The sequence below is a fragment of the Rhyacophila brunnea genome, unplaced genomic scaffold (genome assembly GCF_057557595.1).
Source record: "Rhyacophila brunnea isolate RB1 unplaced genomic scaffold, BYU_Rbru_1.0 scaffold_13, whole genome shotgun sequence".
In the NCBI taxonomy this organism is placed as follows: Eukaryota; Metazoa; Arthropoda; class Insecta; order Trichoptera; family Rhyacophilidae; genus Rhyacophila; species Rhyacophila brunnea.
The window spans coordinates 12,522,899-12,594,987 of record NW_028232785.1 but is presented as its reverse complement, the minus strand read 5'-3'; the positions used below and the strand labels follow the sequence as shown (position 1 = coordinate 12,594,987).

General features: G+C 34.8%; 1 protein-coding gene and 3 long non-coding RNA genes across 6 annotated transcripts; 3 read left to right on the top strand and 1 right to left on the bottom strand.

Moving 5' to 3' along the window:
* Positions 1-1,546: 1,546 nt before the first annotated feature.
* Positions 1,547-5,659, top strand: LOC147076520 (uncharacterized). 3 transcript variants are annotated; one of them, XR_015069521.1, is made up of 2 exons: positions 1,547-1,715; positions 4,420-5,659. It is a non-coding gene; the product is annotated as an uncharacterized LOC147076520 (long non-coding RNA). The 3 variants fall into 3 exon arrangements; XR_015069522.1 differs by lacking the exon at positions 1,547-1,715 and adding an exon at positions 3,381-3,509; XR_015069523.1 differs by lacking the exon at positions 1,547-1,715 and adding an exon at positions 3,381-4,097.
* Positions 5,660-24,535: 18,876 nt separating this feature from the next.
* LOC147076519 (uncharacterized) lies at positions 24,536-34,125 on the top strand. The gene is made up of 3 exons (XR_015069526.1): positions 24,536-24,747; positions 29,250-29,402; positions 32,308-34,125. It is a non-coding gene; the product is annotated as an uncharacterized LOC147076519 (long non-coding RNA).
* Positions 34,126-38,468: 4,343 nt separating this feature from the next.
* On the bottom strand, positions 38,469-40,066 carry LOC147076518 (uncharacterized). The gene is made up of 2 exons (XR_015069524.1): positions 39,950-40,066; positions 38,469-39,136 (listed from the first exon to the last, which is right to left on the bottom strand). It is a non-coding gene; the product is annotated as an uncharacterized LOC147076518 (long non-coding RNA).
* Positions 40,067-45,403: 5,337 nt separating this feature from the next.
* Positions 45,404-48,443, top strand: LOC147076517 (uncharacterized). Its single transcript, XM_085941175.1, has 2 exons — positions 45,404-45,501; positions 47,406-48,443. The coding sequence occupies exons 1-2, from the start codon at positions 45,457-45,459 to the stop codon at positions 47,667-47,669; spliced, it is 309 nt and encodes a 102-aa protein (XP_085797301.1). The 5' UTR covers positions 45,404-45,456; the 3' UTR covers positions 47,670-48,443.
* The last annotated feature ends 23,646 nt before the right edge of the window (positions 48,444-72,089 follow it).

The following is a 72,089-nucleotide window of genomic DNA, read 5'->3' as shown; positions in this document are numbered from 1 at the left end:
AGTTATTTAAGATGTACCTATCTATAGTCTAAGGTTTTAAAATATTTTTGTTAAGCCTCCCAATCTTATTACAAATCTTCCATTAATTATGACGTCAGTGGGGGAGAAGGGGGTTGGTTCTAGAAAATGTGACGTCACAACACATTTTTTCTGTGAATATAATATTTATTTTCTAGATGACATGTTGAAATCGATAATTATTGTCAGCAAATCTATTTTTTAAGGAGCTTAAAAATGTCATGTGATTTTGACTATATTGGGGAGGGAGAATCAGAGTATTAAAATACATGTGGCGTCATTTATGGACGAGTCCTAACTCAATTTTTACAACAATATGATTTTAGGTTATTCTTAAAAAAGCAGAATAAGCAGGTAGATAGTTCATAATTAACTCACCTGTGCGAAATGGTCGGCAGTTCTTAAGTAGATTATAGTCATCATAATTCACAACTAAGTAGTTATTTACATAATTACTTGTCTTATGTGAACTATTAAATAAAGTTAATAAGCGATATCGTGACCTTCACCAATGAGATGATTACGTCAAAGAATAGTGTCCTAGAGAGCTTAATGTGAATGATTCGTGGAAAAACCTTGTGGTGGTGGGTAATAAGAGATATTATCACGTACTTCAGCAATGAAGTAGATAAAGTCCAGGGGTGTAAAACGGCTCTTAGGGTCGAGGAATTCAAAAGTCCCATCGGAACTAAGTATAAAAAATTAACAATTATTGAAAGTTAAAGCCTATCGATACTGCGACCCTCGGCAATGAGGGAATGGGACAGAAGGAAAACAATTTCATGGTCTGAATAATTACAGGATTGTGATTATGTGAGGACCAAATTTCGTTTGTTCAACATGTGCGTGTTACCTGTACGGCTCTACGGCATCTTACCAAGTTTCAAATGTCTCGATTTTTGGCTTTGAGAATCGATGTCTCCGGCGAATCTCAGGGGTACACTGGTTCGACCGCGTTACAAACACTCGAGTCCGCGAGCAGACACGGCAGCCTTCGGTGAATGACGTGATGACGAAAAGACGCTTCCAGAGAGTGCGACTATTTATATGGCACAATCGCAAGGGTGACCCTCCCTCAGCCTGCAGCGGTGCTACAGCAGCGATCTACGCGCTGCACGTCACATATGGCGATGAACCGAGGGAAGTGGCGCAACCTTGTGCTTTCCGTATGCCCCAACACTAGGCTATGGCTGGGTGAATTAAGTGAGTAAGTACTTTTCATTGCGTATTCGGCAACCGTGGGATATCGCGATTCTCATCAATGAGGAATAGATGCTCAATTCAGCAATGCGTCAAAGCAACTAGCATTCGTTATTAAAATATATTCTCTCGCAAGACCTAACCAAAGTGAACTAATATTATTTTTTACAATAAATGTTTTAAATGCGAAATATGTATATCCAACTGTGTAAATATGTACAGTATGTCTAAGTGTACTAACATACCAACTGTATTAGAAGAATGACATCAATAAATAAATATTTTTTATGTGAGACAAATAATTATTAATATGTTTAAGTTAGGCACAAAATTCCTTGGACTGACCGGGTGACAAAATGTTGAAGTTCTCAATCGAATGGGGAAGGACCGAGAAGTTCTACGCAGTATCAAAACCAGGAAACTACAGTACCTCGGCCACATTATGAGAGGACAAAAGTACAGCATTCCCCAACTTGTCATTCAAGGAAAGACCAACGGTAAGCGTAGAGAGGACGGCGCCGCATTTCATGGCTTATGAACCTCCGTGATTGGTACGAGTGCAGCTCCACTGAAATTTTCCGAGTAGCAGATGACAAATCTAAGATCGCCTTGAGCTAGGGTATGGCATAATACAAGAAGGAGAGAAGAAGAAGAAGACATATTTAAAATTAACTTATTTATTTACGGGGCGCATTGAGGTGTTACTATGGTCATCTTGCGATAGAATACGAAGCATGCAATTGAATACGTGATGATTATACATTTTCTTTGATGCAATTGACGCAATCGATTCGTCAGGGAATTTAAAAGAGGGGCTCGAAATAGCACACCCCAGATCTATATTCTTCATTCGAGCTTCACACAGCACTCCGGCCGTATCGAGATTAGAAGATTCAATCTCTTTGGCCGTGTTATGGCAACAATATTATTCCTAATAGAACCCTACACGCCGTAGCGAAGGGTGGAGGCAGGCTGTTAAGATATGCCATAAATAGTGCACATTAAACTTTGTCTGTCATACGTATTTTTTTTATTGAACTAATACTACAATAATTTACAGATGGTATTGATTAGTTTTTGAAAATGAAGTTTTGCACCTTTATGACTCTCATTTTCTTATTATAATTCACCCCGAATCTTCGATTTGCCACCCTATGCTAAGTGCCGCTCTTCGACAGTAAGCAACATACATATCTTATCATAAAATTCAGTTTATATAATTGAATAACATTTATCCTATTCAATAAAATCATTAACAATATTTATTCTTGGACTTTTGCCGCCCCCGGCAGGATTACCGCCCGGGTGATTCGCACCCGTAACACCCTCGCTTGTCGCGTTTCTGCCTTTAGATAATAATTGACTGGTTCGTCTAGCGCTCTCTCACATTTCAAAGGCATCAATAATTATAGTGAAAACAACTTTACCTTGAAATTGCGCAGATTGAAATTTTTCTCCTGCGCACGAATCACATACGGTAATTTTTATTTATTATCGTTATTATTTCCGACTGCTCTTACATGAAACCTATTATATCGTATTCTCTCGCTCAGCGTCGCTCTAAATACGTCATATTTTCTGTTAAAACTATCGAATTACACGTTTATGTTGTACGTATGTTTATAATGGGAATGGGACAACTCGACTCCGGACAATTGGACGCCGCACTGTCGTAGACACGTATACAGAACGTAGACGAGGTATTTTAATCTGTTTCTATCTACTTCTTAGTAGTTTTAATTCATTTTACTCTAGCATATTGTATTCTTTATTGCGGATTGAGAATTACCATGCCTAAGGCTTTATATAAAATAAAAAACTCTTTTTTCGTTGGAACTTAAACATATGCACGATTAGATCATTATTTAAATATAAATAATAATATTAAATATATTTTTTAAAGTACCTATAAGTACCTAACGTCTATTTGTTTTCGAATTCCGTGGCGTCCAGTTGTCCTAGTGCCAAATTGTCCTAGACCATTTATAATACCGTAGAAATCTACTTTAAAACAATGGTGAAATAACCTTTTTATTTAAAATTTAAAATGGGTATTGTTTTGTCAATAGACGTAAATCTCACATATGTTTGTCAAATAAGTAAGTAATTATTTGAATAAATAAATCCATCTATAAAAGAAAAAATCTCACAACACAAAAATTAATTCAGTTTTTACCTGACCTGGTGTCTACAGATTTAATCAACTCAAAAATACATCATATTATATTATTGAGAATTTATTTAAAATGCTGGTCAAATTTGCATTTTTAATACTTGGCTGCATCATGATGGTAATAATTGGTTACATTCATATTAATGTTTTTTTACCATTTCAGGCCTGAAGTAAATTGTCATTATCATAATTCATGCTATAGGTAATATTCGCAAAGATCGATTAAATTTTGTGGATAATTACCTGGTAAATAATATGGTTACATACGGTACAATCGGTTCACTGTGAGCTGTCTTAACGGAAAAAGATGGACGTATAACATTGAGATCAAAAATGACGCATTGCAAACAGTCATGTTCCAATTTTATTAGATTCATTAAGATAGGTACGACTTTATATTTACAAATTGCGATATTATGATTGTATTTCTAATTTACTTACCTACCTATTTTTTCTGTCTTTACCTTGTATCCTTGTGGTTTTTATTATGCATTTCTTATGTGTTTTATTTAGACATGAATTTATTCTCAATATATGGCCATTTATATCCGATATAAAAGTTTACAGTATATGCACCCCACATCTTGAAACGGGGCCGCCAGGCTAGGATCTTTGGCGGGGCCCCTATCTATCGCCTTAAGGATAAAAGCAGTGTAGCGCTCTGCAGCAGCGTTTTCAAAATAATGTTGTAAATGGTGTAGGCACGGTAAAATTAATGTGTATAATATTAAATTTAATGTTTTTTTTCTGTATATTTGAATACTATAAATTATTTGTTTTATTTCCTATCTATAAAATTATTTTTTACTTTGTTTTTTTTCTCTACCTTGTTTTTTCTTTAATTGATTTAAGTACTTATACTTTTTATTCTATCATGTTGTGAACGTTTTGAATTAATAATTTGTTATGTGCTCAACGTGTCTTTTTTTTAAATAAAATAAATTTCAAAACATTCTTCAGGATGCCAACATCACTTCCAACTTTGGTATACGTTGAACTCAATTACTAATATCAACATAATTTTGCAGGTGAACCAAGCAACAGCGCTGAGCCCTCCACGACCCGACGAGTCAATCGGTCCCCTAGACCCTCACTGGTCGATGCTGAATCACTGCCGGCTGAATTACTGGACTCCCAAGTGCAGATGTTTCTTCACTTGGTATAAATGGTGCTACCCCAAGTCTAAGCATCGTCTGTGTGGCTATGGGTGCCACTGGTGAAGATAAAAAATAAATCCTAATAAACAATCCATGGATACTAATTGATCATTATGTACTGGAGTGCGTGTGTGTTTGAATAGTTTATTATTAGGGTCATTAATGTCCGTTTGTGTCGTACAGTGGCGAAGGGTGGAGGTAAGCTGTTAAGATCCGCCATAAACAATGCACACTAAACTTTGTCAGTCATGCGTATTTTTACAATTTACAGATGGTGTTGGAGTTGGTTAATTATAAAAATTCAATTAAACCCTGCGAAAACTAAGCAATAAAATAGATAATAGATAATTCAAAAATACTCGTATATCTATAAAATATCTAAAATTATGCAATTAAATCATACATAACTTTCAATATTTTATACATAGAATATTATTTTTTTATTATCTATTATGGTTTGGTTTAGGCAGGGCTTAATGAATTAAAAAAAATGAACCAACAATATATTGTGTAATATGTATTCATAATCTAATGAAAACAAATAAGTATGAATGAAAAAGTGTGCACAATTTTGTCGTATCGCCCAAAATATACCAAAACTATTATGGTTTGCTTAGGCAGGATTTAATTGTTTTTTTAAAACTAACCAATATCATCTGTAAATTGTAGTCTTAGTTCAATAAAAACGAATACGTATGACTGATAAAGTTTAATGTGCACTAATTATCGTGGATATTAACAGCCTACATCCACCCTTCGCTACTGGTGTCGTAGGCCATGTCAGAATATTAAAGCAAACATTGGATCTCCCAGACGGTTACACCAATTCTTATGTGTCATGGTTCTTCCAGTGGCACAGGCCCTTCGTGTCGCGCAATACCAAGAGGAATGAGTCCAACCCGTTTAGAAGGCTGTTAGACGAAGTTACAGCCGAAGAAATGGAGGAAGTGATGTTCCATTCATCGAAATATTTTATTTTTCGTTCTTGTATGGAAATTGCGCAATTAATTAATTGTTCAGACATACAATATTAATAAACTATGTAAGTGTATAATATATCTGAATAATGTTAAAAAAAAACTATTCCAAACAAATAAATAAACCTAAAATCTACATAGAGTTTTTTATTATGTTTATTACTATAACTGAATTTCACTATCATTGGCCTGGATTCAGCGATATCCCATAGAGGTAGGCAGGTCATGTGTTGCTAAGGGGCGGCAAGCACAGAAACGAATACCGTTATTACTTTTGAGAGCAGTGGCGGTTTTTCGTGAAGCAGGCGATGCGGTCGATTCGTTGAAAAGTGCCGACATCTCAGCTTAAGACATAATGTAAGTATAATACATAATGCGCGGACGGGGCATAAGCCCAGGAGATGCAAGGCTCGATTCCTTGCTAGGGTCGCTTACTTTTTTCAAAAAAAAGATTCTCTCTGTTGGTTATAATATATTTTCTCAGAAAGTGTTTTCAAAATTATGTATGTTCATAATGGAAGCATTCAAAATCCATGTAACCTATCCCATTATTCCTATTTTTGTATTGTTGGCGATTTATTGCATAGGAAAAATGTTCACGGGGAGGCCTCCAAACCTATAAGGGCCTAAGATCTCCAGGTATTTAAAAACGTCGCTACTTGAGACTATTTTTTGTGGAAATGCTGTAATCCTCAGGAGATGATGACTAATAAAATAAGTTGGTATGTAGGTACCCAACAAATTTGCATTCTATTTGACACTAAAAGTCAGCTTAAGGGTGGCACTTTGCGTAAGGAAATCACTACCAGGATTCATCTACTGATGGATGAGTGCCTCTCCAAGCAACATAGTCTTATTATTCTCACACTACCCCCTATCGGAGGTCGGACATCATCAGGGCGAACAGTTTGGTAGAGCTACACGTAGGCTGGCGTTTGCGTGGTAGATCAGCATTGTAATGTTTTGGAGGGTAAGTTTTGTTGATTGTATGATCGATATTTAAGTTATTAGTGTTGACGGTTATTTCAGGTTATAAAACTATCCTCAGAATGATCTAAATATGATAAATGAATTATTGGCCATTTAAAAAGTTTATAATATTATTATAGGTACTGTTACCATCATAATTATAGATCTGTAAGACGGGTGAATAATGATGTTGTATTTCAAAACAAAATTATAAAGTAGATACATGGAAACAGTGGCGCACCCAGGGGGGGAAGGGGACCTGGCACCCCCCAAAAATGAAAATTATCAGAATGATTTTAAACATTGAAATTCAAAGCCAATTAAATATACCTTTGGGCTTGGACAAATAAAAACACGGCAAAGAAAATATTTGTAATTCTCCAGCACCCTTTTTAGAAAAATTTCTTAGATTTTAATTTCTAACACAAAAATTTCGAAACGAAACTGTCAAAAAATTCTCGGTGTCCACCCGAATTCCGGAGTGGTGTAGGTCATGGCTGGGAGGGCTCTAGCATGGGGGCCCGGGCTTTGGGGGGCCCGGCGTGTCGGGTTGACCGGATAAGTGAGATAAACACACATCATAAATTAACTTTAACACTTTAATAGTAAAAAAAGCGGCGCTATTATACTTCATGGCCATGAACATTTTCGATTAAGTATGTAATATATACCATGTCTGATCCTAATAGGATCATATGGGCCTCCACAGAGTAAAGGTTTGTATTAACAGATTTTGTTTTTTACGAGAAATTGATGTCAGCCACTTGCTCAACCTATTAGGTCCATACCCTGACTCACACACAAATTGAAAAACAATATGTTTACTTGCCAGACCCAGGATTCGAACCTGAGACCCACGGCGTGATAGTCCAACGCTCAAGCCGCGCGACCACCGTGGGTGTCAAAAAAAATATAATATATAAGTATATTTGTGCAATATATTTTTTGATTATTATGCGTCGATACTCGACAGCTCCTTTTTTAAAGTAGATGTATTGAAAATCGCCAATAATTCACTAATTTGAACTAAAACACTTTTTGAAAAACGTTAATGTAGTGTTTCACACTGCCTTTATTCTTAGCGGTAGGTAGGGGGACCGCCAAATAACCTAGCCTGAGGGTCCGTTTCAGGATGTGGGGACCATGGTGTAGGTACACCGAGTGCAATAGACAAAAGGCCGATAAACGAGAAATTAGGGTGTGAAGAAGAAAAAGAGCCTATGGTACTAATTTACATTCTCCTCCTTGCCCCCCCCCCCCCAATATTAAATCCTGGGTGCGCTACTGCACGGAAGTAAGTAGTGATACCGAGAATGATGGGGTGGCGAACTCACATTTATGCTGGCGGCGTTCTTCACGAGTATCACCTTGATTGAGGGTTGTGTGGACATCAGGACATAATTATAACACAGAAACTTCGATTCAAAACCTCCGCGCAGAGGATATATTTAATTACACTAAATTATACAAGCGTGGGTTGTAATAACATTAGGGTGGACATCGATTAGTTTACATTATTAATTACACTTAAAGGAGTCTTAGATTTAGCTACCACACAGTCGTTATATGGGAACACGTGTTTGAACACATCAACCAAACTGGCGCGAACGTTTTATCGAGGACGCGACACGTGGTTTTGAGGTGGTTGTAGGGATTATTATCGGGCCGCTTACACAAAAGGAATTCACTGATTTATAATAATGAAACGAGCGCGACTTTACAGTTTACATCGTAAAAACTCCGGGCTACACCGAAGTGCAACCCCGGATGTCAGCTTCCACTTTGGCGGGAGAATCAGTACCGCCAGCAATTATCTACGACGGATCTATGGGTGATGAGACAGGAGGGAGGGGCAAAGGAATAAAACAAAAATTACGGTAAATTTTTGTTTGTCTCTCGGCAAGTTACCATTTCCTAGAAGCTGGGCTTAGGTACCCGCCCTTTTTGCCGCTGTTGAAATGTCCCGTGGCGATGTTATTTCGTAAATCAGGGGTGGTGAACCCTAATTCGAAGGCGTTTGATAAGGTTGTGGATGTGTGATTTGAAACTGCGGACCAGGGGTTTTTTCGTCTGGTGACAGTAGGTACACTGAATGAGCCGGTGACGTCCCTAGAAAAATTGCCGCCCCTAGCCAGCGCCAAAATGCCGCCTCATTTTTTTATATAGTATTTTTATCATCTTTTCATGAGTCAAATATCTAAGATATGTGTTGTGTGGATACATTACTAACAAAGTATCAGACTAATAATTATTCGCAAATCTGCACGTGGCGTTTCTGGTCACCAAGGACGTTGAAGGGCAACGGCAGTAAACTAGGTATCGCGAGCCCGATAAAACCAGTGAGCTGGTTTTTTAATGGAAAGGTATTTTCGATATACCAACGATGGCTGCGCGGCTTAAGCGTCAGCCTATAGCGTCGTGGGTCCCAGGTTCGAATCCTGGGTCTGGCAAGTACAGATATTGTTTTTCAATTTGTGTATGAGTTCTGTATGGACGTAATAGGTTGAACAAGTGGCTAACATCCATTTCTCGTAAAAACAAAATCTGATAATATAAGCCTCCACTCTGTGAAGGCCCATAATATGATCATAGCGTCGGTCCCTATTAAAAAAGTCGGATCTGAAATTTTGACATTTTCGGATTATAACGTAAAAGTTATTTAAACACTTTAAACATTTATACCACAATCACAGCTTTTTTTGTTTGTTTGAAAAAATTCGAGATACTCAAGTTAAAAATGACGGATCTACCGACAGTGTCCGAATAACAATGTCGGTTCTTACCAACCGACATTGTTGGCTGGGCGTGGGTGAGCAAGATGCGTCGGATCTGACAGTTGCTGCTATGTTAACCGGACAGACGGATGTTTTTATAAACGTTTAGAAAAGATTCTATATCCCGTATTTTTATTCATTATGGCAAGCAATAGGTCACAAAGGATATTTGATGAAACATCTTTGATTGCTCGTACTGAAAAATAGCATTTTGCAGATCCGACTTTTTTAATAGGGACCGACGATAGGATCTCCATAGGATCGGACTGGTCGAAAATAAATTCGTTATTACTAAGTTTAGGTAGCGATTTCTATATATTTCAAATGATTCTCCTCGATTTGCCGCCCTTCGAGTAACTGCCGCCCCTAAGCGACGCTCAATCTGCCTACACCCACGGGACGTCACTGGAATAAGCAAAGTGGACCCTATTTTAAGAACTTATAAAACAACGCCCACCTATACTCATCTTCACGTAGGTGGAATATATCGACATCTGAAGCGATTTTCTTGAACAGAGTCATTGCCCATCAGTGGTAGGTTAGTTCTGTACCTTGGGAGAACTTAATGTTCCCGATGAAGCTTAAATGATCAAAAAAAATTGTACTTGATAGAAATAATACTGAAATGTCATATTGATTTCCATAGTAACGTACGTATATATTAATAATAATTTAGTTGCTAGGACCCCAGACTCCTAGCAACCAATAATGGTGTCGAAATAACTTTTTATACAAAACAGAGTTAACTGAAAATGAATTCAATTCTACTAAGATGGCTAAAAGTATTTAAAAAATGCATTGGCATCGTGTTCTGATATATTCTAAAAGTTTCAAATGTCTTTAGTCGGTAAGTTAGTTAAAAATCGATTGCAAGATTTAGATTTAGATTTAGATTTAGCAAGACAAAGAAAAGGACAAAAAACCATACTTTCATGAATCCAATACCATTCTAAAAAATGTGCTGTATTTATACGTTACTTACACAATAATACCACTAAAACATACAAAATTAAATTTAGATATAAAAAGTGCATACATATAATATAGCTAAGTTAGACACATACGCAAATCACCAGAGTCTGAGGTCGTTAAAAAATACACCTGACAACTTTACTGTTAAACCTTTTATGTTAATTAATACATTTTGTTGCTAACCACTGAGCTGATTTTTTTAGTGGAAACTTATTTTTGTTATTTCTAAGTTTATGTGCTTATTTCTATATATTATACCAAATGATTCCCTATGATTTGCCGCCCTTCGAGTGACTGCCGCCCCCAAACGACGCTCAATCTGCCTACCCCCACGGGACATCACTGCTTCTAATTACTTAGGAAGCTTCTTTAGCACAGAACATATTAATACACGTATCTCCGATAGGCTATTATTCTACCCCAATACACTACATTTTGAGAAAGTGTTTTGAATGTGTGAGTGTCCTACGAAAATAAAACACACATTATATACGTGTAATAGTGTGTGTTGTAACCTTCAAATACACCAATATTGAATGAGCGTCAGTCCATATGCCGAAAGCAGTTATCAGAACGAAGGACAAGCGTATTCTTAACACGTGTTTAAGTGCGTGTCCGGAAACTTGTACGTATGCAGTTCGCCGTATCATACTTCACCGTAAAATATTGTATCGGCAATATATGGCCGTATATTAAAGACCGTCAAATCTCTTTGGGTCGTATAGTACTGACATAAAATTCATGTCTAAATAAAACACGGTTTTTGTCGACACTTAACAGGAAGCCAGCAGCAAACAAATTTTGAAAATAGCCGATTTACTGGATTGTTTGTTAGGTTAGGTTAGGTTTTCATTCTTGAATTCATAAATTTTGCCAAAATCAGCTGTGAAAATTGAATTAATATTCATATTGAATCGAATAAAATTGGAGACCGTATAGTATACAGCCATTTCTTTCTGATAAGAAAGCTCACTGCGAACTGCCACATTGAAATTTTTTACGTACAATTTACATAATATTGTAACCGTTTAAGTTTATCCCATATTCTTCCTCACTTAGTGGTCTGTTACTCTGCACCCGTCAGGTATTTCAGTTTCCATTTATTCTGTGTTCCTGTTCTTTAGTCAATATCTGTAATTAACAGTTTTTTTAAACTGTATTGGTTTAAGCCAGTGGTTCTTAACCTTGTAGGAGGTACTGACCCCCACCAGTTTCATATGCGCAATCACCGAATCCTTCTTAATAATTGGAAAAATAAAATATGATTTTTTTTCAAATTCAAAACATATATATGTAAATATAATATATTTTACTGGTGCACAAAATGAACCGTGCATCAACATCACTGTGTTCAAAGAAAAAAACCATTAAAACATGATTTTCACACAAAAACATAATAATGAATATTTACTGCAAATCAGTGTGACTTCTGCTGTTGCCTTTCAGAGACCAGTTCAGAAATGCGCGGCTTCACCTTGGCAAGTGCCACTCTCATGTCATTTTCGCAACAAAGTCTGTTCCTTTTCTTCGTTTTTATGTCCAGCATCCTCGAAAAGGATTGCTCGCAAAGATAATATGTTGTAACAAACGCCGAAGCCCTGAGACTAACTCACCGAACCCAGGTTAAGAACCACTGGTTTAAACGTATAGGTAGTTTGGATGAACCCACCTTTTAATTATTTGATACAAGTAATAATTATTATACCTAATGTTTGATTGATGATTGTGAGAATCTATTTTCAATGACATTAAACGATTGTGCACACATCATTAAAATAATACAAATGCCTAACACAGTTTACTCAGATGTCATTGTTATATTTGTTTTAATATCACTTAAACATTTAGAATGTATATGCACTTACGCCTCATGACGATTCGATACATTTCGTTTTCAAGATACTGAATAACAATATTATTAGTAAAGTTGTTGGTCGATTTTATGGTCGCGACAGACAACCTTGAGATGGGTCAGCGCCATCTTTAGATTAATAAAGCCTGAGCATAACTTTTTGCACAAGCAACGAGTGGTCCATTTTTCAGCTGTCAAAATCAAATCCCAGATTGCTTGACAATATATTGATTTGCCTTTTCTCGTATCAAATTAAAATATAAAAAATTCTCGGTACAGTTCGGTTATGAGGAATACAGCACATTTTGAAAATAGCCGATATACCTACTGGATTATTTGTTAGTTTAACCTAACCATACCTAACCTAACCTAACTTAAACTAACCCAAACTAACAAATAATCCAGTATATCGGGTATTTTCAAAATGTGTTTTCCGCTGTATTCCTCATAACCGAACTGTACCTCCACACAAAAACCGGTGGTAATATCGATTTCCAAAAAATATGTAGCATTGATCTATGCATTACATTTGTAGAAGGTGTGTTAATGCTAGGGTATTATTTATCATGTAACTCATCTATTCAAATCAAACCATTCCTTGTGAGAACACGACAGACGCGTCAGTACGAGCACTCTATAGAACAATGACAGGTCATCCATATACAACAACGGGAGGGGCGGAAAAAGTAGGACCAGTCGTTGTGAATGTATCGGCTTTCTACTTGAGTCGGCAATGGATGCGTCTATAAACCCCAAAGGATTTTGACAATATTATAATTTACACAAATAACGAAAGTTATACACTATTCCAGGGAACTCAGAAATAATGGGAACTGAAATACCTAAAGGGTAAGGAGAAGTAGGGAACCTATCTCGAGTAAGGTAGAATACAGGATAAATTTAAACACGTGTCAAGAATACGTCGAAAACTGACACTCATTTAATATTGGAGTATTACACACATTATTGCACGTCTATAATGCGTGGCTCATTTTCGTAGGACACTCACACATTCACAACCCTGCCTCAAAATTTACTGTTTCTATCGGAATTCTATTTATTGTCTGTTTTGTGCACTATTTCTATTATGACATTTTAATGTATATTTTACCTAATGAATTAATCATGACTGTAGTATGTATCATTAACTCCCTTCTCTGTGGTATCTACCTAATGACAATAAATTGAATACGTGTATTAATTAAGGCGCTAAGTACCAAAATAATAAAAACTGACATTTTTATAGAAAAATGTTCTACATACCAACGCCAATAACTTCAACTATAGTCTAAGTGCCTCAAAGTCAAAAAAATACAGCAAAATAATTAAACCTGTCGACGTTGTAAGTCCGTTGGCGTGTTTTATTTATAATGGTGTAAGTAGCACAGCAGTGGTCAACGGCATTCAATATAAAATAGCTGACGATGGTATGTTGACACTTGCGAGTTCTTAATACTTAAAATTATAGAAGCTGCCGTGATTGCTTCACACTGTAAAACTACATTTTTCAAAAGGTCTGCTTCATGAAATTTTACTGCAATGACTTGGTATTTTGTAACTACAGGCAATACTACTTTTTGGTTAATACACGTATTCAATTATTGTCCTTTGTTTAATTCTTCGATAACCTAAGTTACTAATTATGTATCCATTCGTCGCTATAGGTTTGGTTTGTCGAACATCCGTTTTTGTCGAAATCGACCTTTTAATGCAGAATGTTTTTTTGTATCTAAATGGAACAGAACCATCCTTTTTTTTAAATAACTTTGTAATGGTAATGTGTACATCATTCATATGCTGTAAAAACAACAATTTAAATATCTCCATGTATTTAAATTTATATGATTATGAAATTTGTTCGTCGACTCCTGAACATTTGGTCTATTCGACAAACCAATCCTACAGCGACGCCTTATTAAGAGCACAGAACAGATAATAAAAAGAATACCGATAGGCCATATTCAATACGCCGCATGGTGAAGCAGGATTTTGAATGTGTGAGTGTCCTACGAAAATGAAGCACGCATTATGCACGTGCAATAGTGTGTGTAATACACCAACATTAAATGGGCGTAAATGCATAAACCGAGAGCAGCTTTCAGTATTCGATGTAAAACGTATTATTGACACGTGTGAAAGTTTAGTCCGGGTTCTTCCATACTTGAGTCGGTTACCTGCTATCGCCTTACCCGTTATGTATTTCAGTTCCCATTATTTCTGAGTTTCCTGGTTAAGAGGGTACATAAGTGAAACGGCAAATAATTTTCAGCTGTATGTAGATAATGTAGAACGAAATTACGGCCGCGTTGCTATTCGGAGAGCGATAGTCAAGGCGTCTGCACGTCGATTCGTTTTGTCATGGCGTCGGATTAAAATATTCTTAAATCGTGTAAATATGACTAAAAAACTTTACGTATGTACCTACATAAAAAAGAAAACATGTCAATGAATATACTATTATTTTTACGAATATAATAATAAACGTAACATAAAAAAGACGCATGTTGAACTTTTATGACAAATTATATTTCGTTCGGCTTGCGCCATTTGCACCCACGACCCGCATCTCCTAGTCACGATCTTTTTAGGCCATGCCTCAGATGGGGGTATAGCCTTAAGAATATTTGATTGGTGTAATTTCGACTATTCCAATGTACATGGCCTCCACAAGGGGCTCAGGAAGGGCCCGGCGTGGCGACTTGACCAGATAAGTGAGATAAACATAGATCACAAATCTAATACTTAGTAAAAAAAAATCGCCTGCGGTGCGGCGCTATTTTACTTAAATTCATAATTTTAAATATTTGGTGATATTATGATTGAATATTTAATGAGCGTCAGTGCATAAACCGATAGAAGTTGTCAGAACGAAGCACAAGCTTAGAATGACATATTCTTGACACGTGTTTACGTGTATCCCATATTCTTCCACACTCAAGATCGGTTGCCTGATACTCCACATCCATTAGGTACAGTGACGTCCCTAGACAAAATGCCGCCCCCAGGCAGTGCCAAATTAAATGCCGCCACATTTTTTTTATACATTACTTTTATCATCCTTCTATGACTCCAATATCTAAGAAATGTGTTGTATGTATACATTACTAACAAGATATAGGTATACCACTAAATGCCATCTCTGCTTCAATAGACAATATTGCGAGTCTACGGTTTCAGATACTTAGGTACATATAAAAATACACCTGACAACTTCCAAAACTTACGAGTGACTGGTTAACATATTTGGATAAATTTTAAATTAGGTATGCACGTGTCACTGCTGTTCACCAAGAACGTGACGTCCAAGGACAACGGAAGAACACTGGACATCGCGAACGCGACAAAAATAAAGTCATGTTAAAACTTTTATAGTATCTAATTAATATATTTTGTTCCCAACCAGTGAGCTGAATTTTTTAATGGAAATATATTTCCGTTATTACTAAGTTTATGAAGATGTCTATATTTATCTAATGATTCTCCTCGATTTGCCGCCCTTGGGAAACTGCCGCCCGCAAGCGATGCTCAATCTGCCTACCCCACGGGACGTCACTGATTAGGTATTTCGGTTCCCATTAATTCTGTATTCCCTGGGGAAATGTTATCAATACACAAGTACCCATGTTCGGTTTTGGTTAGTGTGTTTAATTTTCGTGTTGTAAAGAAATGCGAAAAGCGAAAAAGCAATGCCGAAGTAGTAAATCTTTTAATAATTAATTAAGTAATATTATTATTCATAATTATTTATTATTATTACACACAACAATACGATTATAAAGAATATAAGATATAAAATTAATAGGTAAATAAGTGATGGTCAAAATGTCAGTGGAGAATAATATTACCAATAATTATTATAAGAAAAAATAACAGACTTATTCAGTTAGGACAGTCGCACATTGAAAATAGTCTCGGCTGGAATGTAGTCATAAATCAAAACCGAGCGCAATATTGCAGCTTTCTTCCGAGCCACCGCCATCTTTAGATTAATACAGCCTGAGCATAACTTTTTGCACAAGCAACGAGTGGTCAACTGCCATACTATTTATTGATAACGTACTTGCAAGCAGAGTTTGGTATTCTATAATGACTCTGAAGAGTATAAATAAGTTATTAGTTATTGTCGTTTAGAATCCACTGTCACATTGACAAACGCCCTAGTGTATAATGATATTATTATAGACAGAAGAAGTTTACTTACTTTGATCGTCACTTCCAATTATTATTAATAACACATAACCACTAAATCAGATGAACTCCAAGGTCTCCAAGATACGTTAAAATAATCTGAAACTAAGAATACTCCGACAAGTGAACACGACAAACGCGTCAGTATGAGCACTGTAAAATGTCGCATGCCAGAAGTGTGCGGAGGTCCATTCGGTTACATATTGTGTTTTGGGAATATGAACCACACAAACAATTACCCTTCCAAACCAACCTCCCGCACCACACGCGGTCTTAGTCGAACGCATGCCTCGTGATGCTAACTGCATTTGGTAAGAATCATCAGGAGTTTTTAATGCATGTTAATGTCTCAGGGGTAGATACCCAAGTCTTGGGTCGCCACAATTTCAAGTGAGTTTTGACTGAGTTTCCTAAATTGACTAAGGTTAATAAAAAGTACCATTAAAGCAGTGACGTCCCTAGATAAAATGCCGCCGTTAGGCAGCGCCAAAATGCCGCCTTATTTTTATATATTATTTTTATCATCCTTTCATGTGTCCAATATCTAAGAAATGTGTTGTTTGGATACATTACCAACAAAATATCAGATTACTTATTCGCAAATCTGCACGTGTCGTTTCTGGTCAAGGAGATATCGCGAACCCGACAAAACCAGTAAGCTGATTTTTTTAATGGAATGTTATTTTCGTTATTACTAAGTTTCGGTATCTATTTCTATATAGTATATATTCCAGATGGTTTTCCTTGATATGCCACCCTTCGAGTAACTGCCGCCCCCAAGTGACACTTAATCTGCCTACCCCCACTGGACGTCACTGCATGGAAGAGAAAGACATGGAGAACTAACATAATAAGAGACAATGAATTTGATTATAACATAATACAAAAATAAAGTTACTTAAAGGGGGACATGCTCGTCGAAGGTCAAAAATGAGTTTTTATAGTATTTTCAAACCATGATCCTGGACACTCCTTAAACATTGTAGATAATCTATTTATATAATTTTTAAGCCTTATTATCCTTTATAGTTATTTTTAACATTTGATGACTGCATAAAGTATTTTTGTTACATAAAATAGTATTCTTTTAAACCTCTCGCTCTAATGTTTTAGAATATAGTCATATTTCGGTACATAACTGTGCAGTGGTGTTAAAATTTTTTACATTTATTAATTTTTAAACGCATTTATAAAATTATTAGCATAATTTATTACGAGATAATTTTTGTAAAATATTCATGATAAAAAATTATATTGATAATCTCTGTGATCCCAAATTTGACAAGAATTAGGCATTTTATTATTCAAAAAATCGGCAAGATTAACACATTTTAAGATAATTCTAAAGATATTTATTATAAGCTATGTCTTTGACCATTCAAGTGTGATAAACATCTTATGAATAATGATTGCTTTATAATAATTATTGACCTAAGAATAAGGTAGTGTTTTTTTGAAATACGCCATTTCTTTTGTCATTTCCTAGTGATTAAGCTACAACATACGGCCGTAGCCATAAATTGACAAACTATAATTAAAATAGGGAGTAAAATTATGTTAACGCGCGTGTTTGAACATGTACCTAACCGAATTTTTTTTTATTTTTTTTTAAACGGTACATGTTAAAACACGCGCGTCAATATCATTTTACTCCCTACTTCAATTATAGTTTGTCAATTTATGGCTACAGCCGTATGTTGTAGCTTAACTACTGGGGAATGACAAAAGAAATGGCGTATTTCAAAAAAACACTACCTTATTCTTAAGTCAATAATTATTATAAAGCAAATATTATTCATAAGATGTTTATTACACTTGAATGGTCAAAGACATAGCTTATATTAAATATCTTTTTAATCATCTTCAAACGTGTTAATCTTGCCGATTTTTTGAATAATAAAATGCCTAATTCTTGTCAAATTTGGGATCACAGAGATTATCAATATAATTTTTTATCGTGAATATTTTACAAAAATTATCTCGTAATAAATTATGCTAATGGTTTTATAAATGCGTTTAAAAATTAATAAATGTAAAAAATCTTAAAACCACTGCACAGTTATGTACCGAAATATGACTATATTCTAAAACATTAGAGCGAGAGGCTTAAAAGAATACTATTTTATGTAACAAAAATACTTTATGCAGTCATCAAATGTTTAAAATAACTATAAAGGATAATAAGGCTTAAAAATTATATAAATAGATTATCTACAACGTTTAAGGAGTGTCCAGGATCATGGTTTGAAAATACAATAAAAACTCAATTTTGACCTTCGACGAGCATGTTACGTCTGCAATAAAACGCCACAATTTCTAAAAAACCTATAAAGTTGGCCTTTGTCGACCAGGCCTGCGATTTTCTAACTATCGACTCTTGTGTCACCCGACGACATGACGTAATTGTGACGTAAGCCAATACACGCTCGAGGCAAGCCGCCCAACACACACTGCTCACCATAGATATTATTATGATGAAACACCTATTTGTGTATGGGGACAATGAGTAACGCCTCTCGAATGCTATTATCACTCCGGTAGTACGTCACAATGATGTTATATGACGTCATGTCGACCGGGCGATTTCAACTCGCAAGTTCTAACATAAGGCCCCAGGTCAGACGGCCCGATGGGCTCAACGGCAGGTTGGACCATCGACATATTCGACCTGTTACAGTCGGCGTGTTTAGATGACTGTGAGACCCGAATTACCGTATAAGCTAATAATTACAGAGTCGAGCCATAGATCAATACGGTGGTCTAGGATCATAAGGGCGAAACTACAAAAACACTGTACTGAGATAAATGGGAAAATAGGGTAAAATAGTTTTTATTGTTAAAAAAAACAATTTCACACTGTTAAAATACAAAAAAAAAAAAAAAAGCTATTGTAACATATTCATAAGAGTAATGTAGAGCATCAATATCGTCATTTTAGACATTAGTTAGATGGGAAAAAAATAAAATATAATTAATGGGAGACATTCGCCCTTTTGTCTCTCAAAATATTTTCAAATAAGGTTACTGGTAAATATTTATTCGTAATACAATATAGACAATACAAAACATAGGCGAAATATCTTTCCTCAAATTCTATTCCTAAATCTAACTATATACATAATTTTGTTTTGCATCTTCTTCATCCATGTTTTCCTAATTATTTTCAAGATTTGACAACTTTAAAGAATTGTAAAAACAATGATATTGTTCCTGAATAATGCCCATTGATATCTTTTTCGCAGTGAGGGAAAGTGCTGCGTTATATTTAGGCTGGAGTCGAAAAGATGAATGGTTAAGTATTCTGGTTTCTCTTCGCATGACTTGGCGCATTTTGAATGGCTCGTCAAATCCATATTTTCTCCATCCGTATCAATCTTCTTATTTTTATTCTTTTTTATTTTATTCTATATTTTTTATATGCATTTTTGTAATTCATAAAAATCAAGAAAAACTTGTTGATTCATCTCAGTTAGATTGTATTTTTTGTGTGCCATCTGAACATCAGAGTACCATTTGGTATTTATATCCAAATGCTTTAGTTTTCGATTCTCGCATGAACGGAATCTCGTTTCATTTGCGAGTGCCCGGATTCAAAGAACATTTGATTAACTATCTTAAATTCTCATTGCACTTTCTGGGACATTTAGAACAGTCTTTGGGCTTTAAATAACTTCCTTCAATTTGCTTACCTGTAACTGAAACATATGACATTCCGTTTTGTCTATTAGTTATATGTTTATTTCTTTTGCATTTTTACGGCTTAAGAATACGTGTTCGTTTACTATTTAACTCATCAAAAACACAATCTTATTTCTGAATTGAACATTATCGGACATCACCGACATCATTTCTTATTGTAATTTCTTCTGGGCATTCATTACATTTTTCAAAAAACCGGTTGAGCTATTCAAACACCTGGTAATTCCTGAGATGCTGTAAATGAGTTTGTTCTACAGGAAATCGATGAATTAACTCACTTTTATCTGTTTTCATAATATAATATTATGACGTATATACCATGGTTAAATTCAGCATATAATGGTGGTTAATGCGTAGGTTTTAATATATTTTCTACTGACAATAATAATTGTTCCGAATTTCCTGGTAATGGCTCAAATACAATCACTTCAAAAAATCCTATTTCACTATTCAACCACGAAGTAAATTCTGGGATGATGTGCACGTCTAAGAAAAGAAATAGTATTTTTAATACAAAAGACAGATATTTTGAGTCCGGTTTTCTAAAAAAAATATAAAATATTAATTACATAATACATAATAGAGTTCAATTCTGTCTTTTATGATGAGTGAATATTCTGCATTATTTTCCATTAGTCATTTTGCTGGCCATCCTGGTAACGTATCAGGGAGAAACTCTCGAAAATATTATCTTGAGCTCTGCAACCACGAAGTAACTCCTGAGATGATAATATGCATGTCTGAGAAAAAAATCGTATTTTTAATACAATCAGCTAGTAGATAAAGCCATATCTGAACAAATGAACAATTCATTATAATATTTCATCAAGTTATTCTCCTTGAAATTATAATCATTAGTCGGTGTATTATCTGGTACATGATTTGAGTTCAAAACATTCAGTTCTTTGTCTTCCAATTCTGTATTTCGATCTGCAAAACATGATTTATAATGATGCTGTAAGTATATTAATATTTAATCAGATTACATTTAAAAACAATTTGACCGGTTAGGAGTCGAAATAACATAACTTAAATATACATAAGTAATTACTTACTTCGCATGCTTGTCCGTTGGTTCTGTTTAAAGATATCCACAATCATTACCTCTCCAAAACATTGTTGATATGCAAATATGAACCGATAACAAGTGTTTACTTAAGTCAAATTGACAACTTACGCCAAACTAAAAATTACGAAACTTCCATAAACTAAACTTTATGTCAGTGACATAAAGGCGAAACGCCGCTTACGTCGAAGTGTCTTTGATTAATCGGCATTAATGTCAGAGTCACACAGGTGTAAGAGGACATTCACCCATATGACATTAAAATTCCATGTGGATTTGTAGATACGCCAAGTAATATCTGGCAAACCGCTATACGTACGAGTTTCATCTTTTTACATATGATAGAACTGCGTTCTAGCAAGACAATGCAATATTTAATAACTCAAAACAGCCATTTTTGTAGTTTCGCCCTTATGATCCTAGACCCCCGAATATTACCCTATATTAGTTTTATAATATTGTGCTTGAATGTATACAGTGAACAAATTTGTTCTGAAATATCTCTGCTTGATATCCTAGTTATTCTAGATATAACACATATTTAGCAAAATGACTTTTTAATGCTTTTTAGTTCTATTTCCAAAACTCTGTTTAACCTATTATTAGATAACAAAAATTATGAACGGAATAATTGTCGATAATGTCGACAATAAGTTTATTCTTTTATTTGAAGAACACAGTTTTTAATATTATATTATTAATAATTATTATTGGTTGTTTTTAATAATGTCAGAAATATTAAGCCGGTTAATGAACGATTGAATTAAAAAAAATAATAAAAAAATACTATATTAAGATAAATGAGGCGTCTAATTCCAAAAAGCGATATGTCCACATTTGGTTAAAATCGAGAAAAAATACGCACGTATGTGTACACAATATAATATATTGATCTTATTCTCAATTTATTACAAAAAGCGCCAAGTCATTCATATTATTAATAAAGCTTGGTTGATTTCGCGCGTGTTTAAGTCAACCAATAAGGGAACGTTCGGTATTGAAAATGGCATCTCCCATGCTGTAGCATCCGGTAAACTCATGACAGTGCCACGGAAATATGTGCCTTATGGTACAAGTAGCGCTAAGCTCAATTTTATTTTTTTATTTATTTTATTATATTTGAGAGTTTATCGGCTGAAACAAATTGGCATTTTGGTTCTAATTTCTACATAGAATACAACGGAAAAAATAATCTCACGTTAAATAATTGAAGCTTGAAACATAAAAACGTTGTTTCCCGTAAATATCGAACTGTGGACTTGTTGCTTATTGTAATAGCGCCTAAAATGTGTATTTTAGATTAGGTAATTATTGTCAATTTAATTTAAATAATCCATTTATTTGTTAAACATTCAGAGTTTTTTTTTGGCGTGTATTTTTGAAGGAAGTATTAATAGACAGTTTTGAAAAGTTTTTAAATCCCAAGTGTCAGAATTTTTAATCATTGGTAAGTATTTATTTCGAAGTGTCAGAATAAGGACGCCAGTTTTAGTGTGGAGGGTAAAATAATGTTTGAGGAAGTAATAATATTAAAAAATCGGTTGTAAAACTAAATAATCATTATTTAAATTACGCGTGTCAGTAGATAAAACATATATCCATTATTATTATGATAATTTGACAAGTAAACAATTGTATATGGGACGCATAGCAATTTAGGGTTACCATCTCGCACGTAAGGGATATTTGTCTATGCTCGCACGCCAAATTCATGAATATTCGGTACAAATGACCATTATTGTGATTATTAAAAGAAGACCAACTAAAAAGTAATGGAAGGTGCACCAAAAGAGCGATAATTATATGAGCACATCACACAGATGACAGAAGATAACCTCAATTCCGATAACTTTAAACCCAAATTATAATAATTTAGTGATATTTGACGGTTTATAAATATTATGGAAATTAAAAATATACCTATTAAACTATTATTATCTAATTGAAATAACCTGTTTCATAAATTAATTCTATTGAAACGATTATGAATAATGTGTCTTCAATTGAAATTACGTGCAAAATAACTAATTAGCTTAAAGTTAAGTGATAGTTAATGGACTATTTCAACCTATATCTAATATACTTACTTACATATTTTTAAAGAAAATAATAATGAAAAATAATACCTCATTTTAAGGTTAAATTTGATTAAAAATGTTATATTGTGAAATATTATTCATTCAACCAAATTTTTCATACATTTTGAATGAGATTAAAATACCTAATATGATTGATCGAACTAATAAATCGATAATCGAATGAGTTTATGTGATATTAGTATTAATTCAAATAAAATAGCTACCTACTTTCTGGTTTTCATGTCGATTATAAAACAATTTATATTAGTATAAATCTTTTAGATAACGAACCTTTTAATGTCGAGACAATTGAAACATATCTATTACTTATCCCATATAATATCAAAATTACGGATATCGATAAATTATACTAAATAATTTTATTTACAAAATAAAAGGAATGTTATTGATCGACAATGGCTAGGCATTTTTTGCTGTGGGGAAAATATTGATATATTTTTATAAAATTTACAATAACCTGGTCACACCGTTCACCGTTGACATGACAAGCCAAGCGACCCTTCAAGTTGCCATGTATTTTTTTTTGTAAACAACTGAAGTCTGCCTTATTCTTTATTTTTTATGTCAAAAATAAACCTATAATAGACACATCTGGTGTACCTACCTATCTGTCTTCTTATTTTTTTAAATGTTAAAAATATATTATAATACACACTAGTCATACAACATAATTCTATAATGGAGCATGTATTTTCAATGGTCATTAGCCCAGTGTAGATACCTACTGAAAACAGTTTCTAATTCTTTCTAATTGATTACAAACTAATTCTGTTGTACCCAGAGCATAGAACCAACAGTTACAGCTGATGGCTAGAACGAATTTCTTAAGAAACCTGCTCAGAAGATCCACATTGAATTGTGGAGCCATTTTTTTAGATACATTCATTATAATAGAAAGAAAAGATACTTTTCTAGATTTCTAGTGCTGAGGAAGTCAACTGTCATCTGTCAAGGTACAGCATAACCATAGACGATTATGGTATTAGTCTATGATACAACTAACTTGAATATTAGTCTATGTTATAACCCTGGTTGGAATGACAGAGAAGAATACTATCTTAGAAAATTTAAAAAAGCGGCCAATTAAATTATTTCTGCCCAAATTTTAATCTATTCTGACACACAAATATTTATACTTGACATTAAACATTTTAATAATTCCCTGTGCTTGTTTAAATACTTTCCCATATATTATTTGAATACTTACCATTGAGCATTTTTTACTTCCTGCTGATTTTAAATTATTCCCTAAGATTAATAAAATACTTTTATTAAGATACTTCCTATTTTTGAATATTTATACTTACCGAATAATTAGAAGCCTTTTTTTTTTACTAAAGAATGTTAAAAAACGACAACACTGCCAGAATCACGTCAGCTGTCACATCATCATTGTCTATGGTAATAATATTGCGTTTATAACAATATTTACCATTACGCATTTTACCTGTGTAAAATGGATATAAATATTAAATCAGACAACGCCCAATCTGGTGCAGAAGAACAACCTTGGTTTGAAGTGCCAATTGAGCAACCCAACAGCACCGAAGCCTTGATTAGTATAAAGCAAGAGTATAACGAAGAGGCTGGTTGTAGTTTAGAGGTTAGTTTTTAAAATATGAACTAGGCAGTGATTAGGCTTTTAAAAATCGGCCAAATAAATACAACGCACCGATTTAATCGAACAGTTAATATGAAAATACAAGCTTCTTAATAAAATTTAACTATCGAGGCATATCTTTTGCATACAATCTACATAATACTCGTAATATGACGTTAACAGATGCTCTAAAACTCGTGAACAATTATTGTTTCTCGTTTATTACTCTACAATATGTAGTATCGTGCGGTTACTGCCAATATTTGGTAAGTCTAGAAATCATATATTGGAGTAATTCATTGCCGACTCAAGTAGAAAGCCGATACATTCACAACGACTGGTCCTACCTTTTCCGCCCCTCCCGTTGTTGTATATGTATGAACTGTCATTGCCTGTCATTGTTCAATAGAGTCCTCATACTGACGGATCTGTCGTGTTCTCACAGGGAATGGTTTGATTTGAATATATGAGTTACATGATAAATAATACACAAGCATTAACACATTTTCTACAAATGTAATGCATAGATCAATGCTACCTACATATTTTTTGGAAATCGATATTACCACCGCTTTTTGTATGAAGGACTTGTCTGACTTTAGCTGATGAGTAACAGGAATATATATTATTTATTAATAACACTGCTAGTTAATATATTTGATTTGAGATTTTTTTTGTAATTCAATTTGAAACGAGAAAGGGTGAATCAATATGTCAAGCAATCTGGGATCTGATTTTGATAGTGGAAAAGTGGACCACTCGTTGCTTGTGCAAAAAGTTATGCTCAGGCTTTATTAATCAGTAAGTCTAGAAATCATATTATACTTAATGGAGTAATTGCAATTTATAAATTTGACATGTCCACTAAAATCACGCTTGAAATGCATGTTCTATATCAGTGCTCCGCAACCGGTGTGCCGCGGCACACTGGTATGCCGCGGGATGGTGCTAGGTGTGCCGCGGTATATAATTTAGATAAACACTTTCTGAGAGTATATTCATTTATGAAAAAATGTAAGCCGACCCGACGGGGAATCGAACTCCGTATCTCCCAAGTTTACCCCCTGATGCGTTGCATTACCACTATGCTACGAGGTGACATACTAATTGCGACAAATTTTAACTATTGGTCAATTTTAATACCTACTCATCAGTGTTCTTCCAAATCAAGCTACTTTGGCAATCGATTTTTGTTTCTTAAATCAATGTAGGTAACTATTTACTTATTACTTTGATTACATACTAACCGACGTCGTGGAATTTCTCCTTTCTATTGGTTATAATATATATTCTCAGAAAGTGTTTTTCTAAATTATATATGTTCAATAATCGGAATGATATATTCTTAAATCTTGTGAATTATTCGTTGAATAAAAGAAATAGTTAATTATTAATACTTACTTAATAGCCAAATCTGCCTACATGGCTGGTTAATATATTTGAGTACCTGCACGAGCTTAATAAAACAATGCAAGGTCAGAATGAAAATATATTGACGTGAACTGATAAATTAGAAGGAGAAGACAAGGATCTCTACAAATGTACGAAAGGACCTACCATACCACCAATGAAAACAAGCAATTAATTTTGGATCTGTCTCAAAAACATTTAACTTTGCTTCAAAAGAAATTTCATCATTACCAGGGCTCGAAATGGACCGGAACGCACCGGAGCGTCGTTCCGATTAATAAAATCTCCTAGGAAAATAATTAGACCGTCTGAGCTAGATCGGCCATAAAACAAAAAACCTAACACTTATTTTTATAAAATACTCATAAATTTAGATAACAATGTTAATATTTTCGTAAAATCATCGAGCGCTCCGGTTCGTAAAATTTTCCATTTCGAGCGCTGATCATAGCTTTCATACAATCAATACGACTGGATTCGAAACCCTTTTGCAACCAATGCCGAAAATTCTATAGAAGCGTTTATGCTGACAAGGCTACCAAACTAAAGCTAAACATTTTTACGTTCATTGAAACAAGCTCAGGTATTAATTAGTTATTTTATTGATAATACAATACACGGGAATATGTTCATTTGGTTCTTCGTCGTGTGTTATGTATATTTAATTATTCATCAAATACGTATGAATGTGTGTGAATTTGAACAGTGACATTTTTTAGTTGCGTCGCTTTTCCAGTACGCATGTGCGAGAAATATCTTCAAAACGTGTTTAAAACTGTTTTTATAACGTTTTTCTTAGCTCGTATTCTTGTTTGTCCGGTGGTTCTTTGCCCGGTAGAAATCTTGCAATCATTTTTTAACTAACTCCCGACTAGCTAGACATTTGAAACTTTTAGAATATATCAGAACACGATGGCAATGCATTTTTTAATACTTTTAGCCATCTTTAAGTAGAATTGAATTAATTTTCAGTTAATTCTGTTTTGTACGAAAAGTTATTTCGACACCATTATTGGTTGCTAAGCGGATGGCCCTAGCGACTATATTAATAATATAAACGTGCGTTACTATGGAACTCAAAATGAAATGTCAATACAACATTTTAGTATTCTATGATCGTTTAAGCTAGTCAAGTCAAGTTTATAATATGATTCAACAGAAAATTTTAAAACGTTGTATATAAAAAGTTATTTTTATCTTGTTATTATTATTTTATTTTTGTCTCATTGTTTTGAAAATACGGAGAATCAAAGATCGAATAAAAATTTAAATGTCTCCTGAATAATTGCAAATTTTGAGTTAAGTCTCTGTTCTAATACATGTGCGACATGATAATATTATTATTGTGACTAGTAGTCAAAAAGTATAGACACTTTTTTGTCAATATCGAATGTTTCGATAGATTTTCCTTCAGTTAGAATATTAAAATGCTTATTGGCGATTGCAATGCCTTTGAATATTTGCAATATTTTGGATATTATGTTAAGTATAGTTTTTGTTCTACTTTTTTCCTCTAGATGGAGCACATAGTTTTGAAATAGAAAGTGTTTTTAGTTAATATTCTTGTTATCGCCAATATATGTAGATTATTTCGTAAACCATATCTGTCAGTTAACACAGTTGTTTTAACTCAATGTCAGGGCTCGAAATGGACCGGAGCGCCGTTCCGGTTCATGAAATCCCCAAAATCATTACTCCGTCTCGTAGAAAAAAAATATTCGACCATCTGAGCTAAATAGGCCATATTTTTATAAAATATTCATAAAATTAGTGTTGATATTTTCGGAAAATTATTGAGCGTTCTGGTTCGTATAATTTTCCATTACGAGCGCTGTTTGATGTGTCAAAAACATCCAACCCCCGCAGTGTGATAAGTAACACGAACAATTTTTAATAAATAACTAAATAAATATATACCGTGAAGTGGGGTGAGATTAGACCAATACATTTTTATTTGTTTTATACACTACCTACATACTTGATAATTTTAAGTCTCAAATTTTATTAATGCGAATGCTGTAATAATAACCGAGTGGTTACTGTGTCGGCCTATAAAATGTCGAGGGAATCAGGTTTGAATCCTGGGTTTGGCAAAGTCTACATGTTATTTTTTAATGTCTGCTTGAATCCAGATTCAATATCCAGATCTCCCAATAAGTTAATCAAGTAGTTAACATCCATTTATTGTTAAAAAAATAAAAACAAAAATCTGTTAACACTAACCTCACTCTGTAGAGGTCTATAATTATTATGATGTTCTTAGAGCGGAATGCAGAAACATTTGTCATAACTAAAATTTCCTTAGCAGAAAACACTATGCAGAAACATTGTCCTTAGTAATGTTAAGATCATTTCTATTGAAAATAATACCATATTTAAAAATTCTCTTTCCTATAGTTTAGGTAAATTATTTTATAATTGTTAAACGATGACAAAAATATGACAACTGCATTTTATAAATGCAATAACTATAAATACATATTAATATTTAATTATAATACTCTTATGTTTCTGTTATAAGTCATTATACGTGATTCCACCGGCACCGCAAGATATTTTTTAACATGGTAACACTATCGTCAAGTGTCATTCTTCACCTGGCATTTTTTATTTCTGCGGGCTGGCGTATAAAAGTAAAATAATATTCTCCAAGTACATGCCAAACGAATTAACACTATCAATATCCATATTGAGATACATTGGTAAATAAATTTGAGTGTATGGACTGTTTTATAGACATGCGAATTTATTTTGACAGCAGCTGTCAGTGATAAATGGTAATACAGAAGGGGGCGTGTTCATAACAAAAGTAGTCTATGGTTAAGGATTCCTTAACTCTATAATCAGGATTGTCTATTGTTAAGTCATGCTTTTCGGCGACTTATCCTTAGGATCGAAATCCTAGATTGTGCATTCCGCTCTTAGGATCGAACAAAAAAAAAAGTTTTGATGAAAAAAGATATAGCATAATAAAAACATTTCCTGCATAGTCTACAGCTCAACTAGAAACGTGCGTTCTGCATGTGCACAAACGTTATAAAGAATTTACTGGTGTGTTTTAAAAATGTGCTTCACAAAATTGTATTTTTTTTCAGAACCATCAAATAGACTTGGCCAAAGTAAAATCTGAGAATGATCCTCAACGAGTTGACATCAAGGTCGAGTTTCTTGAAGACACTGTACACCCAACTAATTATGGCGATCCTCAGCCAGATGTCTCTTCTTCAGAATACAGGCCGGTAAACCAGGTGCATTCAGAATATTTTATTTATTTTACACGATACGCATCCAACATCCTGGTTAGAGACAATATTACCTTATATAATACTCGTATATAATATTTGTCTTAATTTACATATACCTAGGAGAAAACACATTTAAATGTGTTGGATAGAATGAGACAGGGAGATAGGATATTAAAAGGGATAAGGCGAAATAAAACGCAAAAAATAAACTGACACAATTAAAGGAATCGTTTATTTTAATCGGGTCGTAAAAGAAAACAAATGATTGGCGACCAAACACGAAAAATTCTCGTGTTTGAACATGTACTTCCTAATGTTTTTTCCAGTATATTAGGGCATTTATTGAAGATTATCAGGATTTAAATGTGTTTATAGATAAGTTTGCTATATGGTGAATATATTAGATAGCAGAGATTCTTACCAACCAGTATAAAATATTGGATTTTAAAAATATCATACAAAAAAATAGTACAGCATTTTAAGTATATTTTTTAATTTTCTGTTTGTGACATCTGTTGATTGAATCGTTCGTTCAATATTTCGTAAAACAGTTACCTGTACAGAATAAAATGATGTATTCATTTTTCCTTGATAAAAAACACTTCAAAACTATTGTGAGGGGATGATGGGAGTGTTGGATGTGTTAGGTAGGTTGACTTCAATGAATCGAAGGTGGATGCGTGATTAAGTAAATATCCGATTTATTTCCCTCAACAATAATTGATACAAAAATTACAGACAATACATTGATAGCAGTAGAACGGTGCGTTATTAAAAAAAATACTATTCGTCGATCAGAGATTCGACTGTATGTTGGAATGATTTTATGACGTGTGTTTTTTTATCTCTCGTGCCCCGAGCTTTTATACCGATTTCAAACAAAGAAAATCCGTCGATGGCTTGGGGTACACGACCTGAAGATGCATGTCATTGTTTATTGCATTAACTAAGCAGGGTTCACGCAAATATGACACTGTCAGCATTTTCTAGTTGCATTATAATATAATTAACAATACATTTCCAAATACAAAGTTGCTGCGGCTGCATTCCTAATTATGAGAAATAGCTAATTTTAACAAGCAAATATTATGTGTTGTTAAGAAATTGTCGTCGGGCAAATAACTCAGGCGAGTTGATTGACCTCCGTACGTGCCGTCAACAAGATTTCGTAAATGATATTACAAGCCTTTCTTATCAACTAACTTACAAAGTAGCATGGTTATTAGGTACTTAAACAAACTATCATAACTTATATATACTATGATGAGAGATCCATGATACACCCACAAAACTAATAATATCAAGGTTATCAACCTTTTTTTTATCGGCGTTAAGAATGAAAATCTGTTAAAATATTTTCAAACTTTGAAAGTGATTTTAGATACAAGATAATACAGGGAACAGTTTTATTACAAATTATCATTTGTATTTTGAAGTTCAGAACAAAAAATCGTAACTTTTGAAATTTCTGAATAAATTTGCGAAATTTCACTTATTGCTAGAAATGCGAACAGTACGGCATTTGTCAATAATTTTCAGATATTTTATAAATTATCATATGAAAATAGATGACCCTATATAATACAAGTAGTTTTTTTTAAATCTTTAGGACGTAATTGGTTTTTTATTTAGCATTAAACTTAAAGTTCTGAAGAAAAATACTTTTCTGTCTTTTAAATCATATTAGAGCATCCTTTTTTTATTTATGTTCAAAAAATCAAATGATTCAAACACATACTTTTTGAGTTAAATATTTGATTGATGGAAGTCAATTTTGTATTGTATGTACAAAAATAAACTTGGTCGCCAATGGGTTAAAAACTAATAATAGTTTGAACGATTCTTACAGGACAGTGCTAGCATGTTGAGTATATAGAAATTATTAAATGGCAATACAATTAATTTGTGACAGATTGACGGAAAGGGAGAGGTACAAAAGAAGTACGTTATCGGATAAGAAATACGATTTTTGAAATAATTATATTTTTCTGAAAATGTCAAATTTATATAAGGATATTCTCGATTTTAATTAAAGAGATTTTATAGATTTTAAGTGGCAGTTAGATAAGAAATTAGTGTATTATCCAATACTGAAATTAAAATTTTATGATTAAACAGATAAATACAGATGAAATTTTATTATAATATAGTGGTAATTTCCAAAATACGCAAGTTCGTATGCTTACATCATTTTTATCACCCAATTCAAGACTTTTTTTTAATATTAATTGGGTTAGCATTTACTTGGTAAAATTCCATTTTACAAGAAATGAAAATATAATTAATATTAAATCCTACAGGTTTTTAAAAGGTTTGTCGATAGCTATTTCGGTTGTAACACCGTTATCAAGACTATTCAGATAAGCCGTTTGCCTTTGCTTAAATACTATACGTGTATAGATAGAGACAGAATACATTTTCTTATTCGTTCCAGCAATATTATGAATTTGTATACTTATTATTAATTGTGATATTATTAATAATTTGAAAACCCTAAGCGGGTTTTTTAAATGGATATCAAAATTTACAAAATTTATCAAAATTACAGTGTTCGAGTGCTTATTTTATAATATATCAAAATTATACCCCACCTATATTTCAATAAAGTCGATAATAATTGTATAACAAAAATAAAACTGAATATTTTATTTGTCTTCTGTTGTCACTTAGCTGGTCGACCCGTCATGATAAGCCCCCTTTAACTCCGGGCCCCTAGAGTAGAGTAGTGTCATCTCCCCTTGTGGGAGGCATGGTTTTGACAGGTGTTCAATGGCTACGGAAACTATATTTCTAACTTCTCTATCCAAATCAGTCAATTTCATTTTACGCGTATATTATAAATATTATATATTGTGGATTTTTTTTATTAAGAATTAAATTTAATTCTCTATGGCTTGTATTTTTCTAGTTTATTGCTGGTAGCCCCATATTGGCGGACGATGCCAGACTTGGAGCATCATGGAGACTTGGTGAAATACAGGCAGTTCATAATGACAAACATATCGACGGGCAATATGATATTAAAGAAGATTTCAAGGAATCTAGTGAAAAGATGATTAAAGTCACAGCTTGTGAATTGTTAATACCTGTTATAAATATTGAAAAAACATATTTTTATGAAGAAAACTTTGTGTGCGGTATCTGTTTTAGTTTTTTCCCATCGTTAGCCTTACTAAAGCTTCATAAAGCATCCCATAAAAAAGATGTAGTAAAAATTACTCAAACAAGTGTAGAACTGTTGAAATGTAATGATTGCAGCTACACGTGTACAACAAATAGTGATATGAATAAACACACAAAGACTCATACTGGTGAAAAACCTTTCAAATGTGACCAGTGTAATTACTCATGCATTCGATCCGGTGACATGAAAATACACAAAATGATACATTCTGGCGAAAAGCCATTTAAATGTGATGAATGTACGTTTTCATGCACACGAGCTTCCCGCATGAAAAACCACAAAATGATTCATTCTGGTGAGAGGCCATTTAAATGTGATCAATGCAACTTCTCATGCATTCAATCGGTTAATTTAAAATTTCACAAAATGACCCATACTGGTGAAAAGCGATATATTTGTAATGAGTGTAATTACTCGTGCACTCGACCCGGAAACATGAAATCACACAAGATGATCCATTCAGGTGAAAAACCATTTAAATGTGATGAGTGCGATTATTCAGCCACTCGATTTGACGCCATGAAATTACACAAAATGACTCATTCCGGTGAAAGGCCGTTTAAGTGCGATGAATGTGATTTCTCTTGCATACAACCCACAGCCTTGAAAACACACAAAATGATTCATTCTGGTGAAAAGCGATTTAACTGTGACGAATGTAATTACTCGTGTATTCTACCTGGCGACATGAAATTACACAAAATGAAACATTCCGGTGAAAAGCCATTTAAATGTGATGAATGTGAGTATTCATGCACACGACCTACTCGCATGAAATCGCATAAAATGACTCATTCTGTCGAGAGGCAATTTCAATGCAATTTCTGATGTATACAATCTACTCCTATGAATTTGCACAAAAAGACTTATCCCGGTGATAAACAAACATATCGACTGTGTTTAGGAAAAAGGGCGTAACCTTCGATTTTTCGAAAAGTGCTTTTATTAGATATTAACAATATATACAACTAAATACACATTCTGTTAAAAAGAAGTAAGCCGCAAATGCCAAATTATTATCTAAATTCAGGTTTTAATTGAGCTTTAATTATGTTTTAATTTAATGAAAAAAGCATTTACCCTCAATTTTAATGATTTTTGTTTAATAAATTCTTTAAATATTATTAGATCGAAAATATATTACACCAAATCATCATGCACCCAATGTATGCATATTTTTTTTTTCAAATATTGAATCAAAATCATTCAAAAAAAATGTTTTTTGCCCCTCACCTCAACATCTCAAATTAATGATTTGTAATGTTCACTATATGTAAGGTAAATAAAATTTGAATTTGAACTTATAAGTATTTGTGTACATGATTTTGGAGCTTCGAAAATTACAACTAGCTTTAAGGGCGGACATGCTCAGCGTAGGTCAAAATGCAGCTTTTATTGTATTTTCCAAGCATGATCCTGGACACTCCTTAAGCGTGAGCAAAAATCAATAGGTAAGTGAATTTCTTACTAAAAAAATAATTTTAAATTTTAGCTATAGGTATGTATAATATAATTATATCAATAAAAAATGTTCATTCACTATATACCTACATTTCTTTCTCTAACAATTGTGATTTTTTCGATTTTCCGGATTTTTCACTATCCGGGCTACCTTCATCGCCAATTAGAACGGGTAATCGAGGTTGTATTGTAGTGGATAAATTTCCATCAGCATCCCGAAGTAGTTTTAGTTGTCACTATAAATCCATGATGGCATCTAGAATCTACATCATCGCCCAATCCGGAACTAAGACGTAATACTGCAAGAAACTCCATTCAGTTGGTTTCCATGGCTATAATTTACATCAACTTTCTCCAAAGCGTATCCTTAACTGGTCTATAGTCGTAAATCTAAACATCTCAACTATATCACACATGTATTTCTAAAGTGACAGAACTCAAAAAGCGGAATTTTGAGAAAAAGGCCAAAAACTGTTTCCGAGCTATGTATAAGAATATTTGATTATACAAATGTAATGGAAAGAATGGGACAACTGGACGCGAGGACAATTGGACGCCGCACTGTCGTAGACACGTATACAGAACGTAGACGAGGAGTTTTAATCAGTTTCTATCTACTATTTAGTAGTTTTAATTCATATTACTCTTAACATAATGTTTTTTTATTGCGGATTGAGAATTACCATGCCTAAAGCTTTATATAAAATAAAAAAAAACTCTTTTTTCGTTGGAACTTAAACATAATATGCACGATTAAATCATTATTTACGTGTACATATTTAAATTCTCACCAACTATTAAATCATAATATAATAATTTAAACATAAATGATATAATTAAGTAAATATTTTTTTTTTAAGTTAATTTAATTACCTAACGTCTATTTAATTTTGAATTGCGTGGCATCTAGTTGTCCTGGCGCCAAATCATCCTAGACCATGTAATGGACGGTAAGAAACATTGATCAAATGTCATTTTTGAATATTTCGATTCATGAGCCTTTAAAATCCCTCTTTTTGAGATGTGACGATTTTGATGTTCAGTTAACTCACAAAGGACCGAATTATTTTGAATGTTGACACCTTGATTTTTATTTGTATCAGCTAAAATGACAGAATTCGAAATAAAACATTATTTTTTCATACTATTCTATCAACAAAAATGTCTTTACTCTAAATTATGGTTGCGTCTAAAAGCACAGTAAAAATTACAGTTTTAAACTTTAATCGGCTTACACATTCACCACGGGCTTAAAACAACAAGAATGAGACATGCGCCATCTGCCCGGTTATTTCTGAAGGTAAATTACTACGCTTTTGTTGAGTCATAAAGAATTGTTTCGCAAACTCGTGCATAGTGATAACTAAAAAATACTGATTTTTGAATTGTGTCACTTTTGAAATACATTTGCGATATAGTCATAAATCAAAACTATGTGCGACTTTCTTTCGTGCGTATGGGCGAGGCCATGCCGGGACAGTAACGTCGCACAGCCAAGCAAAATGAATGAGATATTTTGGGATTATACCTTCACTGAATGTCGGTCGAAATTTGTTGCATACGACACCAACTGTTTTTTTTTTCAAAGTAAAATGTCGCATTCCAGCAGTTTGCTGAGGTCCATTGGATCACATAATACTGTGTTTTGTGAATACCAGCAAAATGAATCGACTATGGTGGACAGTAACAGTTTTAGCAAAACCTACAATTTCGTTCAATTTACTGATAGCTTTCATTTCAACCCATCAAATACAAGGAGGTATTAACATGGCGGGTCGCAAAGAGGAAGCCAGCTTTTTATTAGTACTTCGTGCTTTCCCTCCCTCTACCCTTGTAGTCCAGCGCGTAAGGCGATGGGTCACAATATGTAAACTGTACGTAAAACATTCCACCGTGGCACAGTTCGCCGTAAGCTTTTTTATCGGAAAGAGATGATCATATTTAGTATGCTATACGGTTTCCAATTTTATTAGATTCAATATCATGAACATTAATTCAATTTTCATAGCTAATTTTGGCAAAATTCAATAATGAAAATCTAACCTAACAAATAATCCAGTATATCGCCTATTTTCAAAATTTATTTGCTGCCGACTTCTTGTAAAGTGTAAACTGACAGGAACTGTGTTTTATTTAGACATGAATTTTATGTCATTACTATACGACCCAAAGAGGTTGAACGGTCTTTAATATACGGCGATATATTTCCGATACAACATTTCACGGTGAAGTGTGATACGGCGAACTGCATGCGTACAAGTTTTCGGACACGAAGGCGATGGGCTTCTAACCGGGGGATCCGGATTCGACCCGGTGAGGTCTCAATATACTTATTTAATTTTCTCATAGCTTTAGTGTGTAATTGTTTCAATTATATTACTAATTACACTACTGTCATTGGGTATCATGGCCCATTGTGTTAAAAAGACTAAAACAATAGAATAGAAATGATTTTTTTGAATGTCACAAAATAGCTTTATAAATAAACTGTTATTGTTTTAATTTTAAGTACGTTTTGATTATTTAAAATGAAAATCATAAATAAAATGTATAAAATTATTGTTTTTAAATTCACTCGCAGAGGCATTGCGATTACCATGGCTGATTACCCACATCCTGAAGCGGGCCCCCATATCGGTAAAGTCACCGTAAAGTCGGTGTGACGCTCTACAGTAGCGTTATCCAAATTGTGTACCTGGTAAAACTATGGTGTATTTTTGGTGACTTTTTATATTTTTTAATATACCTATCCGTTTGAATTATGGAGTTGTCGAATTTCAACACAATTTTATCATCACATATTTTAAAATAGCAACACTATTGAAGTAAAATAGCGACTTTTTTACTATTAAAGCAAATTTGTGATGTGTGTTTATCTCCCTTATCTGACGACTCGTACGCTGTCCCCCCAGGCAAGAGCCCAGGAAACTCAGAAATAATGAGAATGAAATACCTAACGGATAAGAAAGAATCCGAGATAAACTTAAACACGTGTCAAGAATACGTCATACGCCAACTATTGACAACTGCTCTCGGTTTATGCATTGAAGCTCATTTAATATTGGTGTATTACACACTACTGCACGTGCATAATGCGTGTTTCATTTTCATAGGACACTCACACATTCAAAACCCTGCATCAAAATGTAGTGTATTCAATAATATAGCCTATCAGAATTCTATTTATCTGTTCTGTGCTAGAGCATTGCGGACTCAAGTAGAAAGCCGATAAATTCACAACGACTGGTCCTACTTTTTCTGCCTCTCCCGTTGTTGTCTATGTATGAACTGTCATTGCCTGTCATTGTTCTATAGAGTGCTCATACTGACGCGTCTGTCGTGTTCACACCGGGAATGGTTTGATTTGAATAGATAAGTTACATGATAAATAATACACTAGCATTAACACACGTTCTACAAAATAATGTAATGCATAGATCAATGCTACATATTTTTTGGAAATCGATATTACCACCGGTCTTTGTGTGAAGGACTAGTCTGACTTTGACAGCTGATGAGTAACAGGAATGTATACTATTTATTAATAACACTGATAGTTAATATATTTGATTTGTGAAATTTTTATAAGTAATTCAATTTGAAACGAGAAAGGGTGAATCAATATGTCAAGCAAACTGGGATCTGATTTTGACAGCTGAAAAGTAGACCACTCGTTGCTTGTGCAAAAAGTTATGCTCAGGCAGTGACGTCCCGTGAGGGTAGGCAGATTGAGCGTCGCTTGGGGGCGGCAGTTACCCAAAGGGCGGCAAATCGAGGAGAATCATTACCTAGCTATATATATATATACAAACTTACTACCTAAACTAATAACGGAAATATCTTTCCATTAAAATATTCAGCTCACGGATTGTAAACAAAATATATGGTAGGTAGGTACTATAAAAGTTTCAACAGGACTTCTGGTATTTATACTTCCGTTGTTCTTGGACGTCACGTTCATGGTGAAAAGCAATGACACGTGTATACCTAATTTAAAATTTGTCTAACCTAATTAATTAATGTTGTTAGGTGTATTTTTAAATGTACCTACCTACCTATCTGAAATCATAGACTAATATTGTCTATTAAAGCAGAGATGGCATTTAAATTAGATTTAGTGGTATACCTATATCTTGTTAGTAGTATCCATACAACACATTTCTTAGTTATTTGAGTCACGAAATGATAAAAACGGTACTGTATAAAAAAAAATGTGTCGGCATTTTATCATTTTATCTAGGGACGTCACTATGCTCAGGCTTTATTAATCTAAAGATGGCAATGGCTAGAGTCAAATCTGCTCCCCCTTGCGGGGCCCATGGCTTTTACCCATAATTATTTCTCTCATCAAGTCAGTTTAAAATTCGAACAAAGGAAATTTATCCTAAGTGGTATTGGATTTTTTAAAATAAAACGAAATATGATTCTTTTGGAAGATATTATGTGAATATTAAGTATTTTTTTAGATTTATTCATTTATTCAATATTCAGATGTTATTTTTAATAACCTATCGCAAACAAAATATCAATAGTTTGCGTTGAAATATCGAATAAATAAAAGCGAGCATCCTCTGTTATTTTTATGTATGTACCATTATTATTTATTGTAATAATATTTCACTATTATTTTTTTTAATTAAATCCATAAATAGATCCATATTTTTTACAGTATTTTGGGACTATTTACTTTTGGGTTTTAAGTCGTAAAGTGACGGCAATGATAATGTATCTACCATCCCAAAAATATATAAAAAAAATAAACAGCGATAACTTTAAATTTAGTATGTACACAAAAATGAAGATTTAAGAAAACATATTAGCAGATATTTCTGTCGAAATTTTGACGGTCGTGCTTTTTTTCTCGGTCTTGTATTAACGTGTCGATCCAGGAGTTGTCTTATGCCCACCATTGGCAATATTTGGCGCAGTAGCAGAGGGGATGGACTGGCTTGGGGCGATGGCAGTATCTATGCCAGGTCCTGATGCACTTGCATTTGGGGTAATTTGGGTGAAATCTGCAGTATCTCTCCCACCATCCTACGTTGTGGCCGACGAGTCCTTCATTGCTGGATTGCGCCGACGTTTGCTCCATCTGTAATAAAAATATCGATAAATAATTTGAAGATTGTTTGTAAGCAGCGACGTCCCAAGACAAAATGCCACCTCATTTTTTATACAGTATTTTTTAACATCTTTTCATGACACTAATAACTAAGAAATGTGTTACTGCTAACAAAATATAGAGTTATGCGTCAATTACATTGAGCTACGAGCTGCTTGTTGGCAAATTTACAATCTACCTGTAAAGTCGCCCAGTGTCATCATTGAACAAGCTAACAAGCGGATTGTAAAAACTCGTACAGTAATATTTTCGGAAAATTACTGTGCGCTAAAGTGACGTTCCTAGACAAAATTCCGCCCCTGGACAGCGCCAAAATGCCGCCTCATTTTTGTATACAGTATTTTTTTATCATCCGTGCATGTGTCGTTGCTGGTCACCAAGGACGTCGAAGGGCAACGGAAGTAAACTAGACATCGCCAACTCGACAAAAAAATACACTCCTGTTTAACCTTTAATGTCAATTAATACATGTTGTTTAAGCTGATTTTTTTTTTAAATGGAAAGATATTTTCGTTATTCCTAAGCTTAGGTAGCTATTTCTGTTTTATATACCAAACGATTCTCATCGATTTGCCGCCCTTAGGGTAACTGCCGCCCCCAAGCGACGCTCAATCTGCCTACCCCCACGGGACGTCACTGGAGCGCTCCGGTTCATAAACTTTTATATTTCTTTGCCTAAGCACGTCACTCCAAATGAGTCTTTGAGCACAGGTTTAGGAATCCCTGGATTACAGTCACGGGAAGTCACCGCATATAAGACCAATTTAATTAAAATATTGTTACCATTAAGAAGCAGGCAAAAGCCAAAAATATGAATTTTGCAATCATGGTGTTTGTAATATGGTTTTCTTATTCTCGAGTTGATAACTAAATATACAAGTACTGTATAACTAAATTATCATCTACTAATCCAGTGTAATCCTTTTTATAGATTTTAATTTATTTGATCAAGTATAGTCTGTAAATCGCATAACTTTATCTGTAATTGACTTAACCTTTCAGACATACATCATGTGTTATTTATTGATGTTTGCAATCATCTATTTTCAATCATACAAAGAGTTTACATATAAGTACATATGTGCCGTATTAAATCATTAAACAACATTGTGTGCGTAGATGTTTATATTATGTAAATAAATCTAATGATTTTGTTTTTCAGACAATGCATACCTATCGTATTTGGTAATCCATTTTGTCAACCAGTGACGTCCCGTGGGGGTAGGCAGAATGAGCGTCGCTTGGGGGCGGCAGTTACTCTAAAGGCGGAAAATTGGGTATATATAGAAATAGGTAGGCACCTAAGCTTAGCTTAAATTCAGATCATTGGTTGGAAACAAAATGTGTTAATTAACATAATAGTTTTAACAGGATGGTATTTTTTTTTTGTCAGGCTCGTAATGTCTAGTTTACTTCCATTGTCGTTGGACGACACGTCCTTGGTGAGCAGCAATGACCCATGCATGTTGTCAGGTGTAGTATTTTTAAATGTATATGAATCCGTGAACTCTCAATATACCTAATAATATCTACTTAACACAACACAGCCTAATATCTCGTTTATCGGTCTTTTGTCTATTGCACTCGGTGTACCTACACCATGGCCCCCACATCCTGAAACGGGCCCTCAGACTAGGGTATTTGACGGGCCCCCTATCCACCGCTTAGATTAAAGGCAGTGTGAAACACTACATTAACGTTTTTCAAATTGTGTTTTAGTTCAAATTGAGGGTACTTATACAGTGAATTATTGGCGATTTTCAATACATCTACGTTAATAATGGAGCTGTCGAGTATCGACACATAATAATCAGAAAATATATTGGACAATTATATGATTTAAATTGTTCATGGTCATGAAGTATAATAGCACCACAGGCGACTTTTTTTACTATTAAAGCTAATTTATGATGTGTTTATCTCACTTATCTAGTCAACGCGACACGTTGGGCCCCCCACTGCCCGGGCCCCCAGGCTAGAGCCCTGTCAGCCCTCCCCAGCCATGACCTACACCACTCTGGAATTCGGGTGGACACCGAGAATTTCTTGACAGTTCATTAGGGAACGGGTTTCTAAAAAAACCCGACATTTTTCTAAAAAGGATGCTGGAGAATTACAAATCATTTTTTTGCCGTGTTATTTCTCTAAGCCCAAGGTATAGTTTATTGGCTTTAAATTTCAATGGGTAAAATCGTTCTGATGATTTTCATATTTTGGGAGGTGCCAGGGCCCCCTGCCCTCCCCCCCCCTCTGGGTGCGCCACTGCAGTTGAGGTCCATATTATGATCTTATTAGAATCGGACATGGTCGAAAAAAAAGAAGATAGTACATGACTATAGGTAATATTAAATGGCGAATGGAGATAACCGCTTTGACTCCAGGTCTTACACCAGTCAATTCTTGACTGGACATGGTGGCTTTGCTGGCAGGCTCGGTCTTATTACCCGTTCAACATGTTCTAATGGCGGAGAAATACAGGATGAAAACCAAATCCTCTCGGAATGTCTTAAAATGTGTAGGTACAAAAAGGAAAGAGCTGCTCAAGTCAGTTCAAGCAGCTGTTAGACCCCTTCACAAAGGCCAATTATTTTGTTGTATTCAGAAAATTTGCAGGGTCATACTGCCAACGTGAGGTTCTCTTCACTTAGAATGTTCGGCAGTTTTGTATTAGCTTTTGATACTTGTGTTAATGTTTTACCTCTGCGTGCTTCTTTTTCCAATTGACACTCTTAAGTTAAAACCATGTATATTCAGCCAAAGTACACTGGAGTGCATGTCAAGTCTTGAGTAACTGCTCCTTAAACATTCCCAGTCATAAAAAATATCGTATATTTATATAAACTTTGGCCTATTTTCAAATATTACGAAAAAATAAAATAAATATCCGAAACTTCTGAAATTCTAGCAATACACTCGGTATATCATTTGCAAGTAAAAACGAAAACAACAAAAAATGACAATCATAGTGATGTCGTCATAGGGGCTCGCTTGAACCGGTAGATAAAGAACGATGAACCTCTCACTCAGATGAGAAAATAAAAAAATAATTGAATTCATTAATTCACTCTAAATCATGGGTGGCCAACTTTTTCAGCAGCCGGGCCAGATTCTAAAAATGAGATTTCCTACCGGGCCGCAAAATTGTTTTTTATTATACAAAACAAAAAAGAAATATATATTAATAAAATAAAACAAAAATGAGAATCAAACATATTTATTAGATTGGACTTTTTTAAATAATAAAAAAAAAGCGACCATGTCCGATCCTGGTAGGATCATAATATGGGCCTCCACAGAGTGAAGGTTTGTATTGACAGATTTTTTTTTACGAGAAATGGATGTCAGCCACTTGCTCAATCTATTAGGTCCATACCCTGACACTCACAAATTTGAAAAACAATATGTGTACTTGCCAGCAGTGGCGATTCTCCCTTGAGAGCGTTGGAGCGGTGCACACCCACCCACTCAATTTATGCGAAAAGACTTTTTTTAAATGAGTATTTAATTTATATTTGATTAATTAAAAGTGTTCTGATCTATTACCGTAGTCATTAATTCATATACAAAAACAAATTCTAATATGTGTTTTTAACCGGCTATTTTAAATAATAATATTATATGTTGATGTGAGCGATATTCGCCATCGCTCGACCAAAGCGCCCAGTAATCTAATTTCGATTTCTTTGCAATGAGAAAGAGCGTCGTCTGGCGCGTGGAACAGCAATACGTAAATATTTTTTCTACGTGCTCGGGAGCGACAGTTCAAGTCGCTCTCGGCCCGAACGCAGATTCATCGGTTTTAAAACAATACATCCCGTATCACACGTACAATTGTTGTATGACAATTTTTATTCAATATTATTATAAAAATAAATTCTTTTCACAGTACGCATTTAAATTTCTGCACATGTTGACAACATTTCTCAAATTTAGGCGAAGTACAATTTAAAAATAAACTTCAAGTTTTTTTTCAGTTTGATAACTAAATTCACAATGTTTATCAATTATGATATCTCTTCAAACTAGCTCTGTAATACGTCTGACTTTTGAGATAAAAATAAACTCAAAAATGAATTGTCTGTTATTTACAGCTTGGATAATTTTTATAATGCTGATGGCGCCTCAGCATTATAAAACATTTTAATCGAAAAAAATCTCATTGACACATTTACGGAAACGGTTTTACTATTAAATTTAATTTTTACTATTCCGATGACATCAGTGGAAAGCGAAAGATGTTTTTTCACACTCAAACGGATCAAGTGTTTTAGTAGAAACACCATCGCGCAATCAAGATTGAACGCATTATGTATGCTCAGTATCGAAAAAAGAATGATACAAGAGATTCCTGACTTCAACAAATGCGTAATTGAAAAATTTGTGTCGATGAAAAACAGAAGAATGGATTTCTCATACAAATGAACAATAAATCCCGGTCACTGCCAGATACGAGATATTTCGGTACTACTAATAATTCGGTCAAAACAAAATAGTTTGTGTTAAAGTTTAAAATCCATTTTTTTCAAGAAAAACTGTTTTTAGAGGTACAACAAATAATAAATAGTGAGTTATTTATTATTTCTTTTAAATGTACTAAATTAAAAAAACCAATAATTTTTTTTTTTGATTTTTTGGTGAAGTTTTGATGAAGGCAAATGCCTTTTTACGGCAGTCAAAAGGTGAAAAAAGTGAACTCCCAGTAAAATAACTCACCGGTCGCCACTGCTTGCCAGACCCAGGATTCGAACCTGGAACCCACGGCTTTATAGTCCAACGCTTAAGCTGCGCGGCCACCGTGGGTGTAGAAAAATATGTAGGTAATATTTGTGTCCGTCACTTAGACCAGGGGTCGGCAAACCGCGGCTCGCGAGCCACATGCGGCTCTTTGGGTATTGGTGTGCGGCTCATTGCCTAATTCCCATTTCAGATTTTTTTACAAAAAAGGTATGATTGGTGTCGTTTTAAATCCGCCCATTGCAATAGTCGACAAATTAAATTTTTCTCCATTTCATAATGACACGAGTACTTTTGAAATAGATTTTTTTTTGCTGGATTTAACAAGCGAAGAGTTATTCAGCTCCAAATTTGTAGGTCTTGCCATCAAAATTGAGGATTTGGAGACAGAAAAATGCAATTTAATTTCACAACACAGCGAAGCGCTCTAAAAGATCTACATAATAAGGTAGATACTACGATGAACAATATAAATAGCATTTAGAGAAGCCAAATAACCGATGAGATTGGTGATGAGAGTCACGCCTAAAATTGAAAACTACAAGTTACATACCAAACATACACACACTCTCCAAAGAAATGCAAGGAAGGTAATTGTTCATATTAGTTTTAAGGAATGCGTGAAAATTGTATGTAACTCATTTTCTGTAAAAATTATATTTATAATGTCAACAATAAAAAAACTTGTATTTGCGTTAGTTTTATTCGCAAAATCTTCATCACTTGATAAATAGACAATAACATTCACTGAAATAAATCATATTTATAAAAAGATATGTATGGCTCTCGAAAAAAAATTTTACCGTTATGATACTCATATTTGGCTCTTTTGGTCCAAGAGTTTGCCGACCCCTGACATAGACTATAGATACATGTCCGTCACTTCATTTGCCTCACTTTAAAATGTGCCGCTCCTAAGCAACGCATGACCTGTCCACCCCCACGGAACATTATTGCCTATCCTACAGACGTATAACTAGACCAGGGTTTCCCAAACTATGTTCCGCTGAACCTGAATAGGTGTTCCGCGACCATTAAAAAATAAACAAAATATTATAGATTTTAGAAAGTGAGTGAAGATTTTTGTCCTTAACTGTTGTTCCCAAAGCCCAAGTTTTGTCTGGAATGCGGAAATAATATTATACACGCTAATAATGAATTGTTCTTTTCCTTGTAGACGACTATCAACATCATTTAGTTGGCTAATTATATCGAAAATAAATAAAATGACATCAGTGATATACTTTACATACGAAATTTGGGTTCCGTGATACGCCCGATTAAGACAAGGTGTGGTAGGGGGCGGATGTGGTTTTGTGGGGCCATTAACTTCAATGTCCACAGCGAGTATCCTGAATTGCACTTCAACAATTGTATTAGATGAGCAGACATGGTTGCTTGAATAAACATTTATTATTAATTGATAGTCGTAAATGTTATTGTAGGTAAATATTTGAATCAGATTCATTTAGGTATAAAAAGAGTTTTCTATATTTAATAAATCATTTTGCGTAAATTAGTTGTAATAAAATTCTTTGACCACTTTACTCATCAAAATGTGGTTCAGATTTGCATTTCTGATTGTTGGTTGCATGATGTTGGTGAGTACATTGTCTGCTACCCATGGCCAAATGGGACAACTGGACGCCAGGACAATTATTGGACGCCGCACTGTTGAATGAAATAAATAGACGCTCGTTACAATTTTATACAAAAAGTCAACGGGGAATGTTAATCAGTTTGTATCTACTACTTAGTAGTTTTAATTCATTTTGCTGAAAAATAATGTTTTTTTATTTCGAATTGAGAATTATCATGCCTGAGGCTTTATATGATAATAAAAGAACTCTCTTCTCGTTGTAACGTGAACATATACACTTAATCATTATTTACGTGAGCATTTTTAAATTCTCACCAAGTATTAAAATATATAGGTATTTTAAAATTACTTATAATTATTCACAGACGTCTATTTATTTTCGAATTCCATAGGGGTATTTAATCAATTAGCGACCATATTCACAGCTCCAATTTTGTTAGGACCCTCCATATTGATGAAATTTAACTATACTAATACTTACCTACGTCACTTGGTAAATGATATTTTTTTAAATAATGGCCTTACATAATAAGTATTAATTTCTTAAATATACATCAACATAAACCTGAATCAGTTCACTGCTGGATGAAGGCCTCTTAAAGCTCGATCTAGTGCATTATTTTAACATATTGTATTTTTGCAGAACCAAATAATTTCATTAATCTAATGGCCTCTAACATCATCATCATCAGGGGCGTGGCAACCTAGTGTGGGTCCTGGCCTCCTCCAACAGCTCTCTCCACCTGTCCCTATCCAGTTTGGCTACTTTCCAATTCTGTACCCCCAGAATACGGCAGTCACTGGCAGCTTCATCCAACCAGCGAATCTTTGGCCTGCCTCTTCTTCTACGCCCTATTGGATTGCTGGACAAACTCTCTTTGCCAGTTCATTGTCATTCATACGGTGCACATGACCTAGCTATCGCAGTCTCCCAATCTTTTTTGATTGAACTGCGCTGCAATCTTCGTACAGCCCGTAGAGCTCAGCATTATATCTTCTCCTCCAATTGGTACCGTCCTTGATCGGTCCATATATACGGCGGAGAATTTTTCTTTCTTTCAAAGATGTTCAGAGCTCGTTTATTTTGCAGAGTTACTGTCCAGGTTTACTAAGTTTAGGTACTTAGCTATTTATATATATACTTAATGATTCTCTTCGATTTGCCGCTTTTCGAGTAGTTGCCGCCCCCAAGCGATGCTCAATCGGAAATGGGACGACTGGCCTCCGGACAATTGGACACCGCACTGTCGTAGACACGTATACAGAATGTAGACGAGGTATTTTAATCAGTTTCTATCTACTACTTGTAGTTTGAATTCATTTTACTCTTATCATAATGTATTCTTTATCGCGAATTGAGAATTACTATGGCTAAGGCTTTATATAAAATAAAAACTCTTTTTTCGTTGGAACTTAAACATATGCACGATTAAATCATTTTTTACGTCAGCATATATTTACATTCTCACTAACTACGAGTATTAAATCATAATATAATCATTCAAATATAAATAATAATTTTGCATATATTTTTTTAAAGTACCTTTAAATACCTAACGTCTATTTATTTTCGAATTCCGTGGTGTTCAGTTGTCCGGTGCCAAATCGTCCTAGACCCCGCTCAATCTGCTTACCCTCACGAGACGTCACTGATGAGACCATATTTTCTACTTTGTCTGTACTCATGTTACTCCAGACAGACTAGCGCCGAATTTAGAATTTAGGTACCTTTCTAAGTACGTAAAATTTGGTTCTAGCAGCCCTGGTATCAATCTCAGTGTATCGAATTTCGCTGGATTTTGACTACATACTTTTAGATGAATTACATACTCGTACCTACAACAAAAATGGATGAATCATGTTTTATGTAAGTAGCTAAGTGAAATGTTTGTTTTTTTTATTCAGGTACAGTGCTCCGCATGTCCCAATGCAGCACCAGAATATGACCCCGGAGAAGTTTCTTCCAGCGAAGAAGTTTCTTCCGGCGAAGCACAATCCATTGGAATTGGACAACCCGGCTGCCATCCCAACATTAAACAGATGAAGAAGTACTGCTACCTTCACCCTTACCATCCCAAGTGCGTTTGCTACAAGGCGTGGATCAAGTACTGCACTCCATATCACAAACATCCCCTTTGCCAATGCTGCAAGTGGTGCAGATGGCACTAAGCATTGCCGACTCAAGTGGAAATCCGATACAATCACAACGACTGGTCCTACTTTTTCCGCCCCTCCCGTTGTTGTCTATGTGTGAACTGTCATTACCTGCCATTGTTCTATAGAGTGCTCATACTGACGCGCATGTCGTGTTTACAAAGGGAATAGTTTGATTTGAATAGATAAGTTACATGATAAAAAAATACACTAGCATTAACACACCTTCTACAAAATGTAATGCATAAATCAACGCTACATATTTTTTGGAAATCGATATTACCACCGGTTTTTGTGTAAGGGAGTAGTCTGACTTTGAAAGCTAATGAATAACAGAAATGTATATTATATTAATTTTAATATAAACCTCGTTTTTACGTGCCCGGAATTCACGTTTCCCCGGCAATTGCGTGTAATTTTTTCAGTCCCGATGTATTTCAGTACATTTAATACCCGCATTTACGTTTTTCTTTCTCGCGATTTACGTCGGAATAATATGCGAGTTACGCGCGCTTCTGAAGAACTGTCTGATGAAGAAGAGGTTGATATTCCAACAAAAGAAGAAGCAATGAGTTTCACCGAGGGTTTTAAAACCTACTTTACAAGCTTTGCTGATATTCAAGATGACACTTTTAAATGTTTATATAGTCTTGAAAAAGAATTACATAACAAAAAAACAAAAGTGCAACAAACTAATATACATGATTTTTTCAATACAAATTTAAATTGAATGTTGTTTTTTAATAAAACGTTATTTTTTTAGAAACATAAATTTGAAATGTTTTTTTTTAAATTAAATTTTTTTTCAATACCCCCCTTTTACATTTTCCCTCCAATTTGGTTTTTTTTTGCCAGTCCCTTAAAAAACGTAAAATAGGGGTTATACTGTATTATAATATATTATAATATTTATTATATTAATAACACTGATAGTTAATAATATATTTGATTTGAGATTTTTTTATAATTCAATTTGAAACGAGAAAGGGCGAATCAATATGTCAAGCAACCTGGGATTTGATTTTGACAGCTGAAAAGTGGACCACTCGTTGCTTGTGCAAGAAGTTATGCTCAGGCTTTAAATCTAAAGATGGCGGTGCACTAAGACATTAGATATCCATGAATTTCGACCACCGACACAAATGGACTAGAACGCTTTGGAGCGACTACACATTATGTAATAGAGAGTGACTTATCGCATTACCTAACTTATTATCTTAGACACTATAATAAATGATCGCATATAGGAACATATTCTGTAAAACATTTCGACATTTCACTACATTCAATTAGTACCTATATATATAAGTAGCTTCTCAAAGTAATGTGGTAACCTAACCTAACCTTATACGACTTAATCAATTTCAATCATGATCAATAATTATTTGACCAATTATCGGTTATTTTGATCAACTGAGTGAATACGAATTGATTGCAAATACATAAATGGATTAAATCATTTTGATCAACTGTACAAGTAGGTATTGTCACCAGACGAAAAAACCCCTGGTCCGCAGTTTCAACTCACAAATCCACAACCTAATCAAACGCCTTCGAATTAGGGTTCACCACCCCTGATTTACGAAATAACATCATCACGGCACATTTCAACAGCGGCAAAAAGGGCGAGTACCTAAGCCCATGTCACAAACTGATTTTTCGCCCCTGTGGGGGGCGCTCCCATAAAGAGTAGTGCTCCCCAGCCGCTCGGTCTGACCCTGGTAGTCAATGTGCCACCGATGGAATGATGACGACCCTTGGCAAGGCCGCACAAAATATTTCATATGTATAAGTCCCGCGGTTTGCTCTGACAGGTCCCACGACTTCTCAGAGTGAACTGTGGATGGTTAAGTCGGTCACAGACCATGTAAATATAGGTAACAGGTAATATGGTATAGGGTTAAAAAAATTTGGATCAAATATAATATGCTTAGGTAAAGGGTAATTAAATTAAATTAGATATAAAATATGATTTGGATGTAAGATAATATGTAATATAATAGGTAAATTTAAAATGTAATGCAAAGGATAACAAAGTAATAAAGGGGGACTTATGGATGGGCGTTAATGGTACATAATAATTAAGGTAGTTAAGGTGTATGTAATGTTAAGGGTATATAGATCGATGTCGCTACGCGTCGCGCGTACACGGCACAATAATTGTTAACATATGCTCATAGGCCTGTTGCGAAAACTTCCATTTGTACATATGTGCAATCACAAAGTATAGCAACACGTAGGGCAATCATCGATCCGAATTTTAATCACGATCCCGCGTAATTAATTTTCATACTAAATTCGATTTCAAATAGCCACGGCTGTTCCGCGCGCGGCGTTTCCGAATCCGTATTCTGGCAGCTTTCCTGCTCTGACATACGACGGCGTCTCTGTCGTATGTGTTTGAAACCGATTTCGCGATCCGAATTTCCCCCTCTGCAGAGACAGAGCCCCTCTCGCTCGCGTGTATGACAGCGTCACGCTCACGCGCGACGGGAGAATTGGATCAATGATTTTTGTCGATCAAGGAGACCACGTACTAGAATAAAGTGCGGGAAATCTTTGATCGGCAAGGTATGAGTATGTACTAAGCAATTATTACTGCCTATATGTTTGGTTGACGGAATAACATCCATCAACTAGGCGTAAGTATGTACCTGTGGCGACACCGAGCTATATTAGTTGTTAAAGTAAGAAAGATTGCGCGACCAGTACAATTATATATTCGAGTAAAGTAACTTTCCCGCTTGATATTATTTAATATTAAGTATTCATTTAGTAGATAAATTAACAATCTACCGATTTCATGTTCTTAGACTAACGTCGAGTAGGTATTCAGGCCGACGGGGCGCCTCAAAGTTGGACCCCCCAACGGTAGTTGGCCGAAGGATTGGTATGCGCTGTCGTAGGCCTGGTGCCACAAATATGCCAAGTTAACCACTGGCATATGACGCCTTATCATCCAGGCTAACTTTGTAGTACTCTTGTTTCTGAGTGAGAGGTACCTTCGCGCCGCTAGGGCCCGTAAAGCCGGCCGCCGCGGGAACGCCCCTCCCTCAGCCATGGGGAACGCCACCGCGCGGGGGGTGTGCTGTATCGATAGGCAATTCAACCACAAATCCGTCGATGCCGCGCACGCCTTCGTGGGTGCGTTTTTCGTGGGGCTGGCCCAGAAACAAGGTGCTACTGCTACAGCAATTGCGCACTCTCAGTACTAGCAAGTGCTCGAAGTACGTAAGTGACGCGCGAGCGACGCCGCCCATCGGCGAGCGTCGCCTTACGCCTATAATTTTACTTAGTCGGCCCTTGCGTAGATGTCGCGGGTAATTAGTCATTGTACAATTTCCGCCAATCTCGTAAGGAAACCGTTAATTAATTTTTTCACCCTCAAAACGTTGGACTAAGGGATGAAATCGGGCAGATTTGCATATATAAACCCCCAATTATTAATTTCTATATCAGTCTTCTTCCGCCTACACGACCCTGAACCTGCGATGGTCAGTGGCGTGATTTTGTTCGCATTTTTCATACAAGTTTATCGAAAACTTGTGAGATAGATCCAGCAGTACTGGAATCATCTCTTAGGAATATTCTCGGAGGTTCAAATACCTATCCGACGAATACCTACTGTCACTCTGACAGATCGCGAGCGAAGTGTCAACCATCGACTTAGCCGTTTTTCGCACATTTTTTATCTTTTGATTATTGGACCCGGTCCTCAATCTTTCATAACAAGGTCCCGCGCTCGCGCAATCTCGCTGGTGTTAGTGTAGCGATAACGATAAGAAATTAAATCTTAAGTTTATTATAATAAGTGTTTTCTGACTTTATCTTAATTAATTAAATTAGACGTTTAATAAATATTGTGAACTTTATTGTGGTTACGGTTCTAATAAATTAGAATATAATATAGTAACCCTGTGTTTTAATAACTATAATAAGTGCCTACCTGCTCTCCAAGAAATTGATGTACCTCCACTCCAGGCCCGGAGCTAGCCGAGGATTCGGAGGCCTACACCCAGCTACTAGGAAATGGTAACTTGCCGGGAGACAAACAAAAATTTACCGTAAGTTGTTTCATCCCTTTGCCCCTCCCTCCTGTCTCACCACCCATAGGTTCGTGGCAGATAAAGGAGAGAGTGCAGATTGTGCGGCAAAAGCAAAAAGTACCGCGGACCACGGGCTGCGCGCTCGGCATAGCCGGGCGGTGTTCTTCCACGCGAAAAATACCGCGCTTTTCTCGACGTCGTAAATCATTCGTTATCATTCTTCTGGGTATTAGTATGTATATTATATCCAGTTTTGATTTAAATATTCACCATACCAACAGCAAGTACACTCTGTATGTTTGTATATTCGGGATCGACCTTCAGTGGAAAGGGCGGATGCGAAGCGGAAATAAGAAGGCGCAAACAGATTGCAAAAAATGCGATGACAAGCCTTACCACTATATGGAAGGACCGGGGAATATCGATTGCCACGAAAATGATGCTTGTGCAAACATTAGTGTTCTCGATATTTCTAAACGGGGTCGAGTCGTGGACCCTGAAGACAAGGGAACGGAAGGCAATTGATGCCTTTGAGATGTGGTGTTGGTGCCGAATGCTTCGTGTTTCTTGGATGGAGCACAGGACGAACCAGTCAATCATCCAGAGACTGAAGATAAAGGAACGGCTCTCGACAATATGTCTGAGAAGAATTCAGCAGTTTTTTGGACATATTGTCAGGCGCGGACCAGTCAACCTGAAAGTTTTGGGTGGCCTCCAGGGAAGGCGAAGCAGAGGAAGAGCGTCTGCGTGCTGGAGCGACGAAGTGAAAGAGCTGACTGGTGGTACCATCCATTCTGCCCTGAGAGAAGCTGAAGATCGAGAAGGATGGAAAGTCTTGTTCGCTCAAAGGATGGGGAAATTTAAATGTGGTCACGATCTCCAGCCATGAGTGCACGACCAAGAAAAAGATTCACCGTAATTAATTTGAGCTAGTATAGCTATAATAGCTCCGAAATGCATCCGAAAAAAAATATTGTACTGTTCTCGTGGACTATTTCGGAAAGTGACAGTTGTCGTAATTACGCGCCATTTTCGCCGCAGCGTCGTGATTTATTCGGTGCGAATTTCGTATCCGATATATGGAAATAAATTCCCATTCCGTTGGAATATTTATTTATATTATGCGGCAGCGCACCTATTTGCCACCGGTAAACTGAAAAATTTCCCCGCGTGAACACGCGCCTTGCAAATTATTGTCGAAGATGTTGGAAATTGAGCGACGCTAGCCGACACAATTCGACATATTTCCATTTTAGGAAAGTAGGTACGCACCGGTATATACTGTTTTTGTCATAGTGATTCCTGTGATGGTTAAAAAACCACATAAATTAGACACAATTCAATATTCATTGTCATCGGCACTGCAACTCAGTGTGTGTCTTGGCGCCTCCACCAAACGTCTCCACTCTTTTTCTGCCTCGAGGATGGTCTGCCAACCATTATTGTGCTTTCTGGTCTACTGAAAAGAAACTTTTTTGGAATGGACAACGCGTATCGTTCTGAATTTCTTCTTCCACGTGCCATCTTCGTCGCGTACGGTCCTGCCAACTCTTCTAAACATCTTAATGTTATCCTGCTTCTCTTATATTTTAATAGCTATAATAGCATCAATAGACTGCAAAATTATTAATACGATTTGGTTGGATCATATTGATCTGATTGACTTACTTAGTCGAAATAATGTTTTTGACCAACTCAACTAACTCAAAAATGAACTCAATATCTAAGTACCTAGGTAATATTTTATCCACTCAAATGGATGTTTTAATATCACTTTGACGATGCACGATATGGAACTATCTTATACAGATTTGATCATATTGAAACAAATAATAAATTGATCAAATGTAATGTAAAAATGGACTACAATTTTGACCAACTATTTAATAATTGGTTTAAGTTTCTATAACACTGACGTTAGTATGTTAATACATATTATTATCTTTAACATGTAAATTCAAATTGAAATGAATGTTTTGTATGTATTATGTAACTTATTTTAATTAAATTTATAAATTTATCTGTGTAACAAACAATGAATAAAGAAATAAGTAATTGAATTGTTTTATTTATTAAACGTTGAATACAATATGGTATCAGACCTTGTCCAGAAGGCGCGTGTCAAACTGCGCTTTACACGTGAGTACCAAAAATGTGCCGCGTCCATACAACGCGTTTCATTTGGCAGTGAACAAACTAGGTGACGTAATTCACTTTTAAAGAGTAATAAAAAAAACAAGCGCAAGTGGGAAAAGGAAAGACTAAAACTCAGTCGTGACACACCGCTCTTGAGATTTGATATCTCAAGATATACTGGCAAGATAATACATTCTTGTAGGTGTACAAAATAGATGACGTAATTGATTTTGAAATGGCCATAAAACGGCGCGAGTGCACGTGGATGGCTCAATGAGGTCACAATATGTACCTGGAATGCGCGCGACCTGGACAAGGCCTGAGTGAAAGAGAAATCTAGAAATTGAAGTAGCTAAGTGTAGTATGAAAATGTGAATTCTTCGGCAGAAAAAAAAGGATTATTGGATAGGGTAAAAATCAGGGGTATAATATAATGAAGTTCGATAAAAACGTCAACTGGAACATAGCTCGAAAAGTAAATACACAAAGGGTAGAAAACATCCCACAGGCAAGGTTCTCGAGAAGTACGTAGCAGCGTAACAAACAACGTTAAGAAGAGTAGAACCAGCTTAAGAGGCCTTCATCCAGCGGTGGAGAGATTTAAGCTGATGATACATCAAATGAGGCGTCTAATTCCAAAAAGCGATAAGTCCACATTTGGTCAAAATCGAGAAAAAAGGACACACGTATTCTTTGTATAATTTTACACAATATGTATTGATCTATAAATTCCAAAACGCGACATAACCATACGAAAAAAAATATTTTATGTCTTGATTTATTACAAAAAGCGCCAAGTCTGTGTTTCATATTATTTAAAGCTTGGTTAATTTCGCGCGTGTTTAAATCAACCAATAAGGGAACGTTCAATATTGAAAAGGGCGTCTCCCATGCTGTAGCATCTGGTAAACTCATGACAATTCCACGGAAATATGTGCCTTATGCGGAGTAAAATAATAAGTGAGGTACAAATAGCGCCACGTCCAATTTTATTTTGCCTATATTTATTACATTGAAGAGTTTATCGGCTGAAACAAATTGCCATATGGTTCTAATTTCGACATAGAATACAACGGAAAAAATAATCTCACGTTAAAACAAATAATTGAAGCTTGAAACATAAAAACATTGTTCCCCGTAAATATTGAATTGTGGACTCGTCTCTTTTTGTAATTAGACGCTTCAAATAATAATATCATATTAAACGTACTAACTAATAACGAAGAATAGTTGTAGAATCATCACCTACTGCTGGATGAAGACCTACTAAGCCCTCAGTTCTTCACTGCCACGTACAACAACAAAACTGTATGATTTCGTATATCCAATAGGTGTTAGAGCGTCGCTTTTCTCATTTATTGTCCTCTGCAAGACAACAATTATTATTATCCACTGGTTATCCACTACCCGAGTGACATGTCCGACTATATTGGCGACCTCTATCACATCGCATAATCTAAACCGCTTCCTTAACCATTGGTTTCTTTTGTGGACTTTCTGCCTTATGCCCAACATGCAGCTTTCCATGCCATGTTGCGCTATTTGTAATTTTTTTATTTCTCTTAAATTAAGGGTCCATGTTTCACATGCGTACCTACGTGAGCAGTGTGATACCGTCAACAAAGTGTCATCCCGTAGGGACCTAATCCACATAGTACCCAGCGCTCGAAATGGAAAATTTTACGAACCGGAGCGCTCGATTATTTTACGAAAATATTAACATAGTTATCTAAATTTATAAGTATTTTATAAAAATAAGTGTTAGGTTCTTTTGTTTTATGGCCGATCTAGCTCGGACGGTCAAATTATTTTCCTACGAGATTTTAATAATCGGAACGGCGCTCCGGTGCGTCCGGTCCATTTCGAGCCCTGATAGTACCCAAAGAAGTCCTGGGCGTTTTTCAGTATTTGTATCGAAGTATTAGCACTTATTGTAACAATTATTACAATAAGTTTAAAATACTTTCAAATACACAAACATTAAATGGATGTCAGTGCATAAGCCGAGAGCAGTTGTCAGACCAAAGTACAAGCTTATTCTTGACACGTGATTAAGTTTATCGCATATTACTCCACACTCGAGATCGGTTGCCTATTACTCCACACACATTAGGTATTTCAGTTCCCACTATTTCTGAGTTCACTGGATAAGTATCAGTGGCAAAGACTCCACACTAGGCAATTATTTAAAGCCTACCTTCTTAAGAAAAATATTTTTTAATTTTATATTGTCATAATAAATAATATGATCACATAATAATATATAAAATGTCCAACGACATCTATCGTATAATTGTCATAATAATTTCACGATATTTTCCCCTATTTCAATAAGCACCATTTATGCCATGTCTCGAAAGTTTAAAAAATAGGCGACATCTCGTTTCGTTTCACATATTGTATGGATTATGTTCGCATGAATCGAAAGTTTTCTTTTATATAAAGTTTGTTTCTCATAATTTCAAGACGTCTGCGGCGACCCATACAAATCGGTAAGCGCCTAAATATTACGTAGGTGCACATTTATTCAATATAATTAATTTAAGAAATAATTTCTATGGGATTCAATCACATATTGATTGTTAAAAATATAAAATAATTTATTTCGTGATTTTTGTTTATCAGTTAGTTCATTCATAGATTAAGACAATTTATTCAGTCAGTTATGTCAGTTGAAATCTGATATTGTACATAAGTCTGTATATTAAATATAGAAGTATTTTAAAGTGTCTAGTTTTACGGGTTAAATTATAAATTGGTATCTTGCGTTTATAAATGTTTGGGAAAATACATAATTCAAATTAATTGCTTAATTTTATGAGCTTTTGAAATTTTATCGATTTTTGTGTACCTATTCATCAGTAGTAATGTCGGATTATCTTCTTATTTCCCGTAAATATATTATATAACAAGTATGCTTTCTCCACAGCCTACCTCTTTTCAAAAGTCACCCTTCGCCACTGATAAGTATATTATGAATATGTATAAATTCGTGTGATGTTTTTTATGTTCCTGGCGTGAGAGATTGATAGCAGAGATTATGTTTGGAATATATTTTCACGTTTACCGTTAACCATTCTTATCTATTTTTATAAAAACTCAGTTGAAGAATGAATTTAAAGATAAATATTATTGAAGCCTTCCCCTCAATCTATGTTACATTTTTTCAGTTTTGAACTAAATAATTATGCAACAATGATCATTACCTCTGTTTTGGCATATTTATCTGTTTGACCTAGCAACATTAAGTCACTTGTTTTTGATCAGTTATGTTGGCCTTCCTACAATAATGATCTATGCATTTGTCAAAATGGAGGATGACACGAGAGATTTTTTGTTAACTCTGCAGATCAGTGACGTCCTTATATAAAATGCCGCCCCTAGGCAGGGGCAAAATGCCGCTCCATTTTTTTAAATAATATTTTTAATCATTCTTTAATGACTCCAATTATAAGAAATGTGATGTGTGGATACATTACTACCAAAATTTATAATCACCACTAAATCTAATTTTATTTAAATGCCATCTCCACTTCAATGAATAGACAATATTGCGAGTCCACAGTTTCAGATACATTTAAAAATACACATGAAATACACATCCAAAATATTTTTGGATACATTTTAAATTAGGTAAAGAATATGTATCTACTTACCTATATAATTCAAATATAATTCGCAAATCTGCACGTGTTATTGTTGATCATCAAGAACTTGACGTCCAAGAACATCGGAAGTAAACTAGACTTCACGAATCCGACAAAAAAAATACACTCCTGTCAAACCTTTTATGTTAATTAATAGGTACTTTTTGTTTCAAACCAGTGAGCTGATTTTTTTACTTGAAAAATATTTCCGTTATTACTAAGTTTGGGTGGCTATTTCTACATATACCTAATGATTCCCCTCAATTTGCCGCCCTTCAAATAACTGCCGCCCCCAAGTGACGCTCAATCTGCCTACCCCTACGGGACGTCACTGCTGCAGATGCAAAAAGTCGTCACAGAGAATTTTTCACACGGAAAATTGGAAGAGGAATAAAAATAAGTGATTAAGGAGTTCAGGAGAAGTTTTTTAATTATAAGTAATTTCTTCTCAACAAAATAGTTTTATTTGATTATCTCAAAATTCCCAAATGTAACACAGATCATTATTGACGGAGAGGCTTTAATTATTGGGATGTTTTCTCTTACAAATGGTCTAATTTTATTGAATTCCGATACCTACATAGAACCAGAGCATGATACTTAAACTCATATATCTGGGTAAGTTCACCGTTTTGAACGGAATGACCTTTAGTTTGGCAATGGTGACAAGTGGAACTGCATCTTCAAGCAGCTTTCTTGGGCGCCACCTTGAATAAAAGACAGAAAATATTCAAGAACAAAGCAATAAATAATTACAAGATAGGAAGAACTTTTTATATACAACGTTTTTAAATTTTCTGTTCAATTATTATGCTCAATATGCTCAAACTTGTACTTGATATGGAGTAAATAAAAAACAAATATAGAATATGTACTAAAATTTCATTTTGATTTCCATAGTAACGCACGTACATATTATTAATTTAGTTGCTAGGACCACCCACTTAGCAATCAATAATAGTGGATTGGATTACGGATTTCTTCCGAAATAACTTTTCATACAAAACAGAATAAACTGAAAATAAATTCAATTCTATGAACTTAAAGATGGCTAAAAGTATTAAAAGAATGCATTGGCATCGTGTTCTGATATATTCTAAAAGTTTCAAATGTCTAGCTAGTCAGGAAGTTAGTTAAAAATCTATTGCAAGATTTGTACTGGATAAACAACCACCGGACAAATAAGAATACGAGCTAATAAAAACGTTGTAAAATAGTGTTGACAATTGAATGAAAGACCATGTAATAGTATTTATTTATTTAGATTGATATGAGTTTAACATAGGATACATAATATGAACCCCACGTCCTGAAGTGGGCCCTGAGTCATGTTCCTAAGGTTAAAGGCAGTGTGACGCTCAACAATAGTGTTTTCTAAGTGGTATTCTAAGTCAAATTAAGGGAAGTGATTTTTGCGGTATATTGTATTATTTAATGCAGTGTTTCTCAAACCTTTTACACATGCGGACCACTGAAAATGTTAAAAACGTTTTGCGGACCGCTGGGACAGACATAAAATTTAATATTCTTTTATTTAAATAGTAACGTATAATGGACGTCTGATAACGATTGATTTCGTCACGTAAAACCATTAATCAAAAATACAGTGCACAAATACTTGTATGTTCACTGGTTTTGAAGATTTTATTGAAATTTTTAGTGTAGGCATTTGAACGCCAAAAATTCGCGGACCACCATGTGAGAAACAATGATGTAATACATTAATTATGGAATTGTCTAGTATCCACGCACAATAATCAAAAAATGCATCACACAACCATATATTTGAAAATGTTAATAATTTATAAGTAAAATAGCACAGCAAGAGACTTTCTTACTATCATAGCAAATGTGTGATGGTGTGTTTATCTCACTTATATGGTTGACCCATCACACCGAGCCACTCCTGAACCGGGGCACCCAGACTAGAGTCTTTACAGCCCAATCCTTGCGGGGACCATGGTTATAAGCTATGACACGTGAATTACAAAAAAATACATAATAACTTTAGTATTTGGACGGAAACTGGATTAATCGTAGAAAAGTAAAAAAACCTTCACATTAAAAGAAATATAAAAGTGGGTACAACCTTAATAACAGAGTCAAACTGTTTCTTTTGTCCTCGCGGACTAGTAGTGAAGGGTGGAGGTAGGCTGTTAAGATCCGCCATAAATAGTGCACGTTAAACTTTGTCAGTCATACGTATTTCTTTTCATTGAAATAAGACTACAATAGTTATTTACAGCTAGTGTTAGTTAGTTTTTTTTTTAATTCAATTAAACCCTGCGAAGCCCAGCCATAATGTATAAAAGTCAAAAACACTCAGCTATCTATAAAATATCTAAAATTATGCAATTAAATCATACATAACTTTGGATATTTTATAGATAGCATAATATTTTTTATCTATTTATTATAGTTTGATTAAGGCAGGGCTTAACGAATTTAAAAAATGGACCAACAATATGTGTAATATGTATTTTTAATCCAACGAAAACAAAGAAGTATGAATGAAAAAGAGAGTATTAATTTACAAGAAATGAAAATATAATTAATATTAAATTCTACAGGTTTTTAAAAGGTTTGTCGATAGCTATATCGGTTGTAACACCATTATCAAGACTATTCAGATAGGCCGTTTGCCTTTGCTTAGTTACTATACGTGTATATATAGAGACAGAAAACATTTTCTTATTCGTTCCAGCAATATTATGAATTTGTACACTTATTATTAATTGTAATATTATTAATACTTTGAAAACCCTAAGTGGGTTTTTTAATGGATATCAAAATTTACAAAATTTATCAAAATTACAGTGTTTTTGAAAATTTTCAAAATTTGGTAATAATGCATTCGTCATTCGTCATGCAAATTTTTAAAATTTGGTAATGCATCCGTCGCCACTATGAAATATAATTTAAACACACGATTAAGACAATTATACTTATAATATTTTAATTGATTAATAATGTCATTAAATAACCAAAGTACTCAAACACTGTAATTTTGATAAATTTTGATATCCATTAAAAAACTCACTTAGGGTTTTCAAAGTATTAATAATATTACAATTAATAATAATTGTACAAATTCATAATATTGCTGGAACGAATAAGAAAATATATTCTGTCTCTATCTATACACGTATAGTATTTATGCAAAGGCAAACGGCCTATCTGAATAGTCTTGATAATGGTGTTACAGCCGAAATAGCTATCGACAAACCTTTTAAAAACCTGTAGAATTTAATATTAACTATATTTTCATTTCTTGTAAAATGGAATTCTACCAAGTAAATGCTAACTCAATTAATGAGTATAAATTTGTCGTATCATCCAAAGCACCTATACCAAAACTAGTATGGTTTAGTTAGGCAGGGTTTAATTGATTTTAAAAAACTAACCAGCGCCAGCTTTAAATTTTATTGTAGTCTTAGTTCAATAAAAACGAATATGTGTGACTACCAAAGTTTAATGTGCACTTTTTATAGCGGATCTTGACAGCCTACCTCCATACTTCGCTACCGCCACGGACATTATACAAGGCGATCATGTCATGTTTGCACTACTTGTTGCCGATACGGCTTTTTAGATACAAGAGCTATCAACACAACCGTCCTCGCTGAAAGACTGGCTACGAAACGTTTAGAGTGAAAAAAGCTGGGTTTGCTTCTGAAGCTAATTTTTAACAACGATTTTCTATAGAAAAAAGCCGAGTTTGCTAGTAAAACATCAGTTCACAACGTGCAGAATTTTTAGCTCTATGATTCTGCATTCATAGGTTAAAAAGTCATTTTTTTTACAGAAAGCAGCCTATGCTTCTGACCCCCTCAATTAATATTATGGTCATCTCTTTCCGATAGAAAGCTCACGGCGAAATGTGCGACGGTTAAATGTTTTACGTACAATTTACATGTAACCGGACTCTATCAAGTGCTGATGACACATAATCGGTATTTAGTACTATTATTTTTTAAATTCTAATGAGAATTTTCGTAAATTCTCAAAATAGTGTAGTAACCTAACCTAACATAACCTAAGCTTATGTGACTTTGATCAATTTCGTCAAGAATCAATTATTTCACTAAATATTTAATCAGATAAAGCTATTTTAATTACTTAACTATTTTTTTTATTCAATGAATAATTCACAAGATTTAAGAATGTAACATTATTTTTATTGAGCATACATAATTTTATTTATTATTTGAAATCATTTGATAATTAGTGTTACGAATTCTCTTCCTAGAACCACAAGGGAGCGTTCAAGGAACCAAGAGTCATGGAAACGCAAAGAGAGGTAAACACAATTTGACACTTCAATCCGTGTTTTCCAGGCATTTTTAGTAAATAATATTCCATAGGCGTCCCTGCAGTGACGTCCCGTGGGGGTAGGCAGATTGAGCATCGCTTGGGGGTGGCAGTTACTCGAAGGGCAGCAAATCGATGAGAATCGTATGGTATAAAATATAGAAATAGCTATTTTAGCTTTCCATTAAAAAAATCAGCTCACTGGTTGGAAACAAAATGTATTAATTATTAACATAAAAGGTTTAACAAGACTGTAATTTTTTGTCGAGTTCGCGATGTCTAGTTTACTTCTGTTGCCCTTTGACGTCCTTGGTGACCAGAAACGACACATGCACGGATGATAAAAAATACTGTATACAAAAATGGGGCGGGGCATTTTGTCTAGGGATGTCACTGCGTCCCTGACTTTTTTCGTTAAGTTTAGATACTTTAATTTTTCGTGCTATTTTCTGATCTGAATAATTTGAAACGTATAAGTTAATTAAATTTCAAATATTATTGGTGCTTAATTTCATAAAGTACTTCACGAGCGACAATTTCATGAGAAAAGTAGTCAAAATGAATTTATATTCTTTAAAATCACATGACGCGCCACTGAAATTTGAGAATTTGAAATTTTGAAAAGTGAGTAATAAAAACAACTCTGTTCATAAAATTAAGATTCAAAATCCACTCTATTCAACAATGAGTTTCAAAACCCATTCTGCACAGTATTTAAACGAATATATTTTGTGTTACAACTTATCTGCATACAAATTAAAAAGTTATATCACATTTAGTAACACATTTAAAGCAGTTACAAAAAAGAATACATGTAATGCTTCATATTATGTATTCACAACCGTTTTTCGTGATTTACTCGAAACTTGAAAAACCTTCCAGAGTGCTTTTTAAAACTCGATGATTTATATCTACTTTGATTTAAAATACAAAAGCCGATCGCCAATAGTAGCTCAACTCGGAAAGCGTGTCTGAAAGAATACTTATAGGAGCCATTAGTAAAAAATTATCGCAATTAGAGCATAGTGGTCAATGTGCATAGGCGCGAAACCCGAGTGACGCTAGTTCAATTCTGCTGGGTGTCGTATGTTTTTTATTTTTATTTCTATTGGTTATATTTAATTCCTCAGAAGTGTTTTCAAAATTATGTATGTTGTATAGTTATTTTAATGAAATTATTGAATTTGAATTGATTGCAAATAACTGATACCTATATAATAATTAGCAAAATTCACCTGTGCAAATATTACATTAAATACAGTTTTGAATTGGGTACCTACTTCACCGTGATCAATTTAAAATATTGTTACGATGATCTCTATAAACTAAGTTTATTTGAATCATGTCACTCTATTAAAAAATGATTTATCCGTTAGGTCGACTTAATTTAAAGTGATCATTGAAGTTTCGCAATCAGAATCACGATTATTTGATCAACCGCAAAAATGAATTCATTGAGTTGAATTTATTATAGTCCACTGAAATGGATATTTTCATATTACTTTCGTCGAAACATAGCGTTAGAAAATAATATCTATACTTATCCAAAGGCAGAACCTATAAGCCTTTGGCTCGATTAAATAGTTATGCCAGCACTCCATTGGCGAGCCAAAAGTCCGAGGACAATTAAATCGTCCGATTTGTCTATGCTCTGCTACTGATCAACGAACGAATAAAAAAGTCGAGCTGTCAAAAGTCAGAAGGGTACTGTTCGGTTATACGGAATACAGCGGAAAACGCATTTTGAAAATAGCCGATAAACTGAATTATTCGTTAGGTTAACCTAACCAAACCTAACCTAACCTAAACTAACCCAAACTAACAAATAATCTAGTTTATCGGCTATTTTCAAAATGCGTTTTCCGCTGTATTCCTCATAACCGAACAGTACTGTCAAAAGTTGCGATTGTCGTAATGCCTTTTGATAATCCTATAATTTTGTGTTATTTATAATATGTGGACGTGCATAAAATAATAGAGCAAGAAACACAAGTTTTACGTTTTTTTTTATGAATTTCATAAATACAAATAAAAAAATAATTGATAAATCTCTCATTTTCTAATGTCTAAATTAAAAAATCAATTAATAAAAATATTTAAAACAATTACAGTTTTTGTCCGAATGATTGCTTACTAATGTCAAATCCAATTTACGTAATGATTGATGGATAAAGTCTGGCAACTTGGAGAGTAAAATTTCAAACATGTTTGAAATCCAACAAGCCTGGTCTGCGGAAAAAAAATGTCCGCAGATCTGGGGTGCTCCACGCGAAAAAAAGTCCGAAGACTAAATCGTCTGACTTGCGTGCCAATGGAGCGCCGGCATTAGGTTCTGCAGAAGTACGTAGCAACGTAACGGTCAGGGTCAGCGTTTCCTGATAATTGTTTTCCCAAATTGGGACTTTTACCATGTGAACTAAAAAATCGAGATTTAGGAGCAAAAAGAGGTACCTACAACCCAAAAAAACGCTTACATCAATATTATTTTCTAATGTTTATTAATTTTATAAAATCAAATATTAATGACACATCACAAATAACAAAACTCTTCAAAAACTGTCAAAATAATAATACTAAGCAATATTTTTTCCCTACACTCGCCAGGGTTTGCAAACCTTTTTACGTACGCGTGCGGAAATTTCTCAAATATTATTTTTCGACTGTCTGACGTGCCGAGCAGTTTTTCATATCTTTTAATATATATTAATACATTAAAAGAGTTCAAAAATATAATTGAGTTCTTGAGAATTACTGTACTATTTAGTTTGGTTCTTTATGCACAAATTGACGCCAGAATTACTCCGATCAGATGAGGAATTATCTCGCTACAATGGTCTCAAGCAATGTAAATTAATCAAAATCAGAGATTCGCGGCGCGGTTCCCCCCGCCGCCTGTTAAGGTCACTGCAATAATATTTTATGTGTGTCGCATAAAACCTAAGAACTGACCCATACAATTTAAATTAAGCGTAATGCTTATCCTTGAAGAGTATCTGCCTGCTATTTTTTATACGATGCGATCTGTCATTTATGCATGAAATTCCGTTTAGGTACCTACTCATCGATTGGTAAATAGTATTAAAAACCGTGGAAAAATACGAAAATACGCATGGTTATGTCGTAATTATTCTTTAAAATTCATCATCATCATCAGCCTGAATCTATCCACTGCTGGATGAAGGCCTCTTCAAGTTGCTTCCACTTCTCTCGGTCCTGTGCATTGCGTTGCCACGTACTTCCGCAGAACTTTATCATGTCATCAATCCAGTGGCCTCTAGGTCTACCTTGTGGACGTTTTGTACTTCTTGGATACCACTGGATGACTAGATTTGTCCAACGATTGTCTCTTCTTTGAGCTATGTGTCCATCCCATCTCCATTTAAGGCTTTTAATAAACTCTATTACATCGCAAACCCTTGTCTGCTTCATTATCCACTCATTCCTCTTTTTATCCTTTCGCGTTATGCCCAGCATGCACCTCTCCATACCACGTTGTGCTACTCTGAGTTTCTGGATCTCTCTTTTACTTAGGGTCCATGTTTCACACGCATATGTCATCACGGGAAGCACACACTGGATGAACACTTTGCGCTTTAGGCACAGTGGAAGGTCACTTTTGAAGATATTATTTAGGCCGCCAAAAGCACTCCAGCCTAGCTTTACTCTGCGAACAATTTCATCAAATATACATCTATATATAGACACTTGTTGTCCCATATAGATGTAGCTTTTCACCTGTTCGAGCTGAGTGCCATTGATGAGGATCTCTTTTTGGTCTGCAAAGCAGTTGAACATGACTTTCGTCTTTGTTACATTTATTTTCAAACCTACTTTGTTGCTTACTTCAGCGAGTTCCTGCATTCTGCTTTGGAGGTCTTCTGAGTCTTGCGAGAAAATTACTATGTCATCGGCAAAGCGCAGATGACTCAGGTATTCTCCATTTATGGGGATCCTTTTGTCATTCCAGTCAAGTTGCCTGAATAAGTCTTCAAGGGTAGCTGTAAATAGTTTAGGTGAGATTGTATCACCTTGTCGGACTCCTTTGCTGATAGGAAATCTGCGCGATGGTTTATGGAGATTTACATATGCTGTTGCGCTACTGTATATATTATTGAAAATATTTATATAGCGCCCAGGGATTCCTTGTTTTCTGAGTGCGTCGAGTATTGAACATTTCTTTATTGAATCAAACGCCTTCTCATAGTCTATAAAACCCATGCATAGTGGCAGTTTGTATTCCTGGCACCGCTCTATAATTTCTCTGACGACTTGGATATGGTCCATAGTGCTGTATCCTCCTCTAAATCCGGCTTGTTCTCTCGGTTGGTTCTCGTCTGGTACATTTTGCAGACGGTTTGAGAGAATTTTTGTGAACGTCTTGTAGAGAATAGGGAGTAGACTTATTGGACGATAATTTGCTAGGTCTTCTTTGTCACCTTTTTTGTGAAGAATGACAATGCTGGCATTTTTCCATACCTCTGGGACATCCTCTTTTCATATGCAGGCTGTGAACAATTGTGCAAGTACTTCATTTGCATCCATTCCCGCTTTTTTAAGGATATCTATCGTTAAACCGTCTTCCCCGGGGCTTTTCCACTTTTCATGTAATTTAAAGCATGGGTTACTTCCCAGGATGTGATTTCGGGAGTATGGTCTTCCGAATTTCCATTTCTCTGAAAATCTAAGTCTATAGTCGTATTGTCAGTGTCATCACTGTAGAGATCGCTGTAGAACTCTTCAACTCGACTTAACAAGTGTTCCCAATTTCTGACGATAGAACCATCTTTTACTTTTAGTGCTGTGATTTGACGTTTTCCTATCGACAAGCATTGCTTGTTTTTGTTTAAACTTCTGCCTGCTTTCACAATTGCTTGTATGAGGTTTACATTGAATTTACGAAGGTCTTCTCTTATCTTCCTTCGGAGGATTTTGCAAAGTGATGAAAACTCCATATCGTTTTGTGCCTGTCTATTGCTCTTGGTTTTCCTTCTCTGCTCCATAAGATTCAATGTTGCCTTCGAAAGCTTGGTGGAAGGTGTAACTTCCGAGCTTTTTACGCCTGCTTTTTCTACACATTGTAGAATGATATTCGTTATATCCTCCGCGTTGGATAGGGAAACGGTTTCGTTCTCATCTAAGAAAGCCGATAGTGCATTTTTGAGTTCATTTTGGAATTCAGTATTGTTCTGTAGGTATACGCGAGCATTTGACTTCTTCTGCAGTTTGGATCTTTCTGATTTGACGTTCAATGTTATCTTACATCTCACCATCCGGTGATCACTGCCGGTGTTAAACTGATTGATCACCTTACAGTTTAAAAATGTATATTTTCTGTCAGCGAGGATGTGATTGATTTCGCTGGTCCTTCCTGACGGGCTTCTCCAGGTCCATTTACGTGTTGGTTTATGTTGGAAAAAGGAATTCATGATGTGAAGATTGTTGGTTTCAGCAAACTCCACAAGCATGTCCCCTCTACCATCCCTTGAGCCATGTCCGAAATGTCCGACCGCTACGTCATCTCTTTGGTATGATCCAATACGTGCATTGAAATCTCCCATTATGATGTTGAAGTGGCATTTACTTTTATTTTTCAATGATGTTATTTCCTCGTAAAACTCTTCCACTTTTTCATCAGGATAGCTCTGTGTCGGAGCATATACTTGCAAAATCTGAATCCGGAATCTAGCATTGATTTTAAGTATCACGCTTGCGACCCTGTCAGAAATGCAGTTGAACTCGACTATGCGGTCCCTCCAGGCTTTGTTGACAACAAATCCAACACCGCTCGTGCGTCCTTAGTGGTTCCTTTGGAATACAGCACATATCCGATTTGTAAAGTAATAATACTCTCACCTTTACGCCTTACTTCGCTGAGTCCGACAACATCCCAGTGGATATTCCGGAGCTCTTCTTGAAACTCTACAAGTTTGGCATCGCTGGACAATGTTCTTGCGTTATATGTAGCAATGGTCATCTGTTGGCAGCCTTTTCCGGGTCTCCGGGGACTGTTAGCACTCTCTGCCTTCCTTCGCTGATCGCTGCCGTGATCAGTATAAGGTTGGCCTCCGGAGAATGAGGGTCGGATTTTAGAAGTTTTTGTTTTCATATGAAGGTTTTGGACATAACACACCACGCTGTCCAGACGGGTTGGTGTGTGGTTTTTCTGTCTGGGTGATCCTTCCCGTAGCCAAAGGTCTCTCGTTTTAAGGCGCCAGAGTTTCGCCTTGCACCCTTCTCTATTAGCTACAGATATGTTGCGTTATACAGCACATTATTTGCATTGCCCGGGGGACGCCACGCGGAGGCTAGAGATAGGATTTACTGACTTTCTTGGACAGTGGCGTCTCAACATTTTTTAGAAGTATACCTATTGGCATCAGTATACATCATTGAGGCCATAGTTAGCCTTTGCCCACTTAAAATTACTTATATAGTATTATAATATGTTTATTTGTATTTTTTTCTGTAAAATAAATATTTTATTAGTACCTATTTTTTTTCTCTTCAACATATTAAAACATTCGTGTGCCATCGGTTCGCTATTACTGAACTACGCCTATCGTAAAGCAATTTTATTTTTCGCGTTCAAGTGACATTTGAATAAATACTAGAGGTAGATTCATATAATTCAGATTTGATTTATGATTTTATAATAATTTATTTCCAACGAAAAATACCAATTGAATAATTATTTGAATTTCAGTATGCACGAATGAATAAAAAAAACATTAAATTATTGTCAAACGATATAGCATCGTCAAATCTGTGCTATAGAAAGAATTAATGTTTTGAGTTCTAGCAACAATTAAAAAAATCAATCATTTACATCAATGGATAAAAATTATCCAAAACATAATAACCTACCTAAGTAAATGTAGTTCAATAGTAAACTGTTAGTTTCTTGTTTGAAAGTTAGCTATAAAAAGAGTTTTTGGCATGTTATCAAGCAGTTCACTTCAGTTAGTCGTGATAGAATTTAATTATTTGACAAATACTCATATCAAAATGTGGTTCAGATTTGCATTCCTGATTGTTGTCTGTATTTTGCTGGTGAGTCCATCGTCTGCTTCTCTGCGCAACTCCATTACAGTTGGGCTGACCATCTAAATTGCCATAAGACTAGGGCCCCGAAAGAAAAATCAAATAAACTTAGCGATTCTCGTGATTCATTTTCATTTACGATTTTTCGAGAAATCAGAATCTTGACATATGTAAAAAAATCTTGAGAAACGAGAATCAACTTTTCTCATTATTTCTCGAAAATATCACAATCCCTTGTATTTTCCTAGATAAGTATTACCTACTTATCAATAAATTTCCATACACCATATTGTGCCATCAATTTACTATTATTCCATCCAATTAACTATTTTTTTTTCTTGTAATCACAGTACAGGTTAATGGTGTAAATTGTACGCAAAACATTTCACCGTGGTACAGTTTGCCGTGAGCTTTCTTATTTTAAAGATATGATTGTATGTACGGTCTCTAATTTTATTAGATTCAATATGCACATTAATTCAATTTTCATAGCTGATTAGGCAAAATTCATGAATTCCAGAAAGAAAACCTAGCCTAACCTAACAAATAATCCAGTATATCGTCAATTTTTTCAATTTGTTTTCTGCTGGCTTCCTGTGAAGTGTAAACCTACAAGAACCATGTTTTATTTTACGACCCAAAGAGGTTGGACAGTCTTTAATATACTTACGGCCATATATTTCCTTTACAACATTTCACGGTGAAGTGTGATACGGCGAACTACCTGCGAAAAAAATGATAAATGCTTAAAAATCCGCGGAGTAGTGTGTTGTCCAACTTTCAAACGCCTCTATTTTGCAACATTGTAAATTTGAGTTTGGTGCACCGCAATTTTTTCTTATGATCAAAAGTGCACCGTGACTTCGAAAAGGTTAAGAGCCATTGCGTTAGGTATTTCAGCTCCCATTAATTATGTGTTCCCTATTTGTAATCCATACGATGAAAATCACCAAGCCAGTATTGTATTCCAACCTTATTTGATTATTTTAACAACCCTGTAATCATCATACACATTTATTGTGTTCACACTGTGGAGAAGATATTATTATACCATTTCATAGCAGTGACGTCCCAAGACATAATGCCGCCACTAGGCAGTACCAAAATACGGCCCCATTTTTTTATACCTACCGTATTTTAATCATCCTTTCATGACACCAATATCTAAGAAATTTGTTGTATGGATACATTTCTAACAAGACCTATACCACTAAACCTAATTTAATTGCCATCAATGCAATAGACAATTATGGCGAGTCCACAGTTTCAGATATGTAAATTTTAAAATACATGTAACAACTTCCAAAACTCGCGAATGACTGGTAAAAATATTTTGATAAATTTTAAATTAGGTAAGTATGTACCTACCTATAATTCAAGTGTAAATCGCAAATCTGCGCATGTCATTGTTGATCACCAAGGATGCGACGTCCAAGGACAACAGAAGTAAACTAGACATCGCAAACCCGAAAAGAAAATTACAGTTCTGTTAACGGCCCACGTGCTCATCGTAGGTCAAAATTGAGTTTTTATTGTATTTTCAAACCATGATCTTGGACACTCCTTAAACGTTGTAGATAATGTATTTATATAATTTTGAATAGATTATCTACAACGTTTAAGGAGTGTCCAGGATCATGGTTTGAAAATACAATAAAAACTCAATTTTGACCTTCGACGAGCATGTCCCCCCTTAAACCTTTTATAGTAATTGATACACTTTGCTTCCAACCAGTAAGCTGATTTCTTAATGAAAAGAAATTTCCTTTATTACTAAGTTTAGGTAGCTATTTTTATATACCTATACCTAATGATTCTCTTTGATTTGCCTCCCTTCGGGTAACTGCCGCCCCCAAGCGACGCTCAATTTGCCTACCCCCACGGGACGCTACTGTTTCACATTAAGTTATTATTGCATGTAAGGAGCTATTAAATAATATATTAATAATAAAATTCGTTTATTTTGATTCAGGTAAATGGAATAGTCGGAAATCCTGACGGCCAGCCCGACATTGGTATGATAAAGAAGTTCTGCTACAATCATCCTAACCACCCTGCTTACGAGACGTGGATGGAGTATTGCTCTGCATTTTAAAAGCATCCATTGTGCCAATGTTGCGAGGTTCTAGAAAACAAAATAATGAACAAGCATGTTTTGACCGTCTACGCAACATATTATATAAAAATATTGTACCTAATTTACTACAATTATATTTGATTATATTTATAAATACTATTTAAGACAGTTTGATCAATTTCGTCAATGATCGAATTGGTCAACTATTCAAAATATTGATGGCATATTGAGTTTTTTCAGTAATACCTAATATACAATATGTAGATTCTCAAACTATAATACTAATCTGATCTAACCTAACCCAACATGATTTGATCAACTATTTGACCAAATATTTTATGGTTACATGTAAGTTGTACGTATGCAGTTCATCGTGGGGCATTTATTCTTGCGCCGCAGTACGTGAAACATGAATTCATATAACATTTTATCTAATGATGAGTTCTTCGTTGAACATTTCACCGTGGAATAAATTTGTACGTATCTTACAAAATGCCGCGATAGTTTGCGAATAGTACTGTTCCAATTATATTAACCCTAACCTTACCTAACCTAACCTAGTAAAGACATCTCATAAAATTCGCCACATGCTGTAGCATACGTACAAATATACTCCACGGTGAAATGTTCAACGAAGAACCCGTTATTTGATTAAATGTTACACGAACTCATGTTTCACGTACTGTGGCGCACGAATAAGTGTCCTGCGGTGAACTGTTTACGTACAAATTTCCGGATACGATATTTTATCGGATACGGTTATTTTAATCAACTGAGTGAATCAGATTTTGTCGAGAATATGTACATGTACAAGTTTGTTTTGATCAACTGTGCACGTATTAATTATATTAATTAATGCAGGTTTGATCTTTTAGAATATAACTATGCCTACCAATAGACTAATAATTAATAAAGTTTGGTCCAATCATTTTGATGAATTAAAAAGTAATGATATATTTTGACTTATGTATAAAATTATTTGGCCAATCATGCACTTTGATGATTTATTATTTGAGAATAATTATTGTTACAATCACGATTCTTTGACCAACTGCGAAAATGAATTGTCGAAAATATAAAAGATATTCCCAATAATAATATTATGTTTTAACATTATTCACCACACTATCTATATTTTAATGCTTCAGTAGATTCTTCAAATACAATGCTAACCTAA

What these genes read in the sequence shown, in the direction of transcription:
- LOC147076517 (XM_085941175.1), top strand. Translation starts at nt 45,457, where the DNA reads ATGTGGTTCAGATTTGCATTTCTGATTGTTGGTTGCATGATGTTG. An exon ending in TTGTTGGTTGCATGATGTTG is followed by an intron (nt 45,502 to 47,405) that starts GTGAGTACATTG and finishes TTTTTTATTCAG; the next exon opens with GTACAGTGCTCCGCATGTCC.